We start from the raw sequence: 72,089 nt of genomic DNA, 5'->3' as shown, positions 1-72,089 counted from the left end.
AAAGCAATGGAGTTAATTAAAATGCCCTCTATAAGTTAAAAAGTGAGTAAACAAGCCCAGTGGGCCCATTTTCCTTTAAAACTCCATTATTATGCACTTGAATAAATGCTAATTAATCCCTTAGAATAAGGTTCATCCCTGAAATGTCACCACCTATATGTTACCACTACCAGTTTATACAGTATTTTAGTGTGTTAATTGAAAGAATGTTGTATGATGCACTAATTTAGCCCATGGCTTGTTTCTAGGTGAAATGTACTTTCATCATTGCTATTCATATTTGGTAGGCTTTTAATATTTAAGAAGAGTATTCTCAGTAACTAATATTTTTCAAAAGAAACTGGAATCTATTTTCATGTAATTTCTGAATAACCATAATTTCTTAATATAAACAATTAGTAAAAGCCCTATGAGTTAGAAATAGCACTAGAAATTTATGGATCATTGAAATTCATGGACCTTATAATGATTGAAAATAATGAGAATCAAGAATGAAAATGTCCATCTTAATTCATAGATGCATATATATGTACATATTTATTTTTAACATGTATGTACACATTATATAAATATATTACTTTCTATAACATGCAAGGCTGGACTCCATGCAAGCTCCCCACTTTCCAGAAACTTTGGAGTTTAGTAGTCACTTAAGTATGAGCCAAAATAAAATCAACATTGAGGGATCCCTGGGTGGCGCAGCGGTTTAGCGCCTGCCTTTGGCCCAGGGCGCGATCCTGGAGACCCTGGATCGAATCCCACGTCGGGCTCCCGGTGCATGGAGCCTGCTTCTCCCTCTGCCTGTGTCTCTGCCCCTCTCTCTCTCTCTCTCTGTGACTATCATAAATAAATAAAAATTAAAAAAAAATATTGAAAGTATTGGAAATACGAGTATTGAAGTGGGAAGCCTATGAAGGGGAGGATTCACTCATTTATGGCTGAAAAATCTCCCTGATCACATCATGGAAGCTTCTTAGAAAAAGTAGAATTTGAGTTTAATGGGGATGGGAGTGTACAGATTCCAAAACAAGAGCAGTTTCCACTGTAACTAATTTAAAGCCTGTTTTACTTCTTAATATACTTTTATTAAGACTTTTTTTTTTATTGGTGTTCAATTTACTAACATACAGAATAACCCCCAGTGCCCGTCACCCATTCACTCCCACCCCCCGCCCTCCTCCCCTTCTACCACCCCTAGTTCGTTTCCCAGAGTTAGCAGTCTTTACGTTCTGTCTCCCTTTCTGATATTTCCCACACATTTCTTCTCCCTTCCCTTATTTTCCCTTTCACTATTATTTATATTCCCCAAATGAATGAGAACATATAATGTTTGTCCTTCTCCGACTGACTTACTTCACTCAGCATAATACCCTCCAGTTTTTTTAAAAGAGATCAAACACTTAATATCTGTGTAGTTTTTGGGTAAATTGGTTAAGTTATTGGAAACTCAGTTTCATAATCTGTAAATTGTTTATAATAACACCTACTTCATGAAATTGTACAGACTAATGCTCAAAATATTACTAAAATTTATAGCTATTAAAAAGAATGATAACTATTAGTAAAAATAAACGGTGAACTTATTTTGACTTAATTGATTCTATTTTGTTTTAATATTTAAATTTGCTCAAGTATGTCCAGGTACTCAATAAGTCTGTGGTCATTTAATTAGATTAGATTATTGATGGCACACCAATTAATTAAAAAAGCTTGTTTGTTTGTTTGTTTGTTTCTTTCTTTCTTTCTCTTTCTCCTCTATTTCTCTCTCTTTTTATTGGTTTTGTTTAAATGATGAATCTCATTTCATGTCCTTAGAGAAATTTGCTTTTTTTCTACCTATGGCAAAGATAAGAAACCACTACCGATTCTTCATCTTGATCTTTAATATTTAGACATGACAGCTTCCAAATATACCTCAAATTGATATTGGTATAGGGGGAACAGAATGTCAGAATACTTTAGATGGGCCATAGGACTACTATTTTAATTACTTAGCATCTTCAGTTCTGATAAATAGCTGTCTTGACTGACTCATTTTTTTTATAAGCATTTTGATATAATTTCCCTAGGGTGATGTTCCAAAGGAGAGGAAAAAAAGCCCTCCAAATATTAATATAAATATGTTTAATTACTGCTTGACAGTTAACTAGTAGCACTGTGCAAGGAAAAGTACATTGGGGAAAATAAAATAATAAATAATAAATCCAAGAGTGAGTTGGATTAAAAGTATAAAACCTTGATGAATCAGTGGTGGTACAGATTTTTTCTAAAGAAGTAGAAGAAACAAGTCCAAATATGGTATCAAAAATACCACTGGGGAATATTAGGTGGGATCACACCAGTACTAGTATTCAAAGCAGTCTGTGATGAGTAGGAATCCAGTAGCAATGTTGCTGAGTCAGTAATGTAGTATATTAATTGTGAAAAATTCCCCAGCATTTCAACTCTCTATATGGGCACATACTTTTTCCTCCCATGAAAAGGTAGCATCTATTTTCCTACTTCTTGGCCGGGGCTAACTTGTTTTGCTAAAAAAGAATGTGCTGTGTTGTGCTAAAAAGAAGTGAGGGTGTAGCAGTACTGAGTCTAGCCTTCAAAATGGCTAAAACTTCTCTTATCTCCCTTGAATTGCTACCTCTTCCATTTGAACAAGCCCTCGGCAACCTGCTGAAGGAGAATTTAGGTTTGTAAGAACCTGATTTGCAGCTGATTGTAGACATGTGACCAGCTGAGAACTAAACCACTTTCTAGCTGAGCCCAGGCTTAACCCCAGAATTGTGAACTAAATAAATGTGTTGTGTTCAGTCACTGTGTTTTGGAGTCATAGTATTAGTGAGCTGATAAAATTGCAATAGCTATAGTTAGGCAAAGGTTTTCTTAACAACGCAGATAGTCCATCTGCTTTAGAGCTACATTTTAGCTACCATTAGGGTACAGGACTGGGATCTTATTGCAGTAGTAGAGAGGAAATTGACAAGAGCTAGAAATTTTTCATAGCTCAAGCTGGAAGACCAAATGTAAGGGCCAGGTGAGGTTTCAAGCTCAGCAAGGAACTGGAGTAAAATCAGTAACCTATAGTTTAGACCTGGTTATCCAGATTAGAAAACTTATGATTCCTTTCTTTTTTTTTAATATTTATTTATTTATGATAGTCACACAGAGAGAGAAAGAGAGAGGCAGAGACACAGGCAGAGGGAGAAGCAGGCTCCATACACCGGGAGGCCGACGTGGGATTCGATCCCGGGTCTCCAGGATCGCGCCCTGGGCCAAAGGCAGGCACCAAACCGCTGGCCACCCAGGGATCCCTGGACAATAGGTTTTTAAAAGATCAGCCACACTTGGAACAAATGAAGAAAAGAGTACCCATTATTTGAATGGTCTATGCCCTGTTTGACAGAAATAGTTACAAGGGCTTAGAATTTCCAATATGAAAAGTAGAAGAACAAAAAAGAAATGGCCATTGTCTTTAATTATGTAGAGAACAGTAGTGTGGCCTCAGATTTATTATGAATTTCTCTGTGGCAAATAAACTGGACATGAAAGAATTCAGCCCGCAAAGGGCACAGACTACATACAGAAGGGAGAGAACCAAAATTTTAAAACAAAATTGAAGTTATATTTTAGATTGGAAACTTATTTACTAAGATTAAAGTGTGATTACCTAGGTCTAAAGAGGAAGCACCAACCTACATGATAGATTAAAAGAGACAATGAGAGGGAAAAATGATAATGCTTTCTATTTTATGAAATACTTGTTGCACACAATAATTATACATGTTATTATGTTTTCTAAAATAATGCTTCGTTCTCTCGTGCTTATTGTATCTTGAATTCAGTGGATCAAACTAAGCGGCAAAGCAAGAGGTGACATCTTTCACGTAGCAGATTCTAAACATTCCCAGTTCTGACGGGTCACCAGATGTTGACAGCATAAAGTTCTAAACTAGTAAAATATTCATTCAACTCATACACATTAAAATCAATTGTCTTACCAAGGCACCATAGTCACCTGAAAAAATCATTAAACTGCACTTTTATATCATTTTGATTGCACTGCACACCACAATTTTCTGAGACTTTTCTCTTTTTTTTTCTGAGATTTTTCTTTAAATTCTTTGGGTATTACTTAGAATAAATTGAAATATAATAGTTTATTATCACTAACAAGGTAAGAGCCCCACATGCAAAAGAAACACAGATTGTCATTTGGGTACCTTTTAGACAATAACCCAAGCGTATATATACCACCACCATGTGTTGATCTGTCTAAAAGAGGTTAGGAACTGTTGAGGTTGATTTTTGACTGTGAAGAAATAGAATCTGCATAGTAGGAAAGCACACCCAGCTGTACTGTTGGTCCCAACAAAGAAATAAAGCCATCCATTATCTCATCTTAAAAAATAATGAAAGACAATTTCAAAAGAATTTTCTTTTATAGTTATTAAGAATACTTGAGGTCACTTCTCTGGTCAGGAGAGAGACTGGTGGTATCTGAAACTTCTCTTTTTGTCAGAATGTTTTTGTGAGTATTCTTTATAGCTGATGAGCAATTTGATTCATTTTATTTGAGAATTGTCTTCACCAGAGGGGGAAAAAAGCAGCTTATGTTGGGAAATTAATTTACCTTCCCAAAAAGCAATCATATTCTGCGAAAAGTTGGGAGAATCATTGTGACTCCACAGAGGAATAAAAAGCCCTCAATCTTGAGCATAATATACCCATTGCCCTCCCAGGATCTACCTATTTTCAATGCTAATCAAGGTTATAAAACTTTATGTTTTAGATGCTTAGGAAATTCATGGAATGAAAACAAGCTGTAAGTCTTTTTTCTACTTGAAGGTGTATATTTGTGCGGCTTCAGGAATGGCTTTCAGCACAGAAGGCAACTTACTTTCTCTATACTTTCAAAGTCTTATGTAGCTTTTTGTGGGGTGGAAGAGCAACATTTCAGCTCTAAAGGATGAAAGAAAAAGAGACAGTATTTACACTATTACCTTTTCATTCATTGGAAACCTGATTCATCACATGGATCCATTTTATATTTAAAGTTTCCAAATTATTGCCAAGGAATTTGCAAGTTACCCATATTTTTCAGGGAAAGCATGATTCTATCTTCTCCTAAAATAAGGAAAAAATATTTCCAAAATTCTATTGGCACCATCCACAACCCTTGGGCAATGTTTGGGAAAAAACCCGACTTTTCTTTGGGAAATCTGATGCCAGTTCCTTTGGAGATCCTTCTGTAGTTAGCATTAAAATAAACATAGGAGAAAACAGCCAAATGTACACACAAACATGAAGATTGCTTTCAGTTGGATTACACAAAAAAGACACAAAAAATTAATTCTTCTTTTCTTAAAAAAATATTTTATTTATTTGAGAGAGGGAGCATGAGAGAGAGAGCATGAGCAGGGGGTGGGGGCAGAGGGAGAGGCAGAAGCACACTCCCTGATGAGCAGGAAGCCCAACAAGGGGCTGAGATCATCCCAGGACCCTGAGATCATTATCTGAGCCTAAGGCCAACAGGTAATCACTGAGCCACCCAGGCGCCCCCCCCACCACCACCAAATTAATTCTTCTTAAATCAGATGTCCAGATTCTCACCTGACTTATGTCTCCCTGCAAAATATAATTGTTATCTTAAAAAAAAGATGTCATGTCCAGACGATTCTTTTTTTTTTCTCAATAGGTTCGTTTTATATTTAACAGTTACATCTCAGATATTATCTGCAGGATATTTTATTTCTCTGATTATTGTTGTGCTTTTTGAAATATACTTTTGACCTGAAATTTGTGTTTCTTTTTCTCTTCCTTGCTTCCTCCCTCCCTCTCTCCTTCATGTTTATTATTATTTTTTAAACAGGTCTTACCTGCACGTGAATTCAGGGGATTCATCCTAATTCTTGTCATGCTAATCTGTGGCTCAGAAATTGTTAGACCCCAAACGTCAATCTGACCTCCTTTTTAAAACACATTGAGACTAAAGAGCAATTTCTCTGAGTCATTTTTACTTTTACAAAATGGTCAGGGATGCATTTCATTTCTAGAAGGAAAAGCAGGGGATGTAAAAGAGGAGGGTGTAAGGTGATGATCTCAACAGTGATGATCCAAAAAAATCAAGTGACATTTTTCGTTACAGTAAACTAAATATTTATTAACTCTGCTTAACCATAAATTACAATAATTTTCCATGAGTAATCAGTTTGCTGTGATAAATCATCATTTCCTCTAGGATTTGCATTTGATGTCAGGTCCCTTCATATATCTTTTATTACAAAGATAGTTTACAATCTCATTCAAAATACAGAAAACTATATGCTTGTCATCATTTTTCCTTAAAAAAAATTTGGTGCAGAAAATAGAGATAATCATACTTTCCTGATTAGTTGGTTGATTGATTCCCTTTTAACTTCATTTCTTCCTTAGTGTTCCCTCCACCAAAAGCAACTCAATGTTTTAGGTCCACAAAATTTAAAAATATGTAGGACCGTTCTGTAACATATAATAAGCTATAGGCTTGTTCCTTTCTTGTTATAATGTTCACTCAGCACTGTGTTTATATAAGATGTACCATGGGTCTCTGTATGCATAGTCCATTGTTCCTAAAAGCTACAAATATTCCAGAGTGTCACATATCATACAAGAATACTGATTGTAAAAGATGCCGGTATTAGTTTCTACTGCTGCTGTAACGAGTAGGTACAAATTTACACTATGGCTTCAAACAGCATAAATATATTATATTAAAGTTCTACAGCTTAGAAGTCCAAAATAAGTTGGAAAGACTGTGCTCCTTCCAAAATTTCTGTGTCTCTGCTTCTTCTAACCTTAAGAGATCAACAGCATTCCTTGGCTTGTGTTTCCCTCCTCTATCTTTAAATCCGGCAGCATAACATTTTCAAATCTCCCTTCCCTCTCTGAACTCTGCTTCTATCATCATATTGCCTTTTTAGACTCTGATATTCCTGTCTCCCTCTTTTAATGACCCTTGTGATTATGTTGGGTCCACATAGATAATCCAGGATAATTTCCCCATCTTATGATCCTCAATTAGATCACATCTGCAAAGTCCTTTTTGCCACTTCAAGTAACATATTTATGGAATCTGGGGTTAAGAATGTGGGCATCTTTGTAGGGTCAATACTTTGACTTCCACCATGCCAGAAAAAATGGTGGTGGGCCTAGTGTTGGTCCTTGACTATCACTGTCTTTACTATTGTTCCTTAGGGCAGATCATGTTACTTCAGGTGGTACAGTTGCCCCACAGGGTTTTCTTCCCCACCACCTGCAAACTTGGCCTTAAACCAGGTGGAGGTGAAAGCCTTGACATGTGCTTAGCAAGTTGGCCTTCCTGCTATCATCCTCCCAGCAATGATGCTGTGTGCAAGTAGATCACAGGCTCCTGACATGTAAACTCCCCTAACTTGATCATCTTCCTATTTCACAAAGCTAATCAGCTTTGTCTGGTCTCATCACTCCTGGCTTTTTCCAGCCTTTACTTCCCTCCTGCTCAAAGGTTACCCTGCTCCGCTGCTGAAATGAGTCAGATTTTTTCCTGAACAAAAAGACTGGTGTTGCATGGAAAATTCTATTTGGGGGACTATTAAAAAATGCATAAAAACTCTGTATTTAGGAACCCAAGGATTGAGTTACCTTCTTAGGATGGGCACCATATTCTTACAACAGTGAGGGGAGAACAATCATACTTACTAAATTAAATTTGCCTACCAAATTACCTAATGTTCTTATTAAGAGTTTTGTTCATTGCCTTGATTACACTAGCTTTGTGAGATCATGAACATTAACCAATGAGGATGCTAAAATCATGGCTGAACACATGAAAATCCTACCAATTCAGATATTCATGTGTAATCTTTATTGACAGACTTAGATATACAGATTGATTATCAGTTTTTTCTGCACCTTGTACTGGTTAGCCGGCTTTTTTTTTTTTTTTTTCTTTTTCCTACTCTGGTGGAATGCAACTGATTCTAATGCATTTTCTTTCAAACAATTTTTTACTTTACCTCTGATTGGCTTGTGGCTCCTGCTGATTGACAGGCAAGTCCACAGCTGTGGGTTCTCTTTTGAAGCTATTTTATCTTTTCTCTTTGACTTTCTTTTAATTTGATTGGATTCACTCTTGGAGCACCCTGTGGAAAGAGCCCTGATTACTCTCTTTTCCGCTGCTAGTTGGTAGATGGCAAAGCACACTCAGAGGTCTTATCCCTTCTTTGTTAGGACCGGCTGCCCGTGGAAGCCCTGGGAATGCTTATCTTGGCTGGCAGATAACTGCTCCCAGGTTTAAACTTCAAAGGCAAAACCCAGGCAGCCCCAAAGAAAGAAACTTCAGTCAGCTTCAAGGGGTGAGTGAGCTGGTCCTGTGGCTACTTTTGGAAATGGGAAAGGCACACTGAAAAATCAGGCTAGTCTTGAGATCTTGGGGTCACTTTTTCACATTTGGATAGTAATTGCAGGGTCTTAAGAAAGCACCAACTCCATAGTTTTGTGGTCAAGGACAGTGAGACTCAGCGGGAGAGCTGTCATTGAGAGATTGTAAGGAGCCTCATAGCTAGACTCATCAGGGAGTGGCAAGGTGCAGTGAAAGGGGGGTTACCCACTAAACTGCTCCATACCTTCAGCCCAACCAAGAACTTTGTGCCACAACAGAAGTGATTCATGTCTGAAACTGACAAATCACATGCATCCAATAACTATGACTCAAGGTTCCATGGGAAAAACTCCCAAATGTGTCCCCCCTCCACCCTCCAATAGATATTTGTTATAGATCTCGACAACCTGTTTTTCTAATCCTGAAGGTAGAATGGCTGCAATGTCAAAGAAAAAAAATATTCTCGTTATTTTTTCCAATGATAATAAAATAATCCATTTTCCATTCTCTCATCCTTTCCTTTTTCACACATGTGTATATACAAAGGCACACACTTTTAAATTGGACTCATTTGGGGAGTACACAGTGGAAAGAGTTCTAGTTATCCTCTTCTTTATTGCTACTCTCTATATGTGAAAGAAAGAAAACAATAGCTTCTTAATGCTCTGAGTCTCTGCTTACTTGGTGGTAGGCTTTATCTTCAGTCAGTTTGTGACTGACTTCTCTAAGCATTATTTGTTCCATCCAAAAATAAATAAGTAAATAAATAGATTAATTAATTAATTAAATTGAGCTTCATTGTGGTTTGAACCTTATATGGTTGAGAGTAGTTAAGGAAACAGTATTAAGTACTCAATAGATCTAAATGGCTATTGTTATTGTTGTTGTACCCTTTCTGATTACCCCCTTGAGTCTCTGGCGCAGTGTGTGTTTGTGTGTGTGGGAGTTGAGGCCAAAAAAGGATGAAGAGGTTCATTTGGTTCCCACACTCATAGTTGCTGCCCATGCCTGTGAATCACTGTGCCCTGTTGTCCTTTTCTTTCACTTTCCTTTTGATTCTTCGAGCTTTGATCACCTAGTTGGTTGCCTTTTTCTCCATTGTCAACCTCCAAACCACAGATCTCCATGAAGCTGTCAGTGCTGGTGCTGATTTTTCTATACTTGTCTGTGAGATTCTCTTGCTTAGCTGGCGAGGAAATACCATTTGTTGTGACCAGCCCTTTCATAGTGGATTCTACTACCAGAAGCTTCAGGCTTCAAATGACATTTCTCTTCTTTCTGAGAATCATCATAGGTAGGGAGAGAGTAGAAGAGAAGGTCAGGTTGTTGGATGGTCAGGCAGAAACAGGCTCACATCAAACATAGAAACATTGCTTTCTTTTATATATGGGCTAATCTTGCCCAGTTGGCCCACTCTACTGGATTCCCTAAAGAGCCTATTTTATGTCCTACTAATTGTTCTATCCATGGAAAAGATCATTATACACCTGAATCCCAATTGTGGCTCAAGTTCACAATTTCTCACAGGGCTCCTGACACTAACATTTGTGTTATTATCAAAATATCCTCAGGGATGACGCCCAAGCACACTGAACAGCCCACCTATTTCTGATGGTTTGCCAAAGAGATGCTAATACTTGTGTAAGTGCATTGCAGTCCTAACTCAGTGCCTGGTGTACAAGAGGCACTCAATAGGTATCGACTTTCCCATTGTGAGCAGAATACTTTGCAATAGGAGTTTTAATTTCTATTTTAGAAATGGTGGTAGTTATTTAGAAATAATATGTAATGAACAGAGAGTTCACATAAATTTAATTCTGTGTCTGAAACCCAATAAAATAATAATTAAATAAAACATTAGAAAAGATAAGTCTCGGGGATCCCGGGGTGGCTCAGCAGTTTAGCACCTGCCTTTGGCCCAGGGAGTGATCCTGGAGACCCGGGATCGAGTCCCACATTGGGCTCCCTGCATGAAGCCTCCTTCTCCCTCTGCCTGTGTCTCTGCCTCTCTCTCTCTGTGTCTCTCATGAATAAATAAATAAAATTTAAAAATGAAAGATAAATCTCTAATTCCTTTCATGATATAACCACTGCTGAGACATTGAAGCTTATCCAAAGATTTTATTTATGAGTGAGTGAGTTCAATTTTCCCTCAAGACTACCTCCTCTTCTTCTTTACCCCATATTTACTCACCCCAACCCCCTTCTCCACACACATACACACATCCTTGGTCATCAGCTTCTGTTCTGAGTTACCTTCAGGCCCACCATATTTGTACATAAGTGGACTGAAACTTTAACTCAACTATAGTGTCTTTATTAACCCTTGCCAGTAACCTCACCTTTTTGATCAGGGGTTACTGGGGCACATCAATTGTCTTCAGTTATCTGTATTTTTACTACTTTCGTTGTAGAATAACATTGTATATCTCAAGGATGCATGCTGGACACCACTCAGCAACCAAAGTAAAATGTTAACATTTACAAACAGCATATATTTCCCTGGTTTTGAAGAGATGTAGAGGGTTGCAGTTTGAGAGTTTGGTAGCCATGGTGGGGGTGAGGGGAGTGGGGCTGACTCTATTTCTCCTAGGTTATCATTTAATCAAGAAACACTCAGTATCTGCATGCCAGGAGGTCGTCAGGCAGTAGAGATGCAATCAACCTTGAATAAGATAGACAAAGTTCTTGCTTTGGTAGAGTTTACCATAAAGTGGAGAATGTATAAAATTAAAAATGTTACCTTTACAATATCCTAAAACATATTAAGTGTTTTGACATGAAAAGTACAGGGTTCTAAAGGATCATGTATGAGGAATGCTCAAACATCCCTAGGTATTTGTGTGTTTGAAAAGTGTTTGGAGGAAATACCATTTAAACTGATATCTAAAAGATGGGAGGAATTAGCCAATACAAGAAGGAAGCATGTTCTAGACAAAAGACATATGTGAAGAGAAGAGAGAGTGTGGTTCATTCAGGGAGCTGGAAGTGATTCCATACAATGAAGCAGAGTGATTAGAGAGAAAATTGGGAATTTGTATAAGGGCAGCTACATATAATCCTGGAGTTCATGTTAAAGAATTTGGATATTATTCTAAATAATAATCTAGAAGGGGGACGCCTGGGTGGCTCAGCAGTTGAGCATCTACCTTCAGCTCAGGGCATGATCCTGGAGTTCTGGAATCAAGTCCCACATCAGGATCTCCATGGGGAGCCTGCCTCTCCCTCTGTCTATGTCTCTGCCTCTCTCTCTGTCTCTGTCTCTGTCTCTCTGTCTCTCATGAATAAATAAAATCTTTACAAAAAATAATAATCTAGAAGGGTAAGAGGATGATGTGTCAGATCCTTCTGGGAAGTACTAAAAGGATAGGAACAGGAATAGAATGGACACACGGAGACCTTCCAAGTTGGAGCTGACAGTGGCCAGAACCATGACTGTAGGTAAAATGGTGGAATAATGGCTTCCCAACAATGTCTACATTCTAATCGCTGGAATCTGAGACTATGTTGTGTTACATGTTGTGAAGTAAATTACAGTTGTGGATAGAATTAAAGTCTCTATCAACTGACTTTAAAATAAGATTATTTTGGGTTACCTAAGTGAGCCCAATGTAATCATAGAGATCTCTTAAAGTGGAAAGGAGGCAGAAGAGGAGGTTGGAGTCAGAGACTTGAAAAATGCTACTTTGTTGGCTTTGAAAATGGAAGAAAGTGGTGATAAACCAAGGAATATAGGAAGCCTTAAGAAACTACAAAATTTAAGGGGATGAATTTTACCCTAGAGACTCCAGGGAAATGCGGCCTTGTTGACACCACCATTTTGGTCCAGTGAGACCTATTTTGGACTTTTGTCCTCGAGAGCTGTAAAAGAATAATTACATATTTTTCTAAGGTGCTAGTTTTGTGGTAATTTGTTACAGCAACAATAAAAAACTGATTTTGTAAAGATGGAAAGAAGTAGGGAAAGTTGAGAGATATTGAGAGATGGTGGAATGAGAAGGTATAGCATTGAGTTTAACACACAGGAAGAAAGTGTGCTAGCATGATTTATTGTCAGAAAAAAATAATTTTTTATCAATTAGAACTGGATAAGTCCTTGTACCAATATGACCTAAAACAATAAATTCAACTAGCATATTTGATTCAATAGATCAGTGAATAATATTAAAGACAGAGATGGATAAATTTCATACAAATGACTAATGACTTATTTCTCTGGGTATTTTAACATCAATATTTCTCCATTAATTGATGCTGGATTCACATAGTTCAGATGTTGATATTCAGCCAAATGCCATATATACGTAAACAAAATTAAATGGTGAATTTCAGGGAATAAAATAATAGGGAATATAAATAAAAACTACCACAAAGTGAGATTTTACAGGTTATAGATAGTCCTGTGGCTTTCAAACATTCTAATTATTTAGATAAAAAAATAAATAAATAAAACTATTTGGGAAATTTGAAAAGACAATTTTTTTAGTTAAAAAAATAATGCAGGGCAGCCTGTGTGGCTCAGTGGTTTAGTGCCGCCTTTGGCCCAGGGCTTGATCCTGGAGACCCAGGATCGAGTTGCACGTTGGTCTCCCTGCGTGGAGCCTTCTTCTCTCTCTGCCTGTGTCTTTCATGAATAAATAAATAAAATCTTTAAAAAAATAAAAATAAAAATAAAAAATAATGCAAAAAATGTTTTAGGAATCAGTGAATATTTCTTTGGAATTCAATAAACATGTCTGGCAGCTATTCAAAACTGGCGTAGTCTCTAGGTCAAAGATCACTTCTTTCTGAGATCTTTCATGCTCATCCTTTCTCTCTTCTTCCAGAGTTATTCTATTTTCTTCAGTGGTTCAATGACATGTCAACTGTACCTTATCATGTTCCATATTCTCCAATAGACTACTACTACATTTGTCTTTCCTTTCAATAATATTATTGAACTGCCTATTCAACTAATTGAAGGCAGGAAATGTGTCCAGTTTATCTATGTATTCATCACATCTCTCCCAATGCCTTATATAAAGAATCTAGTGAATGACAGAAAATGTGGATTCAATAACAAGATCTGGGCCAAGGATGCAATTTCAGCTTCACTAATCATTTAATATAAACTTGAAGAAAATCATTTCACATCTTGGTGCTTAATTTTCTTTTTGAAAACCTCATGATTCAAAAAAAGGTATTTCAATTAAGACAAGCAGATGTGTTTGGATAAACTGAGACCTGTTATGTGTGCTTAAAGTATCACGGGTTGTCAATAATTAGCAAATTAAGGATGTTGATGTGCTAAGTTGGCCATACAAGTGAATTGTTGGAAAGATTTTTATAGTTGGTGCAAAGAAAAGAAAAAAGAAAGAAAACAAAAAAGAAAGGAAAAGAAATTAAAAAAAAAGAGAGTGAGAAGGACAAGAAGTCTAGAGGGAAAAAGAATACTTAGGAGAAAATTGAGATATCTAAGAGAAATTTGGTTATATTTCTTATAGTTGTTCTGCTATGTAAATTGCCTCTCTGTCTCCCCATGAGTTTTCAGTTAAATGTTACTTTTCTCTTAATGCTTTCTTTTATGCTTAATGATTTTAGTGAAGTTGGATCTATTTTTAGAATACCTCAAAGCTCTGAGTATGACCTTGATATAGGCATCAGGCAAGAGAAGAGGGCAGTGTGGGAAACCATTGTACATAAGTTTAAGATATAATAAATGTTTGAAAGCATCACCTGATGATTTTTCTTGAACTTTTTAAGAATACAAATTTATATTGCCCTCCATTTATCTTTTGATACTACCTAAGACATAAGACTACTGAGCATTATTTCAGGTAAACTGGAAAATCTAAAGTGGATATTACCCCTTAGTACTGTTTATTTTTGGTTTCTATATTTTAAGTTTATGTTAGCTGTACATAATTTTAGAATTATTACACATTTAGAATTATTACACATTACACATTATTACACATTTCTATTGAATTACCTTTTATAATTTTGAGAAGTTCTCCTGTATCTTTAATATGATTCTTGCCTTCAATGATATTTATCTGTAAGTAGAATATTTTTTCCTGGTGTATCTTTTTTATTCTTCTACTTTTAGCCTTTATATTTACATTTTTCAGATTGTATTTTGTAAAAAACTTATAGTTAGGTATTATTTTATTATCAATCTTTTAACTGGGATCTTTAGTCCATTTAATGTAATTATGGACTTATTTAAGTCTAACTATAGAATCTTGTTTTCTTTTTGTCCTATATTTTTCTTTTTTTCTTTTTAATTGATCAAATGTTTTATTATTATTATTATTATCATTATTATTATTATCCTCTTATGAACTCTAGTTAAAATTACTGCATTTTCCTGTTAAAATTTCCTTAGATTACATGTTTGTGCCCTTAATTTATAATCTCTCTGAAATTAGTACTTTTATCACTTATTTAATTATGTGGAAATTTGTAACAGTTTAACTCCTTTAATCCCTCTTGACCTTTGTGCTGTTGTCATATTTTTATTATTACACAGGTGACAAATCCCACAAGATATTTTTATTATTGTTTTTGTTTTGAACAGTCAGTAAGTGTTTATATTCTATGACTGTATTTACCATTTCTGATGTTCTTATAACTTCTTGAAGCTCTGTGCTTCCATCTAGGATCATTTTCCTATGACTTTAATGTTTATGGAAGGACAGGTCTGTTGATGATGAATCCTCTCCTTCATTTTCTCTGAAAACATCCTTACTTGCTCTTCATTTTTGAAGGACATGTTGCTGGATATAGCATTATTCCACTTCCTTTCCAAGGGAACTCTGTCAGTACCACTGTGGCTTTCAATGTCATTTATCACGATCTCTTCATTCACTCAACTTAAAATCAAACAAATAAAAATAAAGGCAACTTCTCCTTTTAGCCTCCTAACTGAAATCACTCATAAAACAAGACACTATAAAAGGCCTGGTTGTCTTTGATGGAACAAGATTAGAAAATAAATAGGAAAAGAACAAATTTATTATCTCGAAACATGACAATATCATATTTGTGAATAGGATATGTGAAGTTAGGATATAATAAACAAATGGCCTGAAAATTTCTCTGTGAAGTAAGAGGCAAGTTATCTTCTTGAAAATGAGGAAAATAAAAAAAAAAGAAAATAAAAATAGTTGTGCAATAAGAAGTATAACGTTATTAGTTTTGCTCGGAAATAGCATATATGAGAACTGGAGAGACAACAGAACCAAGGACTTGAAAAAGAATTGCTGAGCTCTGCTGAAAACCCATCTGGAGACCAAATAGTTGGCACTAATTCACACAATGGTTTATTTTCTCTAACAGTGTTCAGAAGTCTGGGAACAGCAAATGACAAGATGGATGGTTGCACACATGCAAGATAGATGATCTGAAAATTTTCATGATTGTGAAGTGAAGGAATGGCAGTGTTAAGATACTAGCATAGATGTTGATGAAACAAACTACAAAGGTGTCAAGCAGAGAGATACTCTGAAGTGGTGACAAACTGTGTGTAAGCAGAGGGAAAGAGAATTCATCGTTCTTCATGAATAAGAACAGGCATGACAAACCAAAAAGGGCAAGAGACTTGGTAAGATGATGACACTTTGGATTTTAAGATTTTATGCAAGACTTTGAATGATGAGGTCCACAGTATTGTAGTGGTGGAATTGGGAGTGGCGTAGGGGTAGGAATGCTGATATCAAAGTCAAGGTACTTTGAAACTATTTGTTGGGAAGATTACATGCTGTAGAAATTAAACAAATGATGATGGTTGATTTTACTGTGGAAATAAAGAAGTCCGAGAGCTAGGTTCCAAAGCCCACAGAGAATGAATAAGGTAGTCAAGATGGCAAAGGATGACGTCAATAATGAGAAGTTAATAATGGTGTGTAGAGTTATCATGATCCTTAAAGAGTAATTTTTGCTTTAAGATAAAAAAAAAATATTTGGGAGTTAGGAAATTACTAGTACTAACTCTAGGTCATCATGTACCTTGGGCTTGAAAATATAAAAAGCTTTCACCCAATTGGGAAGAGGGAAAGAGGTAATTTTCAGGGGAGATCCAGGTTCCAAATCAATAACTAGGTAGTAGGATTTTTCTGTGAAGAGATTAAGGCTACAGAGTGGTATGGTAAAAGTATGCAGGTTCCAGCAGCCACTGTTAAAAAGGAGAAGTGAACTGTGCTTGAATTTGGGTTGGTGGAAAACCGTAAGAGGGAAGAGAGGCATAATTGAAATGATTATCTTCAAAGTTACTGCTTTGATAAAAATAGTAGGCAGCAGTCTTTGTTGAATATTCAAAAAGATTGACACTGGATTTATGTTTCAAGAAAATTCTCCCTGTAAGGAAGAACTATAGCAACAATTTAATCCAGAAGCATTCCTAAAGAGATAATGTCAGGTTTATGAAATGGCTCTTCAACAAACTATCTCTAAGATCTTTAGAAAGAATATATCTTAGATCTTATGAAGCTCATACTCTAATTCAGTTTGGAACTCATTATTTCTAATAAGTCTGCTTTTTTGGATTTGAAGCATGTTGGTGAAGACAGCCTCTGAGTTTAGTAGTTTAATACTCTGCTAGCAACGTGCAAGAGTGAATGTAATGTCATCTCCACATTAATACACGCTGCTTAATGGAATCATAGTGATTCAAGGTGACTGGAAGTCTTTGAAATGGGTTGAGGAGCTTGTAAATATTCACTCAATCCCTAGAGGAAAGAGAGAACCCTAGGGAATTATCATTGCCCTGCAAAAAGTGTCTAACACCATGCATGAGTCATGTCCAATATGTAATTTCCTTGGAGAAAAAAAAAGAATGATATATGTTGCATCATTTTATTAATTTTTAAAATGTGATGTATCATGTTAAAAATTGGAGACATGGGACCCCTGGGTGGCTCAGTTGTTGAGCATCTGCCTTCAGCTCAGGGCATGATCCCGGGGTCCTGGAATCGAGTTCCATATTGGGCTCCCAGTGGGAGCCTGCTTATCCCTCTGCCTATGTCTCTGCCTCTCTCTCTGTGTCTTTCATGAATAAATAAATAAAATATTTTTTAAATTTTTTAAAAAAAATTTGGAGGCAAAGATAAAATTCTTACCCTCTTAACCCCTTTTATCGGCATGCCTATCTAATCAATGTATCCCAAAGCAAAAGAATGACAGCACAGTATATATAGTAGTTTTTTTCCCAATATGACTTTGTCATCTAACCCAGAATCAAGTTAAATCAGTAAACAATATCATAACTTCAAACAAGAATAGAACTTTCCTAATCTTTGAAATAATCAGACAATTCCTCCAAAACTGAGGTATGTAATAGGGTACAAAGGCATATTATTTGAATCTATGAATGAAAATAAAAGTAGATCCCAGATATACATTCTAGTGATAAATATAAAGCCCATATTTGATACTAACTAAAAACCAAGAAGAAAAAATTCTTGAGGACTATTTTTGGATTACCAAAGTCCTGGCAGATTAAGAATCATTATTTTTCTTTACACATTGCTTACATATTTTCATCAATCTGCATCTTTAATTATTTGCCCTATTTTCTTAGAACAGTGAAACTATATTTATTATTTTAAGCTGGAAATATAATTTTTAAATAATATGAGGGAAAATGAATACAATCAGATTAGCGATGATGGTTGAGGTAGCAAGCTATGACTAAATATACTGTGGGTTGTTTTAATTATGTCTTGTGTGAAACATGTCTAACTGATTTTTGCTTCATTTAAAAGAGAAAAATACAAACAATATTTGTTATTTAAACAAAATCAAATAACTTTCTCTTTTTCTCTTCTGTTGACAAAACAAAGAATTGTATATATCTCAAAACCTTTCTTAGAATTCAAAGTAAAGGACAGAAGGAGAGTCACATGTTTTAAGCCCAAGAAATAATCTGATCACTAACGGAGAAACAAAACAGGTTGGGAAGAGGAAGAGACTCCAAAATAAAGTAGAACATCAGAAAGAGATCATGAGTTATGACTACTTAATTTATAGCTAAGTGGAATCCTATGGCAATGCAAAGAATTTCCAATAATTATTAGGAAATACTACCGGCATATGGAAATTACTATTTCAGTATTATAGCTAGACCTATAAAGATACATTATAAAGAATAAATAACATACTTTCTTGTTTAGAGACTTCTTTTTCAGTGTATATTTAGATAAGAGTTAGGACAATAATATTAAAGGAGTAATACAGTGTAAAAATAGCAAGTATGTACAGAGTAAAACAAGTGGCTATATATATATGTATAATTCATATACATATATATGAATTAAAGCTTAACATTGCAATATCTTTAAGAAATCATTTTCATTTTCTTTCCATTTAATTAAGTTTCTAGGTTATTACTATTTCTCTGCTAACGGAAAGTTTTCTCACCTTTTAAAAAAATTAACTTGCAACACAGACCAATGGAAAAGGAAGAATGCCTCATACTACCTATGAATTGAGAAATAAAAATAAGGCATGGGGAGGTGAGAGAGAGGATGGGGTAATTGGGTGATGGGCAATTATGGGCCATGTGATGTGAGGAACACTGGGTGTTATATGCAACTGAGGAATTATTAAAAACTACATCAGAAAATAATGATGTACTATATGTTGGCAAATTGAATTCAGATTAAAAAAAAGAAAAATAAGTCATGGCATTGAGGATGTGGAGAGGAAAAAGACTGCACAGATACTTGATTTCTAACAATTCATTTCATCTTTCTAAGTCACATTTACTTATAAAATGGAGAGAATAATGCTGACCTTCCAGAGTGAAATGAGGTAACACAGGCAAATTTCTTAGTCAATGGCTGTTGGTCACAGTGCTAACTCTTAACCCTACACCTTGCCTTTCTATGCCCCAATCCTCATCTTCCTTTAGGAAAGTAGGGAAAAAAAAGAGAGAGGTCTCTTCTCCAAAATCCTACAGAGGATCAGTTGAAGACCATCCATAGATTTACAAAGGTGAGAAAGGGAAGACAGCATTACCCTGGAAGCAGCTCAGGCCATAGAACAAATCAGTTCGTGAGTCACTGTAGAGGGTCTAACCAAGGACAAAAAGAATTTCTGAAAGATCAACATACGTAGGCAGGGATATGGAAATACCATTCCTGAAAGATGGGGGCCAGGTTATAGAGAATCCAAGCCCCAATAGATGTTCCTCTATTGCAACAAGAGTGGGCCTTGCCCGGCTTGGGCAGACCCTTAGAAAAGATGAATCTTACCATACTTGATCTAGATCTTCCTCCATGCGTGATGTGTTAAGTCCTGACAAATGTGATGCTAAGTTGAAAATATCATCAAGCAAAATGCATTCAATATACTTAACCTACTGAACATCATAGCTTAACCTAGACTACTTTAAATGTGCTTAAAACACTTACATTAACCTACAGCTGGGAAATATCATCTAACACAAAGCCTATTTTGTAATAAAGTGTTGAATATCTCATGCAACTCATCTAATACTATGCTGGAAGTGGAAAAAAGGAATGATTGTATGGGTCCAGAGTGGTTGTAAGTGTATTGTTGTTTACCCTCATGGTTGCATGGCTGCCTGGGAGTTGTGGCTTGCTATCACTGCCCAGCATTTTAAGAGAGTATCGTGGGGGCATATCGCTAGTCTGGGAAAGGATGCAAAATCAAAACTCCAAGTACAATTTCTACTGAATGCGTATTGGTTTTGCACCATCATAAAGTTAAAAATTCAGAAGGTAAACCAGAAATCACCTGTGCCAAGGACTCTCTAGTTCACAATGAGAACAGAGTCTTAAAGGACTCTGCATGAGGTAGAGGGACACTCTGCTGTCATCAGTGGAGGGAGGCATGATTTTCTCCTATTGCATCTCTTGGGAGATCTCAATGATTCTAGATTCCAGCTTTGGGCATTTCAAGCAGCTCACTTTCAACAATGTTCAAATGCCATTAAAAATCTTTTTATTTTTTTAAGACTGTGGAAATTTTCAGTAAAATGGAAACAAATTGCTATAAGTAAACCATTTGTCACAGTCTGATTACTTTGCAGCCACTCTGGGAACACCAATTTGTCATGCTAGATCAAGATAACCACAGCCTGACTAGAGGAAATGGCTTTTTGCCTACTAGTTGTGATTTTTTTTTTAAACGTTCACCCAGAGAGACGTGCTCCACAGAGTCTTCATGTTCCACTCCAGCTGTGTGACCGAGGAGGAAAGCTAAGGCATTAGGCACAAATTGCACCATCTAAAAGGCATTAAAAGGCAAAATAATTAACTATTGTTAAATGTAAAAATCAGAGTTGGAAGTAAATATACATTTAGAGTAATACTTCATTGTATATGTTTCAGTTATCTAAGTGGAAAAAAAAAGTTTAAAAATTATTACTCATTTGGAAAAAGAAGGATGGAGAAAAATCAAATAAATGTTTTCAGCTACATTAATTCCTCAGCAGAAAGTAGCCACTTAAGAGATGCTTGGTGATTTGTTAGTTGCTTGCTATGAAAGAGACCACTAATTTGTCCTCTTATTGTCACTGGATTTTAAAGCTGAGGTTTTAAAAATTAGATTGCTTAATCATCTGATCTGAGACAGTTTAAGTCTAATTTGGGCTCAAAGAGAAGACAATTATTCAATATTCTTTCCATTTTTTTCTTAGAATATAATAAAAATGACATTAGGTGAGTGAGATCTACAACTTACTGAGATGGCACAGGTCAGGAGCTCTTATCACATCAGGTCCTACAGTGAATTTTGTAAATTAAGAATGCTTTTGGATTCCTTTTTGCATCTCTGATAATCCTCACCATGACAACAGTCACTTTTTCCCAAGAATAATGCTAATTCACCAATGGTGTTATTGATCAGTTAAGTTTAGAATAGTAAATGCACTCATTGCTTTATTAAGCTCATAAAAGATGAAACAAGTCAGTAAAGATAGTCATGTCTTTTGCAAAATGCCATTTGTCCAGTGATCCTTTAACATGGATATCCAGTAGGATATCACTACTGCATTTTGCCCGCAAGTGTACCTTTCAATATATATTTTGAAAGCAATTTTTTAATAGACACAAATTGAATGAGTGGTTTTTAAAGTAAATATTAATTTTTAATTCATTTATTCTCATTCCAAAATTTTTTCATAATGCTTTCCTTACAATTTCGTGCAAGCACATGCCTGTTTGACATGGGGTGTTATTTTCAAATTGTTTAATCTTGCACTATTAAGCACACTTAGATATTATCATATTCTAAGCAAACATACATCTTATCCCATCAAATCTTAACGATAAATCTTTCTGCGAATCATTGCAGAAGTTAATTTTGAAACCCAAATGTCTTCCAAATCTTATCAGTTTATTTACCTCTTGGTCTTGAGTTTGGGACTCTGTAGGATTCCAGTGGATGGAGACTGGTAATGGAAGGAGATGAAGAAATTATTTCACATGAAAGTCACCAATGTTTGCTTTGTAAACCCTCCTCTCTATTGTCTACTGCATCATTTTACATATCATGGAAATATTGTCCTTTGTGCGAACACTTTCTATTTTCTATAGCTAGAGACTCTTTGTTATCATGACTATTGCTCTAGAAAAAATCTATCATTTGATACAATTTACATGATTGTCTATCTTCAATAACTGCAATATCAAGCTATGTAATATCTATGTGCATATCTACTAATCTATCACTATCATCTATATAGTTTCAATTGAAAATATTTTTAAGAATAGCATCTGCAAAATGGTCATATAAGAGAACCCACAGGGTTTGTGTGTGGTTTGTGTGTGCGTGTGTGTGTGTGTGTGTGTGTGTATGTGATTTTATTTTTAAAAAGTTTTTAAGGCAGTTTTAGGTTCACAACAAAATTGAGAAGAAGGTTCAGAGACCTTCCATATCTCCTCTGCCACCACACATGCTTGCTTTCCTCATTATCAACATCGCTCACCAGAATGGTACTTGTGTTATCAAGGACAAATAGATACTGACACATCATAACCACCCTAAATCCATAGCTTATATTGTGGTTCACTCTTGGTGTTGTGAGTTCTGTACATTTGGAAAAATGTGTGATGACATATATCCTTCGTTATAATATGATTTAGACTATTTTTATTATTTAAAAATCCTCTGTGCTTTGGCTATTCATTCTCCCACCCAAACTCCTTTTTGCACCATGTCCATAGTTTTGCCTTTTCAAGAAATGTCACACAGTTAGACATACAGCATGTAACATCTTCAGATGGGCTTCTTTCACTTAGTAATATGCATTTAAGCTTCCTCCATGTCTTTTCACGGCTTGATACTCATTTCTTTTTAGTGCTGAATAACATTCCATTCTCTAGATGTACCACAGTTTATATATTTATTCACCTACTGAAAGACATCTCAGTTGCTTCTAAGTTTTGACAATTATGAGTGAAATTGTTAAAAACATCGATGTGCAGACTTTTGTGTGGACAACAAGCTTTTAATTCCTTTGGATAAATACCAAGGAGCATAATGGATGGTAAAATTATGTTTAGTTTTGTAAGAAACTAAACTGTTAGTGTCTGCCTAAACCGCTTAACTGTCTAAATAACTGCCAAACTGTCTTCCAAAGTAGCTATACCACTTTTGCATTCCTGCCAGCAACGTATGAGACTTCTTGTTGCTCCACATCCTCATCAGCATTTGATGTTATTAGAGTTCTGAATTTTGGCCATTCCAATAGGTATGAATTGCTTTAATTTGCATTTCCCTTATAATATATAATGAGGAGCATATGTTTGCTTGTTTGCTTCTTAAGTGAGGTGTCTATTAAGGTTTTTGGCTAATTTTTAAAAGATTGAGTTGTCTGTTTACTTACTGTGAAGTGTTAAGAGTTATTTACGTGTTTAGATAAGAGTCCTTTATCTAATGTGCCTTTTGCAAATACTTGCTCCCAGTTTGCATCCAGTTTTCTAATTCTCTTGATATTGTCTTTCATATGGCAGAAATTTTTAATTATGATGAAGTCTACCTTATCAATTATTTCTTTTCTGGACTGTGTCTTTGGTGTTGTATCTAAAAACCATCACCATACCTAAGGTCATCCAGGTTTTTCTCCTATGTTATCTTATAAGTGTTTTAAAGTTTGCATTTTACATTTATATCTGTAGTCTGTTTTGGATTAACTTTTTTGAAAAGGATAAATTCTGTGTCTAATTTTATTTTGCATGTGGATGTCTAGTTGTTCGAGCATTTTTTGATAAAAAGACTATTTTGACCTCATTGTATGCCTTTGCTCCTTGTCCAAGATCAGTTGACTTTGTTCACGAATTTCTATTTCTGTCCTCACTTTTTGTTCCATTGATCTTTTTTTTCTGTTCTTTCACCGATACCACACTGCCTTGATTACTGAAACTTTATAGAGCAAGTCTTGAAGTCAGGAAGTGTCAGTCCTTCAACTTCAATATTGTGTTAGCTATTCTGGATATTTTGCTTCTCCACATATACATTATTATTTTTTTAATTTTTTAATTTATTTTTTAAAGAATTTATTTATTTATTTATTTATTTATTTATTTATTTATTTATTTATGAGACACATTGAGAGAGAGAGAGAGAGAGAGGCAGGAACATAGGCAGAGAGAGAAGCAGGCTCCATGCAGGGAGCTCGATGTGGGACTCGATCCTGGGACTCCAGGATCATGCCCTGGGTCGAGGGCAGGTGCTCAACCGCTGAGCCACTCAGGCATCCCTATTTTGTTTTTTAGATTTTATTTTTAAGTAATCTCTAAACTCAATGTGGGACTTGAATTCACAACCCCAAAGTTAAGAGTCACATGCTCTACCAACTGAACCAGCCAGGCACACCTACCTATATACTTTAAAAGCAGTTTGTCAATACTCATAAAATAATTTGCTGGGATTTAATTTGAATAGCATTGAATTTAGTGATTAAACTGGAAAGAGCTGACATCTTGACAATTACCAAGTGTTCCTATCCATCAACATAAAGTATCTCTCTATTTAATTCTTTGATTTCATTCATTGGAGTTTTGTTGTTTTCCTCATATAGATCTTACACATATTTTGTTAGATTTATACCTAATATTTCATTTTTGAGAGTGCTAATGGTATTGTGTTTTTAAAGTCTAATTCCACTTGTTCATTGTTGGTGTATCAGGAAGTGATTGACATTTATTTAATAATATTTTATCCTTGTAACCTGCAACCTTGCTATAACTGCTTACTGTTCCTGGAGTTTTGGGTTGATTCTTCTGAATTTTTCACATAGACAATCATGTCATTGGCCAACAAAGACAGTTCTATATCTTCCTTCCCAATTTGCATACCTTTTATTTCCTTTTCTTGCCTTATTGCATTAACAAAGACTTTCTGTAAGATGTTGAAAAGAGAGATGAGAAGGGTTATCTTGGTCTTGAACCTAATTTAGTAGAATAGCTTATTGTTTCCCATTATTAAGTACCATGTTAACTGGAGGCTTTTAAAAATCCTCTTTATGAAGTTAAAAAACCTCATAAGGTTTTTGAAAGTTAAAAGGTAATGAATATAAAATACTTACTACTCTGTACTTAGTATGTAATAATCCTCAATAAATGTTAGATATGATGATGATGATGATGATGATGATGGTATAGTACCTGACACTGTAATAGGCACTTTAGATATGAATTCATACTGTTTATTAAAGTTCAATAAAGAACTTTACCATATCAGCAGAATCAGATGTATTCTTCACTTGGTCTTTCTAGGAATCAGTGATCAGTAGGTTTTCATAGGTTTTTGCAAATTCTCTAGAAGCTCTTGGACATAGTCTCTCTGCATACTGGACATCTTTCCAGCAAATGTGCTAAACTGCTTGCTGTCAATTCTTTTTTACCTTAACAAAGAGTTGACTAGAAAGACTAAATTTATCTTTTTTCTGGGAACTACTCCAACATACTTGTACTTGTTAATACTCATTGATCTGTGTAGCCTTATATATCTAGAGTGCAGGCTTAGGAGATTAGGTAAAAACAGTAGGGTCAGACTTTCCAGATCATCCCAATACAATAGAACCTGTGTGCAGGAGGCTCCTTAGGTAAACTCTTCAAGCATGGTCTTTTCTTTCTCTCCCAACCTCAATAAACAACAACAAAACAAAAACAAAAAAATGTGTCTTCTAAGCACATACCACAGAAGGAAACCAAGGTCAGCTCGTCACTGTTTTAGTCACTGAGGGATGTACCAGAGGCCTTGTTAATGAAGATACTTTTTTTAGCAGTGAAAGAAGGATATACATGAAAATTGCTGTCAGGCAGAATATTTTGATAATAATAATAATTAATAATAATAGTAATAATAGTAATAATAACTACTAGGATGTTTATAAGTTTAGAAAATATGTTTGGAAGATAGTCATAATGATTCACTTAGAATACTATGGGCATTTTAAAGCGCATTTGTGAATTTTTAGTTTAGCATTAGGAAAAACCAAACTCCAAATTCTCTGATGTCTTCCACAGTTTGAATACCAGACTGGAAAATGGCACTTATTCATTTTTCTATTCTTATGTCATTTAAAATATTTTATTTTCTTTGATATCCTATCTTAGCATTTTTAATTTTTTAGCAATCTGATATTATTTGGATAATACACTTAAATAAAAACAAAGCACAGAAAATATATGTATATTTTAGAAATAATATTACTTCAGCACTTTGAAAATTAAATTGTGCCTTGTTGTCCTTGAAGGAGAAAACATTGAATCTTCCAAATTAATGAAGCTACTGTTAGGTAGGAACATCCAAAAAGAAAAGACATATATCAAAAAAATATAAGAAATTTCTCAGACTATACTTCTATCAAGCATTAGCCATTCTCCTAAAAAAAATTTCTGTGATAGGTTTTAGTCTCTCAAAATTGCTGACATATATTCAACGTTTTGAAAGTTTTTATTTTAAGTTAAATATCAACTTCAAAAAAAAAAAACCCTTTTGGTTGTTGAAAGTCAGATAGAAAGCCATAATGGAGGAAAAAAAGCTAATGGTGAGACAAGTATAATTCAAATTATATTCTAATGTAAGAAAACTGAATTGTATCCCACACAATATATGTTGGCTTTCATTGTTGTGATTAAAATACAGCAGCTAGAAAAGGTTTCACTTTTCATTTTAATAATAGATCTATTTGGTCATAGACATGATATATTTTGACTACAAATGGCTTACCAAATGTAATTTAAGGACTGTATTCAAAATGCCAATGATTAATCTACGAAGTTTACTACAAAAAGGTTTTTAACTTGGGGCTGTTTTACTGCATTACTATGTGATCATTCCTTTAAAACTAACCAAAAGATTAAAATATCTGACCCCTGGTTTAACTTCTATCTTCCTGGGAATAAGGAAACAATTATACATGAGAATGTAGATAATTATTTTTGTCTTTTATAATGCCAAATTTGGGATCAATTTCCCAGACTTTTCACTTTTTCAGGAATTCACAGTTATACTTGATTGAAGCCCAAGAACTTTGCTACATCTGAGATCATATGAAACATTTCCCATTTTGAGCACTGCACAGGCTGGCAAAAATGATGAACTATTCTGAAATAGTATTTGACTTAGTCTACTACATTTGGTTCTGCACAATATTGATCAGTGTACTTGCTGGGTTAGCAACAAAACCTAGCATCATTATTCAGCACTATTTAAATGTAGCCAAAGGAGCTCTTTTTATTTCTTTTCTGTTTTCTCTTTTCTCTCCTGATAAATTGCACTGGGATCTTTTTAAATTAGACAGGACACTAGGTGGGGCATTGGGGAACATCCATCTGCATTTTTGAACTACATCTCTCGGATCACAGGTACCTTTTGGAAAGAAAATAAACAATGAATGTGATTCTTTCACTTTACCTGTTGAAAGCTGAATTTGCAGAATATAACTGTAAGATTTTCTTTTCAAAGTTACAGCCTTCTATCTCACTCCAAGCACTCCTGATATTAATTTGATAGACTCAGCCTCTGAATGCTCTTGTTTTAAGATAAGATCTACTCTGTTCACCTGGAGTCTGATTGCCAACCATGCAGAAATAATTACTGTTAAGCCTATTCAAATCTTTCCTGTAAAACACTATCTTCTGTAATATTTTCCTTAATTAACTTAATACTACCACTGCCCTCTGCTTCTTCCACAACCAAAATAACTGCAATTTAAGAATGTGTCTCCAACAAAAGGTAATCTGTTGCCAATCTCTTTTGCAAAGGTTATTTTAGACTAAACAAGATTTAAAAATATGTTCTGTCTCAAGGTAAAGGTTTTTTTAAGCTTAAAATCTGAACATGTCTATTGATATTTGGGCCTTTGACCAAAATCAATCATCACATTTTTTGTAACTTGCAATTGGTCTGTAAATTCAATTTTTAAAGTCCTGCATTTGTATTGAATACCTCTTGTGTGCTGCCTCACATCCTCTCAGTTCACATTTTTTCGCCTGGACTGCTGTGGCTACCTGCTTGGTGTGGGTGTAAGTAGAATATTCCTCTTTTCTTTTTTTTTTTTTAATTTTATTTATTTATGATAGTCACACACAGAGACAGAGAGGCAGAGACACAGGCAGAGGGAGAAGCAGGCTCCATGCACCGGGAGCCTGACGTGGGATTCGATCCCGGGTCTCCAGGATCGCGCCCTGGGCCAAAGGCAGGCGCCAAACCGCTGCGCCACCCAGGGATCCCAATATTCCTCTTTTCAATTGTACAAAGACTCTCAAGCATCCCACCTGGATCTTCTCCTGTGTGTGATCTTCTCCTTGCAGGACCTTGCCCAGAGCTCACGCAGGTGCCACGTGAAGTGGGATGGAATTTACAATCCTTCACTCATAGGACAGGAGCCCATAGTTTGATCCCTTCTGTGGATGATCCTATAATGTGCCTGGGAAGGTCTTGGAAGGATTAAACTGATAACCAATTTGACACCCTTAGACAACAAAAAGAGGCTAAATATTTCCTGACTATGCCTTAGTCCTTCTTCCTGTACATATTGGTGTCTTGGGCAGATCAAATATTTTTACCTTTAGAATCCTCATGCCTTGGCTAGCTATAAAATAGCATATAAGTGAACTAAACAGGCTTGTAGGTCTTCCCCATTTTGTCAGTAGCTATGCTATTTATAAGTGATGAAACTAGCACATTTGCTTTAATTACTTCACAGAATTTCATTGTATCTACATGTGCAATATCTATATATGCCAACATGAATAAATCTTGAAAATATAAAATTGAATGAGAACTAAGATGTAAAAAGATACAGAGAGAGAGAGAGAAAGATGTTATTTATGTAAAAACATGAAACACCGAGAGCTCAACACCACATGCTGTCATAGGTACAAATATATATAGTCAAGATATAAAGTAAAGACATATTCAGAATGAATATCTTCCATCTTTAGGTTATTGGTTACCTGTTCCTGAGCATATGGGGACCATTTGAGGATGGGGCAAGAGGATGCTATCAATGTAATTACAGCATCATAAAATAAATAAAACCAAAAAGCCTGAGAAAGAACTATATCTGAAACAAATATGACTAAATACTGTTAAATTTGAGTAGGTGGTTCATGTATATTATATATTTTCTTTTTAAATTTAGTACATGTTTAAAGAATTTAATATTGAGTTATTTTAGGAAATATTAAACTAAATGAAATGAAATACTGTGATAAAATATTATAGGCATAAGGCTACAATTTTTTTTAATTCACTTTCACTATTGGACCTCACAGTTATACTTACCATGGATACCATTAGAAAACTATCAATTGAGATGCATTGTATCTCTTCAAAAATCTACTTCTCCAATTTTGTTCTTTGTCCCATTTGTCTCTCGTTTGTACTTCGGTGGAATGGAAAACCAGTTCACAGTAGCTTCTATGATAAGAACCCACTAAAATCCAGTTTCTCCTCTTATTTTCCAAATCCTTGTTCAAGCTCTCTAGATCTTAGAAAGTGATCATGGTGTTTGAACAAGAATCTGGCCTGCCCTTTGGAAGAAAATTCCTCTTGTCTCCTCCTTTCTTATTCATCTTCCTATGCTGGCTGTATTTTCAAAGTTGCCTTGGTGGGTTGTTTGCTTGTGTTCAACTGAACATCAGTGTGGCCCTGGACTTAAAGCCATTTATCTTATATCTGATATGATTTACTTGTCAACTTTTACTATCCTACCAAATAATAAATAAGATTCCCTCATTAACCTTTTACTTTCAGATCTTTTAAAATCTAAGTCATAATATTAAGTCTCCATTTACTTGTTCTATTTTTTTAAACATCACCAACCTGTTAAGGCATTCTAAATTCTATATTGTAATTGCAAAATTTGTTATTTGTAGTTAGCCTTTTTTTAAGTAACAACAATTGTGTTATACTGTAATAAGGAGGAAATAAAGTATATGTTTGTTTCCACAGAAGTGTTTGCTAGCCACTAGGGTCCTTTGGCTACTTTCATTGAGATGGAAGACAGCTACTAAGTTTCTGAAGTAAAGCATCTGATTCAGAAGAGGCTTACTCAGAGGATGTTTACTTTCCACAGCATCTTAGAAAAAAGTTGGAGGATACACAAAATATTGGCACTGAGGAAAAGGCCATGGATACTTATAGAGAAATACTTTGTGTTTGATGCTTATATGCGTGGTGTGCAACATGTAGCATGCATGCATGTGCATATGTGCAACTCCATTTTCTATTATATGAAAGATGAAATGGAATCATTTTTAAAAGGATTTTTATGCAAATCATAACTGCATCCATAGGGGTATCACCAAATTTTGTATATAACCTTCGATGCTAAAAAATATTTAATGACATAATATATATTGGACTGGAACAAAGGTTGCTCATAGAGCAAAGGTTAAAGGAAGTGTATTCCCATGTGAAACAAACAACAGATTCTGGTTTGATCATTTTGGGGAATAGGGAATTCAATCTTATATGAAATAACAAAAAAAAATTGAAATATCCCCTGTGAGCCTTGGCATAAGGCAGTACTTGCAGCAACAGTGCCAAAAATAATAACAAGCCTGAACTTTATGTAAGTTCAGAATACACAGTTACCTGTACATCTACTCTGCTGAAGTAGTACTTCATATTTTTTAACTTTTAACAATACCATAGAACTTAAAAAAACAATGTGTAAAAAACCCTAAGATTTACTCTATGTGATGAGTGTGTGTGTGTGTGTGTGTGTGTGTGTGTGTGTGTTGAGTGGAAGGCAAGAAATGGGTGTGGCAGACAGGGAAAGGGAATAGTTTGACAAACATTGTCCATACTTTAAAACAATTCTTAAATTTAAAAAAAAAAAAAAAAGCTAGTTGTGTGACCTTGGGTAAATTACTTAGGCTCTTTGCACTTCATTTTTTCTTCTAAATAAAAATAAGAATGGCATTTACTCACAAGGTTGTGAAGGTGATGCCAGCTGCTGTTAGCAAGACAGACGTGGTTGTTGCCAATGAACCTGAACAGTGGAGGCCTTGAGAAGATAAATATGTTGCTGCACTGGGGTGGAGGTAGGTTGGAGAGGGGAAATACAAAATCAAGAAAGTCTTCTCTGAGGATAATAAAATGGAGAAATAAATAAGGTAAATGCAAAGAACCATGCTACAATCAATTTCCAAAATACTGGAGTCTGATCCTCAGAATCCCAAATAAGAAAAGAATTTTACTGATCTTTTTCTTTTCTTAATTCTAGAATAATGACATTTTTTCACTTATGAGGTGACACTTAGCTTCCAGGTGTCATCTACTTCCACAGATGACAGAGGTGTGGTTTTCCTGGCTTTACCACTTACTAGCTAAGCAAATTTGCACAAGTTACTTAAACTTTCTGTGTCACTACTTCGTTTTCTCAAAGATAACAGTCATAATTAAAACCCTTTGCATAGAGTTAAATGAAATAATTTATATAAAGTTATTTGCATGGTCCCTGGCCACCACTTCATAAAGGCTCAGCAAATTTTAGCTGTAATGATTACCTTTCTATCTTGTCAATACCAAGACAGATTTCAATCCCTAAAATCTTTCCATTCACATTGTCCTGAGATCCTCTCTCAAAGCTCTTAGCTAAGAGATAGACATTTTCCAGATTGACATGGAATTAACTCTAGACTCAACAAACAGCAGGAAAATCTTATTTGTTTCATTGAAAAGAATGAATGGTGGGATTTTAAATTGTTAAGTGTATAATTAGAAATGTTAATTGGCCAGAAATACCACTTGAGGCCCTATTATAACAACTCTACCAATTGTGCCATAATAGGAAACTCTTAATTATCTGAAAATTACCACCTTATCTGCCCCACCTCATTTGCACAGATGGGCCTCTCACAGCAACATTTTACACTGTGATCACCACCCTTAGCCACCAGTGATCGAATTGAGGCCACCTAGTCCATTCTGAACCTATGTAATACTCCCTCCCAGCAATTTGGAATTAAATATAAATTGTTTTGTTTTGTTTTCTTTTCTTTTTGGTGTCATAAGTCATCCACATTCTTATTGTAAGTTTCCTGTTTCTGCTTAAGTTGGTCTGTGTTATTTTCTGTAACTCCTGTTTAAAATATTCTAATTAACATCCATATATATTATACATTTTATCTCAAATTCAATCCAAACCTAAGATTATGTCAACAAATAGATGGATGATTAAGGTTTTATTAATATTATCTTAAAAAATCAACATTTACACTATAATTATCTAAACACAAAACAGTGAATGATTAACAATAATTATCTTCATCTTTAAGATAGGAAAATAAAAATATCAAATGTCCTTGAAACCAAGTATATGATTTTCTCACTAGACTGTCAGTTACTCATGTCTGGCAGTTATAGGCATCATGGCCAGTTCACATCCTTGGAGAGTATAAAACATTCATTTTTATTGGTGATCACACATATATAGGCCACATATATAAGACAAAGCTCGTGAAAATAGGTGAGAACAAAGGAATCTGCTAGACATGCCTAGCAAAACGAGAATGACATTTATAAAAAACCTAAGTCTAAAGTCTTGCGCAGAATAAATACATAATTCCAAGATATCTAACGCTTTTCTCAGACCTGACCTTTTTTGTTAAGATAGAGAACTACTAACTATTATGATTGCTTAAAGGACTTACATTTAAGTGAGAAGTGTTGCTAAAATGTTAAATCTTACAACTGGCATACAAAGACAGAGAAAGAAGTGAACTGTGGAAAGTGCGTCACTACCTTTAGTAGTTTTGATATTAATCTGATGGGGAAAAAAACACATGGGAAATGAAATCAACCCTATAACATACACAAAAGGGAGCATTAGAAATAACAAAATTAGTATAAGTAACTCTACTTACTTGATCTTACAAATTTGGTTTTCTTACAATGAAAGTACTTATATTTGTATATTAATAAAAACAATTTTCATCGTAGATTATTATCAGCTAAGTACATTTAGAACTTACACCCAAATCTTGTCCATTTATTTCAACATCTTTTTTTCTTCCATAGTTGGTGAAAGTAATTGAAATTCATTTTCACTAACCCAGAGGAGGACAATATTAATATTAATTTTCATTCTGAATACCGTTTAAAAAGAGATTTTTCTCATTATTAAAAAAGAAAAAACTGCTTAGCATATCTAAATGAAGGATATACAGTTTATAACAGAGTACAATAGCAATCATAGAAAGCTACAAAACGGTATTATTCTCGTCAGACTTCCATCAAATCAGCCATAGAAAGTGAAATATGAAATCTAAGCAAAAACGTTCAGACAGTCATGCATAGATGCATATTGTAAATACTTCTATTCAGCTTATTAGAGGCTTCCATGTTGTGTCTCTGTAATTTGTAGTTGTTTCATCAGCAGAGACCATTGTCTTTAAGCTACAGCATGCATTGCTTTTAAGAGTTAAATGGATCGGAGAGCATGAAAAAGCTATGAAAGCAAGCTGACTAATTTGTGATAATATTGAATTGAATAAAGGGCTGATTTCATCAAAAGCAGATGGAAGGATATTTCTGGTTTTTCAAATGTTAATGAATAAATACCATTTAATTTCATAAATTTTCAAAGTATTCTGAAGATAATTATTTCATAAAAATTTCTCATTTCCACTGCATGCATGCAGCTGCACTGAAGACCATGGGAGACGCGTGTGTGCAATTCCGGGCAGGCAGTAATAAGTCATTATCATAATTCAGAGGTGACTTCTATATACTATGAAAGTTAACACAGAAGAAGGCTACTGATGAGAGCATTTCTCTGAAATCCATGTCCATGGATAACTGAACAAGATGAGAATTTATGCCAACAAAACTTGGCCTGTTTTGCCAAAGAAATTTGTCCCCCTGAAGCAACACCCTAACTTTCCCTGTTCTAGAATTAACCAATTCATGTTATCTGATTTTGGGATATGCATCCTGTGTCAGGAAATCTTCTCCATGTGACCTCCTGGCTCCTAAATATAGAAACAACTTGGGAAAGGAGTATCAGAATATCAACAACTTGTGAGAACTTGTAAGAAGCCACAGAATGCACTTGTTCAGATGATGCATTTAATCTTAGCTGATAAAAAATAAAGGGTCTCTCCTTTTTCCTCTCTCATTTAGTTCCCAAGTCTCTGCTTGGTCCTTCATTATTTTAATTCTACTATGTTTATGTGAAACATCCTTTTGCATTCAATGTATGTTGGATGACTAGCTTTTTATGCATTCATAGACTAAACAGTTGGAATGGACATGAAAAATCAATCAGATGTGAGACTAAGAACCAAAGAAGCCCAATGACTTTTCCAATATCATGTGACTAGCTTATGATAGAGGCCAGATAAAACATACATGCCTGAATTCTTTGGACTACATTTGTTCTTATAGAGAGAGATCTAAGACTATGTGAATTAGAATATACTGGGGTGATACTGAAAATATGAATTCATAGTTCCCATCTTATAACTATTGAATTGAAATATCTCAGATACAGCCTACAATTTGTGCTATTAAGAAGATCCCAGTGATTCTCATGTGTTAAAATTTTGAGTAACTATGATGCACCATAGTAACCCTTTTAGATTGCATGGAATAATACTGAATTTTTTGGGAGGGGATCTTAGAATATCATAATTCTAGTTTTTGTCAGTGCAGTTTGGCATGAACAGATCTAAAGTTATAAAAAATGAGACAGGGTAAATTCAAGGAACAGATATATGTGTAAGAAAAGAAAACAGCAAAGGGTGTCTAGAAGATATAAAATATGAGAATTATAATGCATTTGGTGAGGCATCAGAGGCACATATTTCAGAAAAATATTTTTTAGCGGAAGAATGAAGTTTCAACTGAGGATAGAGGCTATCACATGTAGTGAGAGCTGATATTAATGATGTTTTAATAGTGATGATGATTTTGATATTATCTATCGTGAAATCAAGAAGATAGGAAGAAGAGGCTAGGACAGGACCAGAGGAATAAGTTACAATTGACCCTGAGACATGTTGCATCTAGTCAGAAGGACAGAGAGTTGGGAGTTGGGTGTGATCACCATGAGCTTCTGTTGATGATGGAAGACATTGGTTATTGAAATGCATTATCATCACGAGTCCTTCACAGATCTACCACGACATCATAAGCCCTTGTTAGCCTATGGCATGGGTGCCTGATGAGCTAAGAATTGTTAGTTACATCTTTATTATCTTTGTCCTTTTGTGTCAACGTTTTAATACAAAATTTAGCTTTCAAGACTCAAGCTTCAATTTAAACATCCTCAGGAACTGGAGGGGCAAGCCTCTATTCACCTTCCAGAAGAAGGGAACCTCAACAGTCTTGTTTATATTTGGAAATACGAACAGAGGATGTCTTAGATCTTTGCTATTCAGTGTCTACAGACCAGCAGCAGGAACGTCGGCATCAACCATGAACTTGTTAAAACTGCAGAATCTCAGTCCTCATCAGATCTTAACTGAGTTAAAAATCTGAATTTTGGGGATTCCTGGGGGGCTCAGCAGTTGAACATCTGCCTTTGTCTCAGGGTGTGATTGGGCTCTCTGCAAGGAGCTTGCTTCACCCTCTTTCTGTGTCTCTGCATCTCTCTCACTGTGTCTCTCAAGAATAAATACATAAGATCTTTAATTTTTTTAAATCTGCATTTTTAACAACAACTTCAAGTGACCCATAAGCATGTTAAAATTTGAGAAGCTGTTAATCTGGGGTAGATGAAGATGGACCTCGACTCCAATCTTGTCCATTCCAGTATATATTACTCAAGAGTCTCAGATTAATTTTTAAAAATTTTAAAACACCTTTTATACCATATCTCTAATTTTTTTAATTCAAATAAAACACTTCAAAAGTGTTTTATTAATAAGCCTTTTATTTTTTAAGGCATTTGAAGTCCTCTCAGTTTAATTTCATCTGATGTATATATTCTCCTACTCATTTTCTCTTTACCAAAGCTTCAGTAAATTTACACTGATTGTTGTTACCCAGATATATTGGCACTTTCTGGTTCCCTTTGCTCTACTCCTGATGTTATCTAAAACTGAAATGTTCATGTCCCTTCTCTGCTCATGTTAATGTAACTTGCAATATCTCATTTTTCTACCACATCTTCCATGACATCTTCTTTACTATTGCCAAATGCAACTTTTAATAACCTCACATCGCCTTGTTCATATCTCTTCCATGATTTGTATCATGCCCTTTTTAACACATTTATTAATAACTGTACATTTAGATGAGCCATGTCACCGCTCTGAAGCTCTGTTGACACATAAAAGAGAGATCCTCACATAACTATTTAGCAGGCTTAATGTGAAATAATTTATGGAAAATCTCTAAAAATAGGAAGCATTATGCAAGTGTAAGATGCTCACAGTTTCTAGTCTCTTCTCTGAAACACAAGATCTTTGAAGAAAGAGATCATGCCTGTGTTCTATATTCTCTATAGATCATGCACAGTGAAAACACACAAGAAATTTCAAACAAATAAATGCATATTTAAGTGTAATTCTATTTTGATGAAATGTTATGTGTGGAAAACTGTATGCAATTAAATTACTTTATTTTCTTTCCAAGGACCTATGTGCTTATGTATTTTCTTAGAAGCTTCAGTTTTTACGTTCTGTTTTCTTTTATTTCCTTAACCATTGTCTTTGCAAATACAACCCCAACCACCTAAATTAGTAGGCTTCACTGGTGTGGTTAAAACTCCTATTCCATTTCTAATAAGGTTTCCTCAGTGTTGGAAGGCCTATTTGGCTCCACAATTCCCAGCTTTTCAGCTGGAAACAATGGTTAGAAATGCAGATTCTTGATTCAGACTGCATTAGATTGGAATCTCAATTACACCACATAGTAGCTGTGTCAATCCTAGAAGAGGAGTTTATTCTTTCTGATTCCTTATCTTAAAAAGAGGGTTAATAATAGAATTCAATGCATGACATTATTGAGAAATCAAACAGTTAACTCATGAAAATTGTGTATAACAATATTAGTCATAAAGTAAGTTCAACTAATGTTAGCTTGATTATTCTCTGAAGAAGCTCTGAAATGTAGAAAGAACTGCACCAATTTTAGAAATTTTTATTATTGTTTAACCCAGAATAGATCTCTTTTTTTATAAATAAAGAAATTCCTCTTGAGTTGTTTATGAGTTGAACTTTAAAGAAATTTAAAATTCCTTTCAACTAACAAGTATCATATAAATTATGCATTTTATATTATATCAACAAATAGAGTAAATCATTCTAATTTCAGGAAAAAAAATGTTTTCATGGGCACCGAAAGTCAATTTGTCATACCATTATCAATTGGATGGTGCTGTTATCAATGTAGAGACTGCTTGTGGCTTCTACTGATTAAAGTAGAGAATTGATTATGATTTTGGTTGATTTGTATATTCATAAGAGAGAGTGATGGAGAAAATATAAGATAAATCATTTTCTTCTCAAATTACATCAGTATTTCCAAATACATGTGTATATTAGAATAAGATTGTATTTAGTCTTCATAATAAACTAGCACAGAAACATTAGAATTAGCTATGTTTATCAAGGAATTTGGAATTTATTCAAAATCAAAACATTATATTATAGCTCTATAGTTTTGATACATGCACGCACTATCATCCTCCTATTTTAACCCATTGAGAGAAATAATTTGGAATATAACAAAATAAAGAAATATAAGGCAGAGATATGACCTCTAAGGTTCAGACAAATTAAGGTATATAACAGATGGAATTTTTATTAGACTATTTACAAATGTTTACTAAAAAAAATTCTAGCAGAAAAAGATAGTTACTGTTTGAAATAAGATTTCTGAATTCGGAGAGATGAGTCTTGAGAAAGCCGTGACTGTTTTGAGACAATAAAATGAAATTTCTAAGGAAAAAAAGTTGAGCAAGTGAGCAGTCCCCAAGCATAACTTTGTTCTGGGACAACTCCATCAAAGGCAGTATGTATTCAAGTTTTGCAACTATGCTTCTAGCATTTGAAGTTTTGCTGTCGTGGCAAAGCAGTGGTTTTGTTTCATTTTGTTTTGTCTTTTTTCTCCACATATTGTACTCAAGTGCTGATTTAAAAATTAAAAAAAAAAAAGAAAGAAGAAGAAAAACTAGGCATTCAACTACTACATTCTGAGGAAGTTCATGGTGTAATAGGTGAGAAATCAAGAATCATTAAAGGAAGAAATAGTTTTGTACATCTCCCAGAACTCAAGGTTGATCTTTTTATAAATAACTCCCACCAGACTTACCAGAAATATGACATTTGCAGCATTGTATGATAGCATTCAACTTTCACTTTTTAGTGACAAAAATTTGAAGTAATTATCTTGGCTTGAGTTCTTAGTAAAATATAGAGGCTTTCTGTGAAGTCAGAGTGCTAGAATTGCCTTTGTTACTTCCATTCAAGAATGATATTAGAGATCAAGGAACAAACTTCCACTTAAGATGGAATTAAATAAAAGGCATTCACTGTCGTCAACACAAAGCAACCACAAATAATTTTAGGGCTCAATTTCCTTAAAAGATGAAATAATTTTAGGTTAATATAAAAAGTTCTCCTATAATGATTTCACTTTCAATTTCTCTCTGGGGAAGCATTCATCGACTCCAACTGGTTTCCCAACAGAAAAATATGCTAGAAAAACAGAAAAGTGACATATTATGTCAAAGCAGGAGGAAGTAGGCTTTAACAATAGGTTAAGGTAATGCATATCCTGGACCCACCCACCTACTTACTGTTACAATTTTTAGTTCGAGTTTCTCAGAAGGCAGAGTTGCATGTACACTGGCAGTACAATATGATGACATACACAATGTTAATACACCATGTCGTATAAATTTGAATATTTAAATTTTAATTCCTTTTTATAAAATGCAATATAGATATATTTTAAAATAGCTTCGACTTCCTGGGTACATATAACTCTTATCATAAATATCCTTAGTTATTTTATGCTTTTCTTATAAGAATAATAGCCAATGTTACTTAGAGTATTTATAATGATTTTTGAATTCTAAGATGGCTTTATGGGTAACAACTAAGGATTGCACTAAAGAGATTAGAGATAGTTTCAGCAAAACTATCATTAGCTTTTGACTTTCAATATGCAAAATATTTTCAGTGGATCAAAGTGAAGTGTTGTTTTTGTACTCATATGGAAGCAATCATTAACACACATTTCCAGATTGCATAGCTTTTGGTGGTTCCTGTGTGTTTGCAAGGGTGATTGAGAATTACTTAAGCACGCCACCTTTTCCCCTTCTTTATTCTATCTCTTCTTTTTCTTTTCCTTGACTCATCCTACCTAAGCACCTCATCTTAAAGATACGGAATATAAGATATCCTAGATGGTTCCAGTGGAACCTTACACTATATGTTTGTTCTACATCTTGCCTGGAAATGTACCTGCACCTGCTAACATGATAGATCTCATTCACACAGCTGTATTCCCTACCTATGCAGACAGCCTTCAACTCAACCACTACGTGCCTGAGAAGAAAGACCAAGAAGACATGAGGGCAGTGATCCTTTTTTGGGGTTGGGGGGGGGAGTCAGGATTGAACAAGGACATTTCAAGCTTTTAAAAGAAAGAAGAAAAAGAAGACTACATAAATGTAAGAGTTTGAAGAAGAATAGAAAATTGAGGATTCTGAGTATTGTAAAGTTGACAGTCTGAGAAGAGAGTTTATAGTGAGCTCAAAATGTTTGTTTATTTAGCAAGAAGCTGGAGGGCAGGAGGTAGGTTTTACTCCAGGGTCTATTTGTTGGTTGAATAATGGATATGAAGAAATGAATGAATATATGATTTCAGTCCAGATGGAATAAGAGAAAAATGTCATTCTTAAATGCTAATTCAGGGGAATACTACTGCTATTACTACCAATTATGGTAACAATGATACGCTATCATCTTAACTTTACAGATGAGGACGCTAAGTGTGGTAGCACCCAAGTAACTTTCTCAAATCCTAATTTTGGCGACAAGGCCCCAGACTCATTTAGACAGTCCCTAATTCAACCCATCATGGTTTGTCACATGGACATCATCTGCCACCGTGTTTGAACGAGAGAAGCAGCTGCCACTATGCTCATTTCATGCTACATCTCCTCTTGTAGAAGAGATGGGTTAAATCACTAGTGACACTCTTGGTGCCCAGATTCATACTCTCTGGTGCTCATGGGTAGATGTTGCTAACACAGAAATGTAAAGGAGACCCTCCTGGACCATTCTCCACATTGCGAGGGATCAAATAGCACATTAACAGAGTCCTGGGTTGGTCTTTCTTGTTCATGTCTCTGCTGTTTGTCATGGGATGGTAGTTGTTACACTGATGTGAGAAGAGACATGACTTTGGAGGGGACTGAGATTTGGTTCAGTTTTGTAAAATAGCTAAGAGTTCGGGCTCCAGAGGCATTTTGGTTCAAATCCTGGGTCTAGTTCTCATTTGCTATATGACCTTGAGCAACTTATATTGGCTTTCAAGCCTACATTTCATCTTCTATGAGATGGGGACAATGATGCCTACCTCATGGGGATTGTTGTGAGACTTAAATAATTTAAATGAAAGGAAAAAATGAAAAGCATTAGCTGTGATAGTTATTACAATCAGGCAATGTTTTTTAACATGTAAGTTTTGCTCCAAATTCATTCATCTGATCTGGGTTTAAGACCTCCCTGATTTGTTGTAATGAGGCTAAGAGTCAATAAAATCTCTTAAGATTCTGCAGCAAATCATATTGGTCTGTCTTCTTGGGAATAGCCATAACCCCAGAGGTTTCAGGGTGGTGAGAAAGTTCCATTATCAGTTTTAAGTAGCCATACCTTTAAATTCCATTCCACTTGCACTTTGGTTGCTCTGCCATTTAAAAACAAAACAAAACAAAGCCTAAACACCAGAGTCAATTGGCCGTGTCTTCCACAATTCCCTTTATTTTTCCCTATGAACTCTTTCTAACATTTATTGACATCAAGGGATTCTATTATGGGTTGTTTCTGATTTAAGTTAATGCATATCCTGGACCCCACCTACTTACTGTTACAATCTTTTTAGTTTGAGTTTCTCAGAAGGCAGAGTTATATGTGAACACTGGCAGGGACAATATGATGGCATACACAATGTTAATACACTATGTCATACAAGCTCGAATATTTAAATTTTAATTCCTTTTTATAAAATGCAATATAGATATATTTTAAAATAGCTTCAACTATTTAAAATACCCAGCTAAGCTTAAGTCAAACACTGTAGACACCCTTAACCAGATATTCTTATGTAATTTTCCTTGTGAAATTTAAGTAATCATAACCCAGAGTCAAAAGATCTGAGTCTGCGTATGTGTGTACTCCTCAAAAAAATTAACAAAAATGAAATGAAAATGAAATATGGCATATCACAATAAATTGCTATTGGGTAACCTGTGTTACTTCAACTTGCTGAGCCTCCTTATACATAAAATAAAATTGTTGGACTACACAATTTCTATGATCTTTAAGTTCTACAATTTAAACACCAAATATGTCATGTTATTATGTCACCATGCTACCAAAGTTTAAACCATATATTTTACTTTATGTCCTTAGAAGAATTCCCAGATATTTATTGAATACCTACAACATGTTAGGCAATGTACTAACCAATTTTACCAACATTATTTACTGAATATTCATATCTCAGTAAAGTACATCTTATCACTTGTATCTTATAGATGAAAACATGAGGTTCATAGACATTCAATCCCTTGCCAACATCACAAACCTAAGAAGCATCGCAGTTTGACTCCACACCAATGCTCTAGGATTCAGTAACCTGATAGAATCCAAGTCAAGTAAGACAGAGTAAACTGGCATTCTTAACAAGGAAATGTTCCTATCTCTGTCCAGTTATTCTAATATAATTTTGGAATAGCTAGGATATCTTTCTGAAGCCCTATCTCAGAAAAGAGATGTTAATAGACTATTATATGTTAATATGATATGTGTTAATATAATATGTGTTAAATACACATTAACACATATAATATGTAATATATTAGAAGACTATTAGGACAAAGTTAGTTTTCATGAAATTCCTTTAATACAATATTCCTTAATCCCCTCAGGCAACAGTCTCGTAGAACTGTGGTATCTTTGGATATACCCCATAATATTCTAGTATAAGGTATCTCTAATAACTGAACTCCTAGAGAAGGAAAATCAAAAAGTGTTCATTCATCCAGTCAGACACTGAATCTATAATCAATTCAAACACAGTCCTCAACTTGAATGAAGAGCGGGTCTGTATGAAGTTGGAATGGGAGAGCAATTCACGTGGTCTATCAAGTGAAAGCAGCTTCACAGAGCAGTAAATCAGCCATCATCACCAACAAAAGGCTAAGCTGGGAATAGTAAAACATCAAAATCGAATATAGATTTTTACCAGATTATAGATGACCTTGAATGCCAGCCTGAGGAGTTTGGCCAATTTCTGCGAAAAGATAAATGTGCAAATCACCCTTAGTGTTATTTCTAAATTCAATTCAAAATGAGAAAAATCAATGGTGATTAGTATAATCAAGCATCAATCCTCTAGTGCTATTTTTGAAAGAAGTTAGATAATTCTTCTACTTTGTCAATTTCTACTTTTGAAAATGAAATTTGCCATCCTCTCTCCCTTCACATACTCAGCATGATTAGGCAGTCACTCTGTTGATTTACCCTAGATAATTAGATCCAACATAGATTGAGAATTAAGTCAGCAGCATTCTAATACTTTCTCTGTCATTGCCTCCATGGCTCTTTTGCAACTGCTCCAGCCTCCTGGTGTCATCTCCACAGGAACACTTTCCAGAGGAATGTATATCGTGACATTGGTGATAAGGGAGAGCAAATGTTATCATTCATATAGAAAGCTTTTATTGGAGATGGGTGGATCTGAGTCTTTTATTAGTCATAATCCAAAACTGATTATGGAGTTTTGCATTTTCAAATGCAGGACATTAGCAGAGCTGTTAGGGCAAATAATTAAAATTGAAATTCCAACAACACGGCCTTTATCCACACCTCTATATTCCCAGGTCAGCCTTGTACTATGACACCCTTCCATCTCTTTGATTTTAAAGTTAATTTATAAGCTCAGTACAATAAATTATGAGCTCTCAATCTGAAAAACAGTGAAGAAAGCAGGTTAGAACCAACAAATTCTTAGGAGTTTTCCTCATTGTAGATAGTAAAGGAGATTCATTTCTTCTTCTTCTTCTTCTTCTTCTTCTTCTTCTTCTTCTTCTTCTTCTTCTTCTTCTTCTTCTTCTCTTTTTAAGTTTATTTTTGATAGACTTTAAAGCCATCTGAGTTTCTACTAGGAAGAAGAAACTCTCTGTTTCCATCCCCACCTGGCAAAAAGTGGAATACCACTAGCACACACTTGGAGAGCAATGTGCCTCTATGTAAGAATGAACAATTTAGAATAACTTAATGGAGTTGAGAGGGCTGTCCTAACAAATATAAATTACTTGGATCTTACTCTATGATATAGGAAGTTGGCCTAACTTACAAATTTTAGTACAGTTTATTTGTTATTTATTCGTTCATCTATTCATTCATTTATTAAGTAGTGTGAATTTTGGATTGGATGAACCCATGTTGAAATTATAGCTTTGCCACTCAGGAAAAATAAATTTATTGGCTTAATCAACACAACAATAACAAGAGGTATGCCTGAGAAATATACAATAGTTTATAAGTTCTTCTAAACTGGATCTGTTGGGGAAAACAAATAAGTTGAAAAATAAAATTATAATACAATGAGGTAAGTACTTTAGATGTAATGGGACCGCATAAGGTGGATACCTAGCCAAACTGGGACAAAAAAATGTAACTTGGACTGCAAATTCTAACATATGCCCCTAAGGATAAGAAGAGATTAGCCAGGTGAAGGGGGCCAAGAGGTAGGGGTGTTGGAAGGAGAAACTGTATCCAATCCAAACCAAGAGAGCAGGGATGCTGTAGTCCAGAGTAGAGAGAGGAAAGATGGCACACAAGGCACTAAAATAGCTGCATCTGGCAGAAACTTAGAAAGCAAGGGAGCATGCCATAGTAATCCCAGGACCTGTTTTCAGAACTACACTAAAGCTTTTAAGTTTCATAATAGGACTAATAAGGACAGAGTGCTCTCACAGGAAGAACTTGCATATCATTGTTCATAGTAGCCTTTTGTGATCCTTTGCATTTTTGTGGTATCTGTTGTAATGTCTTCTCTTTCATTTATAATTTTATTTGAGTCATCTCTCTTTCTTAATTTGTGCTCTAGCTAAAGATTTGTGAACTTTGTGTATATTTAAAAAAGAAAAACACAACTCTTTATTTCACTGATTCCTGGTCATGTATTTCTGTTCTATTCTTTATTATTTCCTTCTTTCTGCTAACATTGGATTTAGTGTTTTTTTTTTCTAATTTCTTGAAGTGTGAAGTCAGATTTTATATTTGAGATCTTTCCTCTTTCTTAATAGGCATTTATCATTATAAATCTTTTAGTGCAACTTTTGCCACACACTGGAAGTTTTGTATATTGTGTTTTTCTTTTTATTTGTCTTAAGATACTTTCTGATTCCTCTTTTGATTTCTTCTTTGATCCATTAATTGTTCAGGAGTGTGTTGTCTAAGTTTCTAAGTATTAGTGAGTTTTATAGTTTCCTTCTGTTATTTATTTTTACTTTCATACTATTAGAGTCTGAAAAAATACTTGACCTTAAATTTGTTAAGACTTTTTTTTGTGGCCCAACATATGATCTATCATGGAGAATGTTCCATGTGTGCTTCAGAAGAATGTGTGTTCTGGAGCTGTTGGATAGGATGTCCTCTATCTGCGTAAGTTAAAGAGGTTACTATTAACAATTAACAATGAGATAATCTAGAAGTAATAAATTCCTAGAAATACACAATCTCTGAAGATTAGATTTGAAGAAATAAAAAATCTGAACAAACCGATAATAACTAAGAAGATTGAAACTGTAATCAAAAACTCCCAACAAAGAAAAGTCCAGGATCAGATAACTGAACTGGTGAATTCTGCCCCAAACATTTTAAAACTCTTTTAAAAACAAATTGAAGAAAGAACACTCCCAAATTCGTCTTAGCAAGTCAGAATTACCTTATGATCAAAGCCAGATAAGAACATTGCAAAAAAAGAAAGCTATATTCCAACATCTCTATGAATATAAATGCAAAAATTATCAATAAAATACTACCAAACTGAATTAACAGCACATTAAAAAAAATAATACACCACAGAAAAGTAGTTTATTCATGTGATGCAGGGATGGTTCAGCATTTGTAATTCAATAAATGTGCTATACCACATTAATAGAATAATTTTAAAAATGATCATTACAGTAAATGCAGAAAAAGTGATACGTTCAATATCCTTTCATGACAAAGGCTCTCACTAAATTGGATATAGAAGAAATGTGAACATAATTCAACCTAATAAGAACCCATATATATGATAAGCTCAAAGCTAACACCATACTTAATGGTGAAAGGCTGAGAGCTTTTGCACTAAGATTAGGAACAAGACAAGGGTGTCTACTTTCATCACTCCTGCTCAACACCATACTGAAAGCCTCAGCTAGAGCAATTAGACAAGATAAGTAAATAAAAGGCATTCCAATCAGAAAGGAAGAAGTAACATTGTTTCTGCATATAACATAATTATACATATAAAAAATTCTAGACACTCCACCCAAAACATTTAGAACTAATAAAAAAAATTCTAGGGGAGCCTGGGTGGCACAGTTGGTTAGGCATCAGACTCTTGGTTTTGGCTCAGGTCCTGATCTCAGGGTTGGAGGATGGAGCCCTAGGTCGGGTTCTGGGTTGGGTTCTGTTCTTGCAGTTGGCAGTAGGGAAGCTTGCTTGAGATTCTCTCCTTCTCCCTCTCCCTTTCCCCCTCTCCACTCTGCACTCTCTCCCTCAAATAAATAAATATTGTTTAAAAAATTCTATAAAATTTCAGGATATAAAGTCACCATACTTACCAAATGATAAATCTGCATTTTTCCCCAGAAGTAAAACAACAAAATTTTTCTTATTTAAGGGGAATATTTTTGACTATCATAATTTACATAATTTTTGTGCTACTATAAAAGTTAGATCTTTATTTTAGTTCAAATTGTATTGAATACACCAAGAAAGGACTTAACAGCTTTAAGCATTTATGTTATTTCAATCTCCTAGCAATCACTAAAGTTGTAGCTAGCCAAAAACTCCTACTTATTTGTTTGTTTGTTTCCATCCTTTCACAGAGTTAATAGACTGTTAGGTTTTCATTCATTTTTTCAATTTTAATTTACTATGGCAATCTGGTCATCTACTATTTGCATCATCACTGGTCATTACTTCTGCACCATTTCTCATTTTTTTCTTTTACTGCTTGTATTGTGGTAAAATACACGAAACATAAAATTTATTATTTTGTCTATTTTAAAGTATACAATTGAGTGCCATTAACTGCATTCATAATTATATACAGGCATTATCAACATCCATTTCAAAATTTTTATCACTCTAAACAAACTCTTCAATTATTAAGTAAAACTCCCCATATACGCCCTCTTTGCCTTCTGGCAACTTCTAAATTTACTTTCTGACTATAAATTTGCCTATACTAGATATTTGACAAATTATGAGCAAGAAAAGAAAAAATAGATAAATTGAACTTCATTAAAATAAAAAACAAGTCCTTCTGTGCATCAAAGGACATTATCAACAGATTGAAAAGACAGTCCACAGAATGAGAAAAAGTATTTGGAAATCATATATCTATTAAGGGTTTTAACATCCAAATGTATAAAGAATTCCTACAACTCAACAACAAAAACATAAATCATGCAATTAATTAAAAAAAAAATCATGCAATTTCTCCAAACTATACAAATAGTGAATAAAGATATCAAAAGAAATTGAAGCAGCCATTAGGGAAATAAAAATCAAAGCCACAACGAGACACTACTATACATATACTAAGATAGCTATAATGAACAAAAACTAAAAATAACAAGTGTTGGTGAGGATATGGAGAAATTGGAACCCTAGTTCATTACTGATAGAAATGTAAAATTGTATAGTGACTGTGGAAAACAGTGTGGTGGTTCCTCAAAATGTTTAACATAGAAGTACCATATGGCTCAGCAATCCCACTCTAATATATTTCCAAAAAAACTAAAAATCAGGCCTCAAATATATAGCTTGTACAGTGTTCACTGAAGCATTATTGACAATAGCTAAAAGAACAACACAAGTGTCCATCAATAGATGAATGGATCATCAAAATGTGGTATCTACATACAATAAAATTATTCAGCCATAAGAAGACATAAATCTCTGACAGATGCAAGATGGATAAACCTCAGAAATATTATGCTATTGACATAATCCAGACACAAAAAGACAAATATTCTATAATTCCTGCACCATTTTTCCTCCTCTTCAGCACCATAGACATCATTCAGTGAGTCTGTCTTCAGCCATATTTGTCTCAGAGAGTCTGGCCTTGTTACTGTTCATCCTTTAAATTTGTCAGGATTGTGCATGGATCAGCTTTATACTATTTCCACCATATCCTCATGACATAAAACAGTGTTTCTAACAGAGAATACTAGATTTCGTGGGTTTTTAAAATATTTATTTGGGAGTGAGAGCACAAGCAGGGGGAGTGAGAGAGGGAGAGGGAGAAACAGGCTCTCCACTCAGCAGGGAGCCTAATGCCACAGGATCCCAGGACCTTGGAATTATGACCTGAGCCAAAGGCAGATACTTAACCGACTGAACTACCCAGGTATCTGAGAACACTAGATTTTGAATGATAATATATATCCAAACCTACAACTGTTAAAACACACAAACATACACATGGCTTAGATTATAACAAAAATACCATAGACCAGGTAGCTTAAAAAAACACACTTTTTTATTTCTTATTGGTGTTCAGTTTGCCAACATACAGAATAACACCCAGTGCTCATCCTGTCAAGTGCCCCCCTCAGTGCCCATCACCCATTCACCCCCAACTCTCTCCCTCCTCCCCTTCCACCACCCCTAGTTCATTTCCCAGAGTTAGGAGTCTTTATGGTCTGTCTCCCTTTCTGATATTTCCTACCCATTTCTTCTCCCTTCCCTTCTATTCCCTTTCACTATTATTTATATTCCCCAAATGAATGAGAACATATAATGTTTGTCCTTCTCCGATTGACTTACTTCACTCAGCTAATACCCTCCAGTTCCATCCACATTGAAGCAAATGGTGGGTATTTGTCATTTCTAATGGCTGAGGAATATTCCATGGTATACATAAACCACATCTTTTTTATCCACTCATCTTTCGATGGACACCGAGGCTCCTTCCACTGTTTGGCTATTGTGGACATTGCTGCTAGAAACATCGGGGTGCAGGTGTCCTGGCGTTTCATTGCATCTGTATCTTTGGGGTAAATCCCCAACAGTGTTTTATCTCTTAAAGTTCTGGAGGCTGAAAATTGCCAAGGTGCCAGCAGATTCAGTGTCTGGTGAGAGCCCACTTACTGGTCCACAGATGGCCATCTTCTTGCTGACAGATGAGGTGAGAGAGCTCACTAGGGTCTCTTTTATAAGGCCACTAATCTTAAACTTATGAGGGTTTCATCCTCCTGACCAATCACTTCCTGAAGGTCCCTTCTCGTAATACTATCACACTAGGATTAGGATTTCAACATATGAATTTTGGAGAGAACACAAACATTCAGTCCATTAAAACGTGTGTATTGAAGTACTGCATATATCAGACTCTAACAAAATGGAGTTTCTGTGATGATAGTTAATTTTAGGGAAAAGGTAGGGACCACTCATGGTGGTATTAATTTATAAAAGGCGTTACTTCAAGTGGAACTAAAAAAGTGGGAAGCTAGCCAAATTACCTAAGAGCTTTAACTATATATAAATATAACCTCATTGTGAATATTCATATTCATTTTATATTTTATATGTTTTGCTTGATAAAAATGCAATATTAAAATATATCCCAGAAAAAGATAAAAGATTGCAGAGTTTTAAATTTTTTTCTTAAATTCCTTTTTCTAAACAAAAATTAAGTATTAGCTATTGGGAAATAATGGAGAATAAAATAGATATTCTATAATAAATAGCTTCCTTTGTGTATAAATTATTTTATGGAGTTTTTTTACATTTAACACAAACATAAAAATATTAAGTTTGAAAATAATGTCTTATAGTTATATTAAAAGTAATTAAGCCTGTGCATAACAAAAGCCAGGTTACATTGCATTTTACCAACAAGAAAATTCTAGAATCCAGTTTTTCTGATTTTTTTTTTCTGACTAAAAATCTTCAGTCTCAGAACCACAGCTGATGCCAAAGATAAATAGAATTAATTCTAAAGCAGCCCAATAGGCAATGTAAAAACCATTTCTGCTGAACATGTTCTTTCTACTTTGGGAATCCAAAGCCTAATCTTGTTACATTTAAATGTGTAACCCCTGTCCTGTCACATTCTGATAAGCATCTTTTAGTACTAGAAGAGCAATTTTCTCTTTAGCTTTACAAACTCCTGCCTTTATTATAAATAGCAAATGATTTATTGTCAACTTGCAAAGTTTATTTTTGAATTAACATTTATTTTCATCTGTGTGAGTATTTTTAGGTGTTGGAAAGACATTGAAATTTGAAGTGGTTTTGATTTGCACATGTGGTCTTGCTCCTCTTTATCTCACTCACTCTTCTAACAATAACTCCTTTTTTATACGTTGTCCTTCAAAGCATCCTGATTTAGACTTTTCATTGAAATTTATTTAGAGATATTTGGTTTTTAAAGAAGTAGAAAAGTGATAGGGCAGACCATATAGACACAGTATATATTTATTCTCTATCAATTAGATATTTCACTTATCTTTTCATCTATTCTCTACTATTTTGTAATATCTCTGCTGTAATATCTCTTCTGTAACATCTCTGTATTATTATATAATCATGTATGTTAAGTTCTCAAACAGTAAATAAAGAATTTGAATACAGATAAAAGTAAATATTTCAGTTGCAATTAAAGTACAAATCTTACCCATGTGGTTCTCTAAATCCATAGTTCTCTAAATCACAGTTTTAAAATTCTTGCATTCCACACCATCCTAATTTCTGAAAAATAAGGTGCTCAATAAATTTGAGTTGAATAGATGCCATTCAAGATGTGTGGTATTAACTCAATCATTGTTCATTTTAGGGAAGAACTTTTGTACCCATCATGTTCCCATAAAAACTTCTAGAATTACATTCTTGTTCTCTGCCTCTTCACTTACTCTTTCCCAGAAGACAATGAGGGACACTTACCTCTTTATGACTTTAGAAGAAGGAATTGGGCATGTTAGTTTGAGTTACTTTCCCCTCCCCCAAATATTTTCTTCTTGCAGTAGTAGGTTGCTTGAATTACAAACTCCTCCTTTTAAGTTAGGAGCTTGTCCCTACCTAACTGCATCAATGACTGGAAGGAGGGAGGGTAAATCTGTTAATTCACAGGGAATGCCCGGTTTCTATCTTTCTATTTCTTAGATGTATCTCTCATTTGGTTTCTGAATCCAGGTAGACAATAGGGATGCTATCCTCAACCTTCTAAAATTCTAATGGTTTATAGAATATAAAATAGCTAGCAACACTTCCCATATATTTGATGATGTCTGAGAATCTGCTCTCAGGTTCTCTTCTACAATGAAAAATATCTAGCCTGGTTTTTCCTTAGCAACTCTTGAAGGAGCTGGCACAACCAGGAACTACTTTTGATGCAATTAACCAGAAAAATAGATAGACCACCTATTATACTGTATGCAACAGAATCTGAGGGGCCTCGTTAAACACCGATTGCTGAGTCCCCACCTCCAGAATTTTGGGTTCAGAAGGTTGGCCATAGGACTGAGAATTTACATTTTTAACAAGTTGTCAGGTGTGCTGATGCTGCTGGTCCAGAGAGCACATGTTGAAATCCACTGTGACAGGCCAGTGATTCTCACACCTGGTAACACTTAGACTCACTTGAGGGTCTTCTTTAAAAATATTGATGCTTGGACTCTTCCTCTCAGGTACGTTGGTTTGATTGGAAAGAGGCTCAGTTTTCCATATCTGCTTTTAAAAAGATCTCCCAGGTGAGTGAACTGTGCAGTAAGGGTTTTAAACCATAGCCATGTACCAAACTTAACAAATCTATGACTTATAGTCATTAAAGGCAATATAGGATTTCCTTAGGTCATGCATCAAAGTGTTCTTGCAGTGATGAATTATCCTACCTAATTTGTGCCATACATATTTATCCCATCAAGTAAATTGATTCATTTTACTGCTAGGGTCCTTCCTATTCTTTTGGGCTACAATTGGGAATGCCATATTGAGAAGGGTGTGCAGTGACAAATGATTGGTAAATTGGCCTTATTATTAGCTATTCGGTACATATAACTCAAGAAGTATCATGTAATTAAACTTGGTGCTGCATGTGAAGAAAGATGCGTGTGATGAGCATGCATCAGAACTAAAACACCATGGTATGTGAGACAAAAAAAGGTAAAATAAAATATGACATTTTACAACCAATTGCAAAGTATACCTTCTTATTTATAATTTATCAAATACTATTAAAGCATAGAACCATAAAGGGAAAAAAAAACAAGACTCTTCAGAATAAAATCTAGATATCAACCCATGTAAAAATAAAACATTAACAGGCCATTTTTTTTTGCCAAAACAAAGAGAAACAGACTTTTTAGATAAAAATATACAAGCTTATCTGTGCCATCTTAAAATAAAAAACACACAGTGCTTGAATGAATATTACGTTCCATCCAATATTGAAATAGCTTAAATTTAATTTAAATAAATTAATGCTTCAGTCTATAAGACAAGATTTTATGTCTTTTTTCATGGCATGATAGGAGAGAAAAATAAGCAGTTATTTTAAGTACGGTATTAAGAACAGTAAAACAACAATAGTTGCATATTCCTAAAACTTATTCATAGTTTTGTGTTATGACAAAAAGGGCAAACTTCCTGACTAAATGGAAAAGATCCTGCAAACTATACTTGGCTCTATTTAAAATTCCAGTGACCCTTGTGCTCAAGAATTTGGGGGTCTCTAAATACTCAAATAACAGCCTAAAGAAATAGATTCTGACATGTGCTATGTATTGTTTTCTAGGAAATGATTACAAAATCCTAATTGATATGGGGCACAAGTGATCAACCAAGATAAGCTTCTAGGTTGAAAGCCAAGTCCAATGAGACTCCTCATGCTCAATGGACAGACATATTCTTTGGAAGGAAGTTCTCTAGTCTTGAAACTTTCCTTATATTTTTGAAGTCCTATCTGTATTCTGTATTAGAGCTTGCATGAAATTTTCAAATTAAAAAAAAAAAAAAGATGTCCTTTCCATGTTCATAGGTCTCCTGTAAAGAATTCAATGTTACATTTGTATTTCTATCCTATTGACCCAGGCCACTTTTTATTCAAGGAGGCCCCAAAGTTTTGTCTTCTCAACTGGTAATTCTCAACTAAAGTTTCTTCAAACATAAAGCCCTTTTTCTCAGCCAATTCCAAAGGACTATTTCATTTAAATATCAACTCTTACAGATATGATTCCATTGAGCTGCTTTTATCATCATTTAAGCAGTACTACATCCATTACCATCTTCCAGGAAAATGCTCTCTCATAGGCATCAAACCTGAGAAATATAAACTAATGAAAATATTCCAAGCTAAATAAAACTACTAATAAGGAATATCCAGCTTTGCACAAACTAACCAAGGCTAAGAGCTTAAGAAAAGTAATTTAATTTTAGGATGTCAAAAAATGTGTTTGGGTCAATAATGCTAGTTGTCCTCAGTTGGATGTGATCTCTCTTAGCTATAAATAATCAACACTTGGTTTGAACCACCTCTTTGTAATTATATGACTTTAGATTACATAAATTTCTGAGACTCAATTTTTTAGCATATCAAATGAGGCTAAAAATACTAATGACTAGTGTGATTGAAATAATCAATATAAAGTACTTAGTACAATATCTGGATTGTCTATTAAATGTATATGGATACTTTGTGTGTATACATATATTCTGAAAATATTTTTTTAATTAAAAAAACTTTTAAAGATTTATTTATTTATTCATGAGAGACACAGAGAGAGACGCAGAGACACAGGCAGAGAGAGAAGTAGCTCCCTGCTGGGAGCCCAATGCAGGACGTGATCCCAATTCGGGATCACGTCCTGAGCCCAAAACATACACTCAACCACTGAGCCACCCAGGCATCCCTAAATTTTTTTTTAAATTTTATTTAAATTCAATTTGCCAACATATAGTATAATACCCAGTGCTCATCTCATCATGTCTGAAAATACTTTAAAAATAAATGCATAGCAATAGTAATAATAGAAACCATTTTTATATGACTGACTACCATTTCAAATAAGTTACATGAATTAGTATATTCAAATTTCATAGCAATCTCATGAAGTAGAGCCTATTATCCCTCTCTCTCTATCTCTCTCTCTCTTTTTAACAGATGAGGAAACAGATGCAAGGAGAAGTAACTTACCAGAAGTCAACCAAGTATATTGTTGAGCTGAGATTTAACCTAGGTAAGCTGATTTTAGAGACTGTTCTTTGAGGCCGTTGGTCAATACTTCAGTTTCACAGAATGTTTGTATCATACATGTCTTGCTATGACCTAGAAAACTTCTTTGGGTTACTAATAACTTTAGCATTAACTTAGAAATTGGATGTGAGAAGGCTGTTACATATTTCAATGTGTCACACTCAATCCTGGCCCATTCATTCTTTCTTCCATGAATATATTGAATTTGCTAATTTGTACACAGCTTAAAAATAAATGGACTATTATAGGATAAAGAATAAATTCCTAGGGGATTCAGCATGATGATCAGATATTCTGAAGCCATCTAGGACTCTTTCCTCTCTACCAGTTACTGATACTTCTAACTTATCCTGAGTATAAAGAATCACAAGATTTTTATTAAGAGTAAGATTTCCATGTTCCTTCCTTACAGATTTTTATTCAGTAGAACACTGAAATCTGAATTTCTGACAATCAATCCGGATGTTTCTTATGAGCAGGCAAGTTTAGGAAAATCTGATCCAATCTATTAGAAAATGACAAAAACCTGAACTTAACCAGATGACAAGTTTAATAGGTAAATCCTAATCTAACATTTACAAATAAAATGACAATATTATTTCTAAGGTAAGAGCTTTGAGTAAATGCCAAAACCGTCCTCATTGTTTTAAAGCAATTGTTAATGCTATTCAAATTACTGTAGGAGTCACGTCTTCAAAGTATGACAGGTCAAATCTTGTTTTCAAAACTAGGTGCATTGAACTGATCTAGAGGAAAACTCCCTAAGAATTTTGTAGACTGAATTCTTCAAAGGAATCTGTTCACGCCCCCTATGATTTCAGTACTCAACATTTGACACATTCAGGTTTTAGTTGTTAGTGCTCCCCTATATGAAGTTATTCATTTTTTCAGTTCAATTTATATGCCTAATCTGGAGGCAGTAGACATCGCCACATGCACACTGGTGCATATAGTCCTTCTGCTTTTGGAGAAGACACAAGGAGGACTTTGGGGTGACAGTCCAGTCCCCAAGATCATAACCATATTCAGTTATCCCTCAAGATGAGTGACAGGCTTGACCCTCTAAGACAGGATGGTTGTAGTGGAAGAAAGGGGAAGTACCAGATATTGGGGGAAAGAAGTAAAATTGAGACAAACTATTATTGGTAACCTACTCCCAGGCCTCAGAGAAGAAGTGATAGGCTGTGAGGTAACATAGTCTGGATTCGATAATGTGGAGTTTGGATGTGTCTGGTATCTATACCCTAAGAAAATATGTTCAAAGAAAGTGCTTTTATAAAAAAGCAATAGCACAGAATAGTTGCCACTAAGAAGGCCAGTTCCTTGATGGAAAGTTGTAGAGGTGCGATGGACTAAGAATCATTTGCTCTCATGCTTTTTTTTTTCATGCTAAAAATAATAACTAACACAATAAATATATCTTTTCATTTGTTTCTTGCAAAAACCTCTAAGAGGAGCTTCTTGTTTTCTACAGCATTAACCTGAGTTTGAGAAGCCAAATATTTTGCCCAAGGTCACATGTGGATAGCAGTAGATGGGAGATGGCCAAGCTGCAGGTGACTCCAGAGATCTTAGTAACACTCAACTGTGACTAGAACTGTTTTTCCCATCTTAAGCACTCAGTTCCTTGGTCATCCCAAACTAGTATTTATATGAAGAACTTAAGGATATCTCTTTTCTTATTAGGAGATTTATCCCCCAGTCACTCTGACTGACTCTGGCTTTGATCTTTCATCTTATTTCTAGTTACTAAGCCTCTTGAGACCAAATCTCCACATTTTAACACACTTCTCCTAAGCAGAGATTCCCATTCATAACTGCCTCAGTCTTTGGGTTGAACTGATTTCTTTTTTTTTTTTTTTTTCACTTTCTTAGTTGAATCTTTTGCTCATTTATTTTAACCTTTTTCGCATTACAATAAATGTCTTTACAACTCTAAATTTCCCTCTAACTACAGCTTTAGCTGTGTCTCACAGAATTATCATATAGGGTTCGCATTATTCACCTTTACATAGATCTTAATTTTCCTTGAAATACAAGGATTATTCAATGAGATATTATTTAGTTTCCACATGTTGGATTTTTATTATTAAGTCATTTTTAATTCCTAATTTTATTCTATTATAAGCAAAAACATAGTATATGTGATATGACTATTTTATTTTTTTTGCTTTTTTAATAACTGTTCCTTGGTGAATATATATACATTATGATTTATTTTTGCCATCTTAGTTCATATTTACACATGTTGTGCTTTTTGTCTCCCCCTGCCCTGACAAGCAGAGACAGAGTTTTCTTCTTTGGTTTAAAGTTCTATATTATTTTTGGTTTTATTATGAAGAAACAAAACTTAAGGCCCATTCTCATGATTTTTATTCTTATTGATTTGTTGAACATATCTGCCACTTTGACAACTCTAATCATTCAACTTTTCTTTTACATTTTCTATCTTTTTCTTCTTCTCTGTTGGTTTCTGGAAGAATTCTTATATCCGATATTTATATATTCTTAAGTTAGTGTAAATCTTACTATTTATCCCTCTGTTTCCTAAGATGGACCCAGGAACGACAGGACCACTGTTTATTTGCTTCCAATTCCCAGGCCATTACTCTCAGCAAGTTTTCATTTTTGTTTATTTTTTTTTCTCATTTCAAAACAACATTGGTGGGGGAAGGCAGTCACTTTGGATTTGTAACCCATCAGGCCCAGCTTGAAGAGGAGGGACGGGAGAAATGAATGTCAGAAGGCAGCATCTCCACATGTATTTTCTTCACCATCTCATGGATGTTCTCTTATTTCCCTGATATTATCATATAGAGGCCCTAGTAGAGGTTGTTTCTGCCAATTTCTGAGGTAAAGGGAAAGGCAGTGGATGCTACAGCACAAAATAAAACTCTTCTTGCACTCCTGCCTCTGGTTACCTCTTAGCTCAGGCCTCAAACTTTGCTTCTTACAAATGCGGCAGATCAAGATAGCCTTTGTTCTCTCCATGTTATCTTATTTTTTAAAAGATTGATTGATTGATTGATTGATTTTTAGAGAGGAGTTGGGAGGGGCAGAGGGAGAGGGAGTCTTAAGCAGACTCTGAGCTGAGCGTGAGTCCGATGAGGAGCTCCATCTGACAACCCTGAAATCACTAACTGAGCCAAGAGTCAGATGCTTAGTCAACAGTGCCACCCAGGTGACCCTATCTTATCATTTGCATTTTACCTTATTTTATTTTATTAATAAAATCCAAGTTTCTTTTTACTACTATAATTTAGAGTTGATATTGTAGGATGAAGTCAGCAGTTGGGCTATTTTACCATTTTAAGGATTCTTAAGATTCTGTATTAGTAACTGCCATGGTTTCCCAAGCATTTTGGGACTTTAGATAAACTGGGCCCTGTCTTGTTCTTGCTTGCCAGGCCCAACTTACACATATGCAAAATCATATGTACCCATCATGGGACTAGAATTCCACCTTCAAATCCTAGATGTGTGTTTAGGTTTCTATTGTTGACTAATGACCTTGTCCTTCTGTCTGTTTGGATATGTGAATATAGGAGGTGCACTCGTTTTAATCCAGTCAAGAAGATGGACCTTTCATATGAGGAATTGGGTATATAGGTACACACTGAGATAGCAACTGCTGGAAGCAGCTACCACAGCTGGAGCTGGAAGAACAAAAGAATAAGGTTGGGCTTGTCAGCACAAACAAACTTGGAGTGGGACTCTCTGGAGTTTATACTGAGACCCCTGAAAAGAGCACATCAGCCAACAGGGCTGATACTTCTGAGGGGTACACTGAAATACAATGAGAGTTTAGAAAAAAATCTGAAACTAGACCAGGTGTTGCAGCCAAAGTGATGTTAACAGAAAGGGCGAGCAGACAGGAGAGAGCAGCTTCTTTTTCTCTCCTCCACTCTTCTAATGTTCCTCTAAAGTTCCCTATAGCAGAACTTAACAAGGGGCCCACTGGGTGGGAGAAATGTGGTTCTCACATTTCCAGTTCCAGGATACAAGGAATGTAGGAGGGTGGGTTTGGAGCTGAACCGCCATAGTTTTATTATCAACTGCTCTTGGATCATCTGCCTACTTGTTGGACAACACTTACACTTACCCCTATGGGCCTCTTCCACTCAGTAATCTCCAACTTATGTCCTTGTATGCAGTATAGTGAGCACTAGTAATATCCCAGGTTGAACACCTGGTAGAAAAGGAGTTGACTCTGAGGATCCTACTGAAAAGACCTGTAAAGCTGTAACTGCCAGAGGCTTCTGAGGCCAGAAACTGTCATCAACTATTTTCTTTGCTTACAAGAGCAGCTGCCAGAAAACCACGATTGTAAGACTCTGATTAAAGCTGGCAGTAGCAGGTATTTTTGCCTGAATAAGGGACTTTTATTTCTTCCTATCTCTGAGAGAAAGTGGGAACAGAGCTCATTGCTCATTTTATATTTAGGTGCATGGGTATAAATATCATACATAGACTAGAAGACTTGATGCCCAAAGAGATTAGATAGCTTGCCTCAGGTCACATAGCTCATTAATGCCAGAGCCATATCACACTCTTGGCTTCCTCCTGTGTTTTTTTTTTTTTTTCTGTTATATTACAGTATCAATTCAGTCTCACTTTAATTATAGATCTAGAAGATACACACCTTCATTTATATATACAGTTATATATGCAACTCTAATTTCCAGAAATTTGGTTATGTCAGGAGATATAAGGTTGAAAAGGGCACATCTCTTCCCTGCAGTTTGTAATCTAAAAGGAAAGATAAGGCATGAACATACATAGCTATAATCCAGATATAAAGAGACATTCTCTCCCAAAGCAAGGTAAGTAAGTGGAAGTAGAGATTACTAATACTTGGGAAAAAATAGAATCTATCAAAAACTCTCAAAATGGCCACTCTAAATAGTCAAAGAATACTAAATTTCACTTAATGCAGGAACTTTCGACACTTTAATTAAAAACATTATGAATTATAATTATGAAAATATCAATCCTCCTCTTACATCAAGTGTAAGTTACCTGAATTTTCTTATTTAAATGATTTTTAAATGCCATTTTCAATAAAAATAAGCAAAGACAATATAGTGAACAGAACTACTATGTAGCCATAAGGAAGAGATCTCAGTTTAAAAAAAAAAATGGGAGGAAGTCTTCATCCACTAGAAATATTAGAAAATTTCATTCTTGTGTATTTTGTGTTAAAATAGCTATTAATTGAAAGGATAATTTATTGCTCAAATGTTAGAAGAGTACAAATCAACTCCAAAGAGTTGAGTAGAAATAAACTCCAAATAGTAAGCAATTGCAGCTATTTACCATAAAGGTAACACAAATATGAATTTTGAGAAAATGAGGTAAGATTTTTTTATGTCAATCATTAGGTTATTTTGCTGGTAACATTAAATATTATAAACTTCGGTGATGAGACTGAAGACATAATTTGGATATATGAAGAAGACAATTTAATAATCAATAGCAATAAAAGAAAATTAGGAAAAAAGTCCTGAGCAGTGACACATCTTTTAGATTTTGTTTATTTAGTGAACTGGTAACTGTTGTTCCCAGAATGCTAATATTCTTATAAAAATCCTGAAATGTCCTCATATTTTCTCCACTGCCTTTAGGCAGGAGCATACTTAAAATCATTCAAGAAAAATGCCAACATACTCTGGACACTTACTGAAACAGTTTATAATCAGGAAGTTCTTTTATCTAAACAATCTCTCAGAAATTTAAGCTTATTTTCTTTAGTATAAAAGCAAATTGATAATTCACCTGTATCTTTATTACTCATCCATATGAAAACATAGTTTGGATTCTCCTTTAAATTATCTCTGAATTTCTCAACCTTGGCACTACTGATATTTTGGGTTGGACACTTTTCTGTTGTGGGAGGGAAGCTGTCCTATGCATTGTAGGTTGTTAAGTAGCATCCCTGGCCTCTACCCACTAGATGTCAGTAGCATCCACTCCTCCAGTTGTGACCACCAAAGATGCCTCCAAACACTACCAGATGTGCCCTAGAGACAAAATCCCTGTGGTAGAGAATTACTAGTTTATCTTTTCCAAGCTTGTTTAACTCAAAATATCTTTTAGATTGGTACATCATTATACTAATTAAATATATTTAAGGCAAACATGGGACATTAAGGTTGAAGAATTTATGGGATAAAAGAGTTGTAGGATTGGAAAGATGCCAGTAACTTGAAGAATATAGGACAATAAAGCATTTCACCATCAGTAATCTCCATTCGTATACTTGGTAGACATTTAGTATGTATTTGTCAAGTAAAATAACCATTAAAGAAGGACCAGTTTGAGAGTTTTCTGGGACATGGAAATAAGACCACTGGGAGGATGATGAGAGAAATGTAGTTAGAGAGAATATATGTGTCAGTATAAAACTCTGAAATGGACATTGCAGAAAGTTTGGGGCCCAGAAAGATTTTATTGGTATTCAAAGATTTTAGAAGTGGTAGTCAATCTTATGGCAGTCTAACTCATCAGCAGAGAAATAAGGGCTCTATGAGTGATCCAGGTAGGGCTTCTTGGGACCCTGTGAGTCCTGAGAATAACAAGAGCCTTGAGCACCTTTGGGTTTTGGCTGGGAAAAACATGCAAGGCCCAAAGTGAAATTCTTAATGTATTATAGAGAAGAGGAATATGAAGGGCCAAGTTTGGGGTCAGAAGACCCTGAACACTGAAAGTGTACAGACAGACTGGGAAAAGTGGCTGAGCAAGCCTGCAGAAACTTCTCTGGTGGTCAGAATCTCAATCTCATCTATTACTACACTGTCATTAGATCATGGGCCATCACATATGCATTTCCAAATGTATCAGTCATCTACTTGAAATATAATGAGCTTGATTATAAATATTAATTTAAACAATCTACATCAGGACACTTAGGTGGCTCAGTGGTTGAGCATCTGCTGCCTTTGGCTCAGGGCATGATCCTGGAGTCCCAGAATTGAGTCTCACATTGGGCTCCTTGCATGGAACCTGCTTTTCCCTCTGGTTGTGTCTCTGCATCTTACTCTTTGTGTATCTCATGAATAAATAAATAAAATCTTTTTAAAAAATAAAATAAAATAATCCATGTGTATGTCATTTATCAATACATTTTGAACATCTAGAGGAAATGTAACTCATCTTTCATCTCTCTATTCTTTTTTTAGATGTTTTAAGTATTACTTTTTTATTTTTAAATGAACTTAATAAATTGTATATTCTAGGAGAAAAGTTGGCTACTGGAAAAACTAAGTATACTTTGTATCGCCCCAGAGGAACTGTGTTTACATCATGATATACAACTGCATTTTTTAAAATAATATTGTGCTTCATTTGAACCTGTTAATGATGCTATACACAGTTGACTATCTAGTGTTTATATTTATCTGTTTTTGTTATTAGATTAGAAAAAGCAAATGCTATATGTAGCCATTCCTTTTTCCCTTGTACTTGACAGATATTGCTAAGTGCTCTTACTGTTGAGGCTAGACACAACTATAGAATCTCACTAAACATGACACTCCAGGCAGACATAAATAATTTTTAGAGCAGAAATTAGTCTCTGTGGTGGTCAGTTTCATGTCAGTTTGGCTAGGTGATAGTAATCAGTTATTTAATCAAACATTAATTTAGATATTGTGATGAAGGCTATTTTGATTCCCATTTGCAATCTTTATCTAAAGGACATGATTTTGGGTAATCTGGATGGCCATAATTCAATCTGATGAAGGATATGATGAATAGAATTGAGATTTTCCTGAAGAAGAGGAAATTCTGCTTGTTGACTCCAGTTCCTGCTCTTGCTGAAGTTGCTAGTCTGCTTTTCTTAATGGTCTGTCCTATAGGTTTCAGATATCCTGGCCAACTTCCACTATCACTTAATCCAATACCCTAAAATAATTCTCTCAGTCTATCTATCTATCTATCTATCTATCTATCTATCTATCTATCTATCATCTATCTATATCTATCTGTCATCATCATCATCACCATCATCACCATCACCATCACCATCATCACTGTCATCCTTCTCCTACAAAGCTGTTTCACGGACATATGTACTTTCATTATCATGACTATGGGATACTTTTGAGAAAGCATCAGAAAACACCATGAATTCATTCTGATATATCTGCTTTAAAAAAGGAAACAAAGGCAATCAACATTAAGAAATATAATACCCAGAAAATTCATACTTTGTCTCTGCTGCATTTAAGTCTTGTATCCAAATCCAAGAACCTTCTTTTAAAAGGATAATAGTTAAAGTGGATTGTGTTCCATGAAAAGCAAACTGGTTGATGAGAAATAAACCATACCATATAAAAGAACTACTAGAACTACTTGGGTTGTTATCTTAGGATTGAGGATACAAAAGTGACAGGACTATATTCATGGTGACCAGGCAACTAGCATGACAGAAATATGTGGAAGTGACTCCCACTTGCTAATGAATTCGTGACTAGTGGTTTGTACAGTTGAACTTTTGTTCTATGTTAGATCTGAGTGCATATCACAGCATTTTACCCCCTCTCAGAAGAAATGCTCCCATGTTACAGTCTTCTGTGTGAACGTCAAGTTTTTATCTAAGGCATGGGATGTGCTAGTACCAGCAAGAGAATGTATCTGGAGTTCCACAGCCAGAGGCATGGCCACACTACTGAAGATAATCAGAGGGTCCTGTCTTGTACAAATGGTTCTATGATATTATGTTAATTCACTCTAAGCCACCATGACAACAGTAGTAGAAAATATTTATCAAACATTTACTATTACTCACTGATCTACCATTTTCCCCAAACTAAATCATTACGCAGGTTGAGTTGAGTCTCCCTAAAATTCATATGTTGAAGTTCTAACTCCCACTACCTCGTAATGCAACCTGATTTAAAAATAAGGTTCTTGTTGATGTTCAAATGAAAGTGAGGTCATTATGCTGTGCCCTAATCTAATCTGACTGATATCTTTATGGAAAGGGGAACATTGAACACAGAGCAGTCACAACAGGGAGAATATCACATGAACCAGAAGATGGAGAGTAGGGTGCTTTGTGTTTATAAGACCAAGAACACCAAAGATTGCCAGCAAACCACCAGAAGCTGGGAGAAAAGCTTGGAATAGATTTTCCCTCATAGTCAAGTGATGGAAACAACCCCACTGAAACCTTGATCTCAGTCTTCTAGTTTGAAAAACTGTAAGAGATTATATTTGTTAAGCCAGTGAATTTGTGGTATTTAGCTATGGAAGTCCTAGCCCAGGAACACAGACATCCTACTCTGCTTGGATTTCAGTCAGAGTCACTCCCAACTATAAACAATAGCATAAACAAGGAATCAGACACTTTCTTAACATGTATTTGTTAAATAACAAGGTAAAGTAGCATAGGCTATGTATGCAGTGCCACTTTACAGCCTTTACATATTACTGTTTTCCTCCTACAGCCCAAATGGGACACCAGGACTTGCTGGCTATCCTGGGCTATGATGTAGAAACAAAATTAGATGTATTTCTGATTGAACACAGAAAGCAAACTAAGAACCAACAAATAAGAGCTTCACAGAAGCAAGTTTTGGCAAACTAAAAGAAAAATCTTCCTATCAACAAAGGCCGCTCAAAATTGGAATGAGAGTTCTTGTGTGGCTATGGGGTCCCAGTCATAAGACCTATCTGACGCTAGGAAGGAACTAGTCCTCTGTAGACAACTGATCCCTTTAATTCTTATGAAGTAGCTCACATTCTATCTTGCTGTGTAGGAAAAAACAGGTCAAAGGTGAAAATTAGTTTCTGATATGAACAGGACTGACTAGACTAGATTAAAGAAGTTATGAAGGGGCACCCGAGTCTCAGAGAAATGTATCAGGGAAGATACGGTTATAAGCTCAAATGAAATTCAAAGAAAACTATTACAGCAACAGGCTCTGAGAAAGACATATAAGGAGAGGCTTAACAATTACCTGATACTCAGAAAGAAAGAGCTAGCAAGAAAGATATAATGGTGAGTCTTTCATTTCTTGGTGTTAAAAGGGATACAAAGTGAAGAATGTCACAGTTGTGGAGATCTGATAAAAACAGAGATAGCCATTACTTCCCAAGTCATAAAAAGAAGGCACCCTACTTCCCAGAACTATAGACACTTTACCCCCAACCCCAAACATACAGAAACTGATAGCTGCTGATGCAGTGTATGTCTAAAGAACATAGATATAACTGCTATTTAAGATCATTTTTTTTTCTTCCAGAAATAAAAAAAAGACAGGGAATGCAGCTGTGTGGTTTAAGTGGCTAAAATAAGATATGAAATCATTTGCTCTGGTTATTTCTAAACTAGAGCAGTGTTAGAGGTGCTCTCTAAAGACCTTATCTATATGTTTATGTAGAAGAAATGAAAACTGAAAACATGGTGCCCAGAGCAAAACAAATTTTGTTTAGTTTTGGAATGAAACCGACCTGAGACCATCCGTTATTTTCATATGTCTACTTTGTAATTTTGGCTACAGATCAGACATTTTCACATTAAAATTTTACCATGTTTTATAAAGTAATGCCTCATCCCAAATTTTATGCCATATTAGGAGCCAAAAAAGGACTCCCAGGTCTCCTGACTTCTAATCTAAGCTCATTTCTACTCTGAATTGTTGACAGTGAATTACTGAGAAAACATGGACAGGTAAAATTTCATTCCCAAATTGAGAGAGACAAAAGTTTGGAAATGTTTGTCTTCTGAGAGATAATTTTCATCCCTCCTGTTCTATTATTTACTTGTTTACATTCACAAAGCTTGGTCAGCTTCCTTTGTGCTATAAGGCAGTACTGGAGTTGTCTGCCTTGTATCTAAGATGGGAAGAAAATTAGAGGAAGCAATAACTTTCATTTCTTCAGAAGAAATGAAATAAGAGAACATAAGAATAAGAGAATAAATGTATATTAATAATAATAAAACCAAGCATTCATGAATTTAACACACAGATTCTAAGATTTGCTAAAATCTTAGAAAACTAAATCAACCCAAGATCCTTAAAGCTTACCTAATTCTTGACTACATCATTTCCTCTGGTCCTTCATAAAAATATTTTTGTGGTAACAGATCTAAAAACAGTTAAATAACTTACCTTCCCCCTTTCATCCATTCAGGACTCTACTTCTTTCCTTAATTTTTTACCTCTACTAGAAAGCTGAATTGCAGACATTAAAGTCTTATTATATGTGATAATATATACTCATGCAATACTCCTGCAGTACTCATGTATTTATTTCATTTACAAGTAGAAACACAGTAAAACATATTTTTAATTGCTACTTCTAAAACCGATTCAAAAGTAAAGATACTAAACATAATAAAAAATCCCTGTAGGTTTTCAGTTCTTCAAAATTATTATCTTGAGGATTTTTTAGGTACAAAAATGAAATTTTATTATTAAAAAAATGTATTTTTTCCTTCTCAACTTAGATTCAGCTAAACCACTGGAAGTATATTGAGTTCTTAGAGAGAATTGAAGGTAAATAGAAATTCTCCATTTTACCTAGAAATCAACCTTTGAGCCTGTTTAGGATTCCTTGATAGTCAGTGAGCAGCTACATTTTACTTTGTTTTGGTTTTTGGTACCATGCATTTTGAAGAAGCAAATATGGACAGAGGATACTAACAACACTCTTCAAGATATGACCAATTCTGTGTTTTCCTTATTCTTAAAAAAAACGATTTTTAGTTTCCCTAAGAATGTTATTTCTTTATATTTATCTCCTTTTAGCTTTTTTTTTTTTTTTTTTTTTTTTTTTTTATTGAGCCCAACATGAGGCTTGAACTTATGACCCCAAGATCAAGAATCAAGACCTGAGCTGATATCAAAAGTTGGGCACTTGAATGACTGAGCCACCCAGGCACTCCTTTAGCTTTTTACACTTGCCTTTCTTACCTTTTCTGAAATATATTAGAATTTCATAAGCATCAGCAGGCTAGGACATGTGGTAGTTTTTTGTTATTTGACTCATAGTATATACTATCAAATTTTCCTCCAAGAAAACAAAATACAAATCCCAATAATTTGAATATAATTATTGAATTAAAATTTAAGTTTTTAGAGGGTAAATGTGAATGTTTTATTATTTTTTATTTCATGATAACGTGCTAAAATATAAAAGAAAATTCATTCCTTTTCTAAAGGAATTGATTCCTTTATCATTTAGTTTCAGCTATCTTTAGCAATAAACCTAGAGTAATCTATAAATAATTATTAAAGATCTCAATTATTAGCATTTGTGTTTGTTTTATTTTAAATTAACTTTTAAATTAAATAAACTTTCCATTTTAATCTAACATATATTTAAATGTATATTGACTTAATGGTTAATATTCTACAGAGCTAATTTCATATAAATATGATAGCTACCAAAAATTATGATAGCTACCATTTATTGAATGCTTAATTTGTACAGTTGCTGTGGTAAGCACTTTAAAATAATTATTCTAATTTTACTGATGAAGAAATAGATTTTCTGTTAGAGAGTTTAATTGGATTTTCCAGAGTCACATACTGCTGGTTGAAGATTGAGAATTTGAACTCATGTCTGAAATTCCAGCTTTTGTGTTTTTTTTTTTTTTTTTTTTTATGATAGCCACAGAGAGAGAGAGAGAGAGAGGCAGAGACACAGGCAGAGGGAGAAGCAGGCTCCATGCACCGGGAGCCCGATGTGGGATTCGATCTCAGGTCTTCAGGATCGCGCCCTGGGCCAAAGGCAGGCGCTAAACCGCTGCGCCACCCAGGGATCCCTTTTGTGTTTTTCTTAAATTGTGCTAGAAACATTGAAGAATTCTAATTTGATTAAGAAATAAAAGTACAAATACATTTACAACAGGCATCTTTCCTCAGAAAGAATCAACATTCTAATCTTTGTTTCACTTCAATGCGTACTTATTGTTTTCTCTTAGGAACCACTGAGCTGGGAACCCTAAATAATATGGAAATTGGAATGACATGGCCTAAGTTCTAAGGCAACTTTCATAAGAGTGAGTTCATATTATGTTTAGAGCAATATCATTATCTATATGAATTACATTTTCTCACCTTAAAAGAAGCATTTAAAATGGTAGTGAGTGGGGTGCCTGGGTGGCTCAGTTGTTTGGGGGTCTAACTCTTGATCTCACTTCAGGTCTCAATCTCAGGGTCTGAGTTCAAGCCTCTTGTTGAGCTCCATGCTGGATGCAGAGCCTACTTTAAAAAATGGTAGTGGGGTCGTGTTGTATGCATAGGGATAGATAGGAATAGTTCTCAATCTTCCGTGTGCCCCAACACATCTAAGAATAGGGTATTCATTCTAGTAACATTAGATCATAACAGTGGTATTTCTTGGTCTGCAAAGGGAGATGCTATTTCCTCCTTCTCCGCTACTCTCCACCTGCCAGTTATATTTCTAGGCAAAAAGTGATCAAGGCAGCAGAGTCCCTATTCACTTATTACTTATAATCAAATAGCTATGAAAATCTTTAAGGGAGGAAATTTTGCCATGAGATTCAGCTAGTCTTTTCCTCCATAGACAGTTGAAATTCACTGCTGTGGAGTTTGTGCTTCTTGTTGATGACTAGAGTCACAATAAGCAGTATTGATAGGTTTTGAGAAAACAAACATGTTCACTTGTTCCCATACAGAACGAATAATGGGATAAAAAAAGGGGAAAACAAAAACCCATGAAACTGGAAGTATTGCTGTAATGCTCGTTACGACAAGATTAACTATAAAAAGAGTTAATCTTAGAATAGCAGAGAGAAAGAAAATAGCTTCTCAAAGAATTTAGGTTAAAATAAGCCAGCACTGATCTTCTTGGTAGAACCCTTATTCTATTTTCCAGAAAAATGTTCCTCAGATGGCCCATGTTGCCAGGTCTTTATTTCTCTTAGTGTTATTTCTGGGCTCCCTGATAATTTGGAGACTTTGAATATCTTTATCTAGGGAGATCAAGCTACTTTTCTTTTTTGACTTCTACTATTAAGGCCCAAGAAAGTTAAAATAAACTCACTATACATTACAACCTTTTTCTGTTTACTGACTGAACCCTAAGAAAAATTTTAAAAGATTTTGAGTCAATGCATAAAATCTCTTCTTCACGTTTAAGTCTCTACATTTTAATGAATTGGCCCAGAAAACTATAACTAGCAAACTTTTTTTATTTCTGTGTGTATGAGAGAGACAGAGAGACAGACACGCAGACCTCGAAGAAACAATGAGAGGACAGAGAGAGAAAGGAAGGCAGAGAGACAGAGAGAGATCTCAGGATATGAAGATTAGGAGGAAGGAGAAGACAAGAAAATTAGGGATAGCACTGAAAATGTATTGGCTATGGTCATGTTATCTTGCTTTAAAGTCAGCTGGGACAGCCTTAAATATCAACATCTATAAATTCTTTTTAAAATAAGCCATTTCTTAAGAGATAATCCTGAAATGACTTCATTTGTAAGGCTGTGGAAAATCATGGTCTTGAACGACTTTTCTCAGAAGAACCCACTCTCTGTCTCCTTTAATGCCAAACTTATCAGACACCCTTACTATCATGTGTGAATGTTAATATACAGTCTTGTAAAAGCCTCTATTACCCAGAAAATTCTACTGGAAGAAGATACATAGTACTGTCAAATGATGACACTCATAAAGCAAGAATAATTTATTTCTATAATGCATGTTTTTTTCTAGTGAACTCAGCCTATAGATAATGCATATTATTAATCCCATGTTATACAGGAAACCTTAAAGAACTCAGATTTATTTTAGGGCCATAGAGAGATTTTGGCAGTGTTAGAAAATAACTGAGAATTTATGCTTCTTTATTTTCTTTCTATATTTCTCAGAACCCCCAAAGACAAAGATGTTATTCTAAAAGTCCAAGAACAGAAATCATTCATCCAAAATCAAAAAACCAGGGATGCCTGGGTGGCTCAGCAGTTGAGCATCTGCCTTTGGCTCAGGTTGTGATCCCGGAGTCCTTGGATCGAGTCCCACACCCGGCTCCCCACATGGAGCCTACTTCTCCCTCTGCCTGTGTCTCTGCCTCTCTCTCTCTCTCTCTTTCTCTCTCTGCATCTCTCAAGAATAAATAAATACAGTCTTTAAAAACAAACAAACAAACAAACAAAAAACCATACAGTGTGTCTGGCACATGGATAAAATTCCATTATTCAGAACTCTGTAATCTTTCAGGTTTAGTATAATTGCAAGTTTGTTATGACTTGGTGTGCAGAAAACCATTGATCAGAACTTTTTGCTTTAGCTGTATTATATAATAACAATGACTTCTTTCTGTTCACTCTGTGAATGTTTCAGGGTCCATTGAGAGTGACAGGTGTTTCCCAAATGCATTGTGTGGAACATGAAAGCTGCAGCCAGCTTTTACCCAACTTCTTATAAATCTAATTATTAAACTAGGGTGGGAGGGGCAGCTAAGAGAAAAGAGTGGTTGTGAACTCCTCATCATTTTCTGCAAATGATAATTTTTGTGCAGAATTGTGTTCCAATTAACTCAGCAGCTAGGAAACTCAGGAAACTGTCATCCTTCCTTTTTCAAGAAATACATGAATATCTAGCAAAATGCCCTAGTTAGGTAATAAAAGCATTTTTCAAAAGAATATTAAAGATAAAAATTTTCAGCATATAAATTCTATACATGTTTTTTGTTTGTTTTCATGTATATACCTAAGTATTTTACTTTCTTTTGGAATGATTGTGTAAAAGAAAAATTATTCTGATACTTGTTAAAGGAAGATTCTATTCAAAACTATTGTAATAAGGGTCAACTCTATTGCGATAAGGAAGAAAGACTGATCTTAACTCCAAATGTGGGAATTTATAGCCAGTGAGCAGACTGAAGGGGTCAGTGGACAGAAAATGATTAAGAGGAGACACCAATGGTAGGGGGATTTTTGCTAATCTGACCTAACAGGATTTTTACTAACGTCAAGACAAGGACATACACATCAAGAGTGAGGGATGTTGAAACTGATCAGATATCCATGGTGGCCATACCTCAAGGCCAGGAGGATTCTTGCTAAACTGACTTTTCAGGACTCTTTGCTGCAGGCAGGCCAACATTGAGGCCTAGGCAGAAAGAGCACTCAGAGGAGCCTCGATAAGGTTAGGTCAAGAGGAGCACCTTTCTCAACTATGAATGGTATTGGGTTTTTAATTTTTGTTTTTATGTATTTATTGTTAGTATATAGAAATGTGATCAATTTTCATGTATTGAATTTATATTCTGCAGCTCTGCTGCACTCCCTTATTAGTTCTAAAAACATTTTTTAAAGATTTCATTTATTTATTTGAGAGAGAGAAAGCACATGACTGGAGAAGAGCAGAGGCGGAGGGAGAAAGTATCTGAAGCAGACTCCTTTCTGAGCTCAGAGCACTACCTGGGCTGAATCCTGAGACCACGAGATCATGACCTGAGTGGAAACCAAGAATCTGATGCTTAACCAAGTAAGTCATCTAGGCAACCTATGCTTTTTTTTTTTTTTTAATTTTTAAAAGTTTTTAAATTTTTTACTTTTAAATTAATTTTTGCTTTGAGAGAGAGCATGCACTCGTGCAAGCAGGGGGCACAGAGAAGAGGGAGAGAATCTCCAACACACTTCTCACTGAGTGCAGAGCCTAACACGGGGCTCGATCTCACAATCCTGAGATCATAACCTGAGCCAAAATAAAGACTCACATCCTTAACTGACTAAGTCACTTAGGTGCCCTTCTTGGGAGCTTTTTAAATACCATTTCAATTTAAACATTTAGCCATTTGAGTTATTCAGGCTTTTTTTCATTTTGGTTGTATTTTAATAGTGTGTAGTTTTCAAGGAATTAATCTATTTTGTCTAAATTTTTGAATTTATGAGTGTAAATTTGTTTATTGTCTTCCCTAATTATTCTTTTATTGGCTGTAGCATCTATGGTCATAACTCCTGTTTCATTCCTACTATTGATTATTTATGTCTTCTTTCATTTTATTTTTGCCAGTCTTGTTAAAGGATTATTATCTTATTGATTTTTTTTCTTAAAAATAGATTTTTGGTTTCACTGATTTTCTATTTTGAATTTCATTGATTTCTGTTCCTAGATTTATTATATCCTTTCTTCTTCCCCATGCTTTGGGTTGATTTAATATTCTTTTTCTAAGTAAGAACTTACATTATTAATTTGAGATATTTCCTCTTTTCAAATGTAAGTATCCCAACATTATTTTGGCTGTATCCCACATATCTCGATGTATTTTATTGACCTTTTCATTCACTTTTACATGTATTTTATTTCCTTGGAGGCATCTTCTTTGACCCTTGAACTATTTAGAAGTGTGCTTTTTACATATCTTAGTATTTAGAGATTTTCCTTTTATCTTTCTATTAGTGAGTTCTAGTTTGATTTCGTTATAGTCAGAGAACATATTCTATGAAATTTCATTTCTTTAAAATTTTTGAGAATTTGTATTATTGCCATGATATAGTCTATTTTGGTGACTATTCCATGGACACTTGGAAAAATGTGTATCCTGCTGTTATTGGCTGGAGTATTCTATATATGTCAATCAGATTCTGTTAGTTGATTGTGCTATTCAGATCCTTTTTTTTTTAAGATTTTATTTATTTATCCATGAGAGACACAGACAGAGAGGCAGAGACACAGGCAGAGGGAGAAGCAGGCTCCCTGCAGGAAGCCCTATTTGGAACTCAATCCCAGGATTGCAGAATCATGCCCTGAACCAAAGGCAGATAGACGCTCAACCTCTGAGCCACCCAGGTGTCCCTCAGATCTTCTTTTTATTGCTAAGCTTTGATCTAGAAGTTCTATGATTTTCTAAGAGGGGATGTCAAAGTTTACAACTAAAATTGTGAACTTCTTTATTTCTCTTTTCAGCTCAATCAATTTTTGTTTCTTATATTTTGAGAATTTGTTACTTGGTGGATATGATTTAAGGTCATTATATCTTACTGGTCCTTTTACCATTATATAACTTTGTCTCTAGACATTTTCTTTGCTGTGAAGTCTATTTTATCTGTTTTGATAAAGCCACACATGTTTGGTTTCTGTTTTTAATAAATTTGCATAGTATATCATTTCCATCCTTTTGCTTTCAATCTCCATGTGTCAGTGAAATGCACTTGAGTTTATCTTAAATAGCAGACACAATCTTCATTATTCACAATTCTGTGTTTCAAATTCATCTACTTGCTAAAATTTATTTGTAACCTGTAGTATTTGCACAGCCATTTGTGGACATGTGCAGAGTGCAAAAAACTTGTCACTCAACATACACATTCCCAACTGGAGTAGAATAAAGTATTGCTCTATCTTCTTGTTTGGGCGCTCCTACTGTAAATGACTATCTTTTTTTATGCTTTATTTAGTGCTACATTTTTTTTTTTTGTATTTTTGTGCTTCCTGTTGGTGATTTTGCTGTTTATAATGGCCAAGCACAGTGCTGAAGTGATAGTGTTCCTAAGTACAAAAAGGTTGTGACATGCCTTACAGAGAAATTACATGTTAGGAATGCCTGGGTGGTTCAGCCTGTTAAGCATTCAATTCTTGAT

General features: G+C 34.8%; 2 long non-coding RNA genes across 2 annotated transcripts; both read left to right on the top strand.

Annotated features, from left to right (window-relative positions):
* Nucleotides 1-22,966: 22,966 nt before the first annotated feature.
* LOC102153849 lies at nucleotides 22,967-54,137 on the top strand. Its single transcript, XR_005384967.1, has 4 exons — nucleotides 22,967-23,090; nucleotides 50,964-51,026; nucleotides 53,435-53,510; nucleotides 53,940-54,137. It is a non-coding gene; the product is annotated as an uncharacterized LOC102153849 (long non-coding RNA).
* Nucleotides 54,138-54,994: 857 nt separating this feature from the next.
* On the top strand, nucleotides 54,995-57,887 carry LOC119867897. The gene is made up of 2 exons (XR_005384968.1): nucleotides 54,995-55,083; nucleotides 57,073-57,887. It is a non-coding gene; the product is annotated as an uncharacterized LOC119867897 (long non-coding RNA).
* The last annotated feature ends 14,202 nt before the right edge of the window (nucleotides 57,888-72,089 follow it).

The sequence above is a fragment of the Canis lupus genome, chromosome 37, assembly GCF_011100685.1.
Source record: "Canis lupus familiaris isolate Mischka breed German Shepherd chromosome 37, alternate assembly UU_Cfam_GSD_1.0, whole genome shotgun sequence".
In the NCBI taxonomy this organism is placed as follows: Eukaryota; Metazoa; Chordata; class Mammalia; order Carnivora; family Canidae; genus Canis; species Canis lupus.
Note: the sequence above shows the minus strand (reverse complement) of the source record. Positions and strands in the feature narration are given on the sequence as shown.